This window comes from Malurus melanocephalus, unplaced genomic scaffold (genome assembly GCF_030028575.1).
Source record: "Malurus melanocephalus ecotype Western Australia unplaced genomic scaffold, MMel_1.1 scaffold_54, whole genome shotgun sequence".
Taxonomy (NCBI): Eukaryota; Metazoa; Chordata; class Aves; order Passeriformes; family Maluridae; genus Malurus; species Malurus melanocephalus.
This window is the reverse complement of record NW_026623286.1, coordinates 496,919-569,007: the sequence shown is the minus strand read 5'-3', so window position 1 is coordinate 569,007 and position 72,089 is coordinate 496,919. Positions and strand designations below refer to the sequence as shown.

Sequence of the window (72,089 nt, the reverse complement as noted above, 5' to 3'; positions counted from 1 at the left end):
TAAAACATATACTGGGTAAAATAGGGGCCTCATGTTCTACTGCTGTGGTGGGTTTGACCTTGGCTTGCTGCCAGATGCCTACCCAGCTCTATTACCTTGCTTCTTTCACAGGACAGGATGAGAAAATAAGATGGAATAAAGCCAGGGAGATTACTTACCTATTACTATCATGGTCAAAACAGACTCAACTTGGGAAAGACTAATGTACTGTCTATTAAAAATAGAGTGTGGAATGGTGCGAAGGAAAAAAAAAAAAAAAAGACAAAACTCAAACCACCTTCCCCTTAATCCCTCTGCCCTCTTCCCAGGCTCAACTTCACCCCTTCATTTCTGACTCCTCCTAGTTTTTCCCTCCTGAATGCTGAAGGGGCWTGAAAATGAGGATTGCCAACAGTCCATAACTGCTCCTCTCTGCCACTCCTTCATCATGGGGCTGTTTTCTTTCATGTCCCTTCCATGTCCTTCACAGTCTGCTCCAGAGTGTGTCCTTTCAATGGGTGYCTGTCCTTCAGGAACAGACTGCTCCAGCATGGGTTTCTGTCCCAGATTCCTGCTCCTCCCAGGAACCTCCTGTGTGGGCTTTTCAGTGCCTGCAGCTTTCTTCTAAACACACCCAGCTGCTCCTTAAGTGATCTTTCAYGGGCTGCATGTGGATATCTGTTCAGCTGTGGTCATCCATGAGGTTCAGAGGAGCAACCTGCACCATCATGTTCTTCTCCAGGRCTGGCACAGGAATCTTTGCTCTAGGATCTACAGCACCTCCTCCTCTTTCTTCCCCACTGACATCGGTGTCTTCAAGGCTATTTTTCCCATGTTTTTCTCACTCTTCTCTCTCACAGAGAGAATCACTATATACTGATTATAACACTTTTTGAAATATGTTATTGCAGCCACCAGTGTCACTGACAGGTTCAGCTTTGGCCAGCTGTGGGTCCATCTTGGAACTGTCTGGAACTAGCTGTGTCCCATGAGACATCCCCTAAATACATCCCCTAAATACATCCCCTGCAGAGGCCTGCCCTGCAGCCTCCACCTCACCGCACTGACTTTGCCAAATCGAACCACTTAAGATTACTTTTCGTTGGTCTGATCTAGTTTAGAAGTACTGAAAAATTGGGAAGCAAGCTCGGTATTAACAAGTCTGCTGGCAGAATGAACAACCCCTCCTGCCACCTGCTTTGGAAAGAGTGGTGAAAGCTCAGTGTCTCGGTTTGGAAGACAGGTGTCTGCTAAGRAAGGCAGGAGCCTCCCTTCGAATAGAAAATATAACCCCCTGGATGGTGAGAGTCCTTTCCAGTGAAGTAGGTGTTAATAAGGTCTCAGTTTAATGACCACTCTTATGAGCCTCATAGTAGGAGAAGAGAAGTAGGAGATGGAACTCCATAGTGGTGCTGGATTCTTCCCGCCGTGACCGCAGCCTGTCTCTCCTTGGAATGCCCAGAGAGCAGGAGAGCTTACAGCTGCCCCAGCCCCCTTTTCGATGCCAAATTCTCGCAGGATCTCTGCTCTTGCCAGAGAGAAGTGCAGCCAGGTGCCCTCCTCCCCTGAGACTGGCAATTTATTTTGTCTCTCTTAAGTACCTGGCTGTTACTGTTCCTTAGCAGTAAAATGGGGAGAAATTCCCTAAGAGAAATAAAAAAAAAGAAAGGAAAAACCTTTGCCTCCAACACTCAACCTGGTGTAGCCTGGCAAAAAGAATATTTTAACCACAAGGAGAATCAGTCAAGGTCCTCCTAAAACACTGGCAAATGAGAAAAACTTCAGCCCCCTGGACAATGTCAAACTTTATTATGAAAAATATCATCTTAGAGACCTTAGAAGCATCATAGAAAGTACCTTCTCCCAAAGTAATAAATCAATGCCAAAAATATGCATATAACCATAAATACATACATACATACATACATACAGATGTATGTCTATGCATACACCAGGAATTCTGAGCTAATGTTTGAATTGGTTTCATTTGTCCTCTACACTTTTGAAATATTTTACAAATTTCAGAGCTTGGTCTAACAATTGCTTAAAGGTGATCAAACTGCAGATTTCTTTCTGAAAGRACTGCAGACTATGTATCTACAGTGCTCTGTTCAAGCCCTTCATTTGATTGTCTGTTGATGGTTTCACAGCTCAGCTTTCCAAGTGAAATTTGTTTAATTTCTCCTCTTTACTGAAGGTAGGCTGTTKTTACAGCTGCGTGGTGGGTTGATCTTGGCTGGATGCCAGSTSCCCACCAAAGTTTCATCACTCCCCTTAGCTGRACAGGGGAGAAAAAAAAAWAAAAAGCTTGTAGGTTGAACAAGGGCAGGGAGACCTCACTCAGCAAATACTGTCACAGGCAAAACAGACCYAACTTGAGGAAATGTTTATTACCAATCAGAGTAAGCTCATGTTAATAAGAAATAACAYTAAACCTTAAAAACACCTTTCCTCCTGCCCCTCCTTTCTYCCCATGATCAGCMTCACTCCTGATTTTCCCTGCCTYCTCTCTGCAAGTGASAGTGRGGATGGGGAATGGAGCCTGTGGGKCAGTTCATCATATGTTGTTTCTACCATTCCTTCCTCTTGATGGGGAGTCCTCCTTACAGTCTTTCTCTGCCCCAGAGTGTGGTCCCTGCCATGGGAGACAGTCCTCCATAAATTTCTCTCATATTGTGAGTTCTTCCCCCAGTCTGCAGTTCTTAACAAACTACTCTAGCATAGGTCCCTCCCACAGAATGCAGCCCTTCAGGAATGTACTGCATGAGTTGCCTATGGGTTCCCAAGTCTTGCCAGCAAACTTTCTCCAGTGTGAGCTTGTTTCTATGGGGTCACAGCCTCTTTCAGGTAACCACATGATCTAGTGTGGGATTCTCCATAGGCTGTAGGTGGGTATGTGCYCCACCATGGACATCCATGGGCTTCAGGGGCACATCTGCCTCATCATAACATCTATAGCTACTATGATTTCATGCTATATTGTCTGGTATTGCTACTTATAGACAGGAGAAAAAAAAATCTGTATCAACATTCTTTTTCCGGTATATTCAAACATAAATGTCAGCTYAGGACCGTGAACCTAAAGGTCCTTTAAATGTTATTTGTGTGTACAGCATAAGCCTCTTGTGTTTACTGTTCTAWCTTTGGCATTAAGTTTTCAACATCTACTCATCATTTCCCTGTCTTGCTATCCTTATGACATTTCATCTAGTTTCTCTTAAAAAGGCATTATTTTTGTTTTTTCTGGATTTTTTTTTTCAGTTAGATTTTCACTGGATATTATCTATTTTTGTGGGTTACTTTTTTATATCAGGGTTGCTCTACTGGCATCAGCTAAAATATTTCCAGAAGATTTCAGTTTTCATTAATTTTTTTACCAAAATCTGTTGTGTGGAAAATAGAATGTCCTCTTCTGTTCCTCTGGGCAGTCAGTCTCTATATAACATGTTCACAAAAGTACCATGTATGTGATTCCTGAGAAACAGCACAAAAGYATGAAATCTGAATGCATGAATTTTCCAGTACACCCATGGATTTTCTCTTGTGAATTTAATCTGTGGATAAAATTCATAGACTGATTTTCCATTATTGGACTAGATGCTCCATTCCCTGAAGAAATAATAAACTCTATATATTCCAAGTGTTGATAATTGTTAGGATTAATAGCAACCAGAATGAAGCTAAGAACCAAGGAAACATTTCTAAAGAATGTGGTAATTTTTCAGACAAATACCAGCCCAGCGGCCAAGGTATATCTGGGGTATATGTGGGGTATACTGTCTGGAGTGCAGGTCCCTCCGTGAACCCCACAGCTCAAGCTCCTCTGTGTGTTGGATAAATAAACATTATTTACTCAGCAGATTGGTGACCTGTCTCCTTCAAGCCTAGGGCTGAGCCCTGTTGAGGTGGCATCTKCAAAAATCCTAACATGGATTAGGCAGCAGCTGCCTAAATTCTGCAACACAAGATTGTCTTTCACTTGCATATTTAGTAACTTGGATCTATAATAAGAATTGTTCCCTGATGTGTGACCCAATTATTGCCTGTTCGTGATTTTACTGTAAGCTCACCGCACAATCATATAAACTGCACATTACCRTAAATTACAATGGGTTTATTGATACAACTAGATACAACTGCTTGCTGAATAGTTCCTAGAGCTAGTGTTGGTGTACTGCAGTGTAAGACTGTACTTTCACTTTTATAAGGAGTTTCATCTTTGTCCACAGGCTTTTGCAGATTGTGTAAATTCCTGGAAATGGAACAATTTTATCAAAAGGGTGGATATTGCTGGGATATATATTTTACTGTATGTTTATACATTCTTTCACAGTGCCCTTTCCAAACTTGTCCTGTTGATTTTCCAGACTTTGGTTTCCAAATTTGCCTTGTTTCTTTATGTTCCCAAGAGTTAGTGGTTTGGTTATATAGTCCGTTATTGTTCTGTCCTATACATGTAAGGTCCTAATTACAGACTACTAAATTTATATTCTGCAAWTCACCATTCCTTTTCCTTTTTGTTTTCTTAAGTTCAAATCGGTGTCTTATGTAAATATYTCATTCAGTTTTGAGTGTCTCATGTCTGTCACAGATAGACAGTGAACAAGACCTTCCCTGAGATCTGTGAAATTGAGGTCTCTTGTAAGAACTCCGTAAGTTCTTCTTCATACCTGATACCTTTTAACAGTTTCATACTTTCTAACTCAAGAGTACTTAGTACCTTTCCTTAGTGCAGTCTGATAAACATGTAGTTTCATTTATGTATCAGTTAATAACCTCAAATATGCAGAACAGAACAAGTTTCTTCTTGTAGTTSAACCCCAGCTGGGAATCAAGGTCCATCCAACTGCTCACTTACTTCCTTACAGGGGAGTAAGGATAGGGGAAAGGAGAAGAGGGTRAAAGTGGGAAAACTTGTGGGTTAAGGACAGTCTAATCRGTAACAAAAACTTTACTGCCCACAAGTAAAGCAAACAGAGAATTTGTTCCCTTCTTCCCATGGGCAAGTAGGTATTCAGCCATTCCCAGCAAAGCAGGGCCTCATCATGTGTAACAATGACTTGGGAAAATCAAATGCCGTCGCTCCAAACATTACCCCCATTTATTCTTCRCTTAGTTTTATATGCTTAGCATGATGCTGTATGATCTGGGGTATCCCATGGGTCAGTTGGAATCAGCTGTCTCAGATGTGTCCCTTTCCAACTCCTTGTGCATGCCCAGCTGAATTGTTGCTGGGTGAGGAGCAGAAAAGGGCTTGGCACTGTTTAAGTGCTGCTCATGAAAACATCTCTGAGTTGCCAACACTGTTTCCAGCACAAAGCCGAAACACAGGGCCATACGAGCCAGTATAAAGAAAAAGCACACTTCTCATATGTTGGGATTTTTTTCCAGCAGCTCCAGTAAGCCTTCCTGAAGGACAAAACTCTTGCTGGATCTCTTTGAGGTTTTTTCCCATTGGTTTTGCTATTTCTAAGCCTTGCTTTATCATGTAATGTTCTGATAAACATAATTGGTGGTGTTTTGTGGTAGAGCTAAATATTTCAAAAAAAGAAACAACTGAAAAAGTGGGAAGTATTTATCTCTTGATAAATGAGTCACAGGTGAGAAGCTTGTGAGAAAGAAAGGGTTTCGTTTCTTGTTATCAACACCATGCTAAGTCCTCAGTAGCAGCTCAATTATCTTAAAAGTTTTTCAGTCCTCAAAAGAAGGAAACTTTTGAAAAATAGCATACCTTTTTCCTTATAAGAAGTCAAGGAGGCTTATGTGCTGCTAACCTCTTGAAACTGTGGAACAACTGTATATAAAAAAGGAGTCAGTAAAATAAAGACATAAAGAAACAAGTCTGATTTGCAAGCAAAATTCCGGGGTTGCACTATAATGTGAAAAGGTTCAGTCGCAAAAAATATTATAACTCAATTTTTTTTTTTGCTGGCACATACCTAAAAATAATCTCTGTAACTCTGCTAGAAGGTCAGATTGTTGCCACCCTAAAGAAAACAATTTTTTMTTCAAGGTCTACATAGGAAGATATGAACTGCATCCTTGAAATGACTCTATTGTCCTGCACAAASGACTCTTGGATCAAATATCTTCACTCGATCCATCAATTTGACATTCTGTTTACTCTTAATGCTGTTTGATCTGTCAATGGGCTGCTTGCTATGTGTTAGGATGGCATTAAAACAGCCTGGAAATCACTGGATTTAGTTTTGATTTATCAAGAAACCATCCTATACTCTGAGACAGCACTTCCCCATTGAAAGTAGGGAAAATAAAGATCATAAGCAAGTGTGGTGCTAAAAATCTCTATTCAAGCAGACAACAGCAACACATGTGGAGAGTGAGCTGACAGGAATAGGGCAGTATGGGGAAACTGAGCGCTAGAAAAAGCAGAGGAAATTATTCAAGCAAATCACTATTCTTTCAATAATCTGATATGAAAAAGCTATTGTGTAAGAAGACCTATGGCCTGTTATTTTCTAATGCTAAGTTCAAAAAGAAATGACAAATAGAGGTTATCTCAATCTGGAAAACTACACTTAAATAAATACAAAGAAGTTTTTCTAATAATGCAAGTTGAAAATGTGCCTTGACAAAAATGTGTTTCTAAAGACAAAGATGGCTTGATGTATAGATTTTCTAGTATCTTTAGTTTCTGAATTGAATAGAGAGGGCAATTATTTCTTCAGTGAAGTGCTTTGAGTTTTACTGATTGAATGTTCTGCACATATGTAGACATTGCATTACTGCAGTCATGACATTATTGTCCAAATCTTTTACAACCTTTGCTTCTTGCAGCCACCTTCTGAGTACATTTCAAGATATGATCAAGACAATTTATGAACCCAAAACATATAAATATTCATTTAAAACTCAGAGTGAGGTCCAGTGTTGACAGTTTTGTTTCTTTGGCATACAACTTTCTCTAYGAAGAAATTTAGTGCACTGATAACKGTTCTGGGATACYGCTCTGGTGTTCTCGCAAAAATAAAGAAGCAAACATGTATCATGCATCCTGTTTCTCCTCTCCTATACATGCATGGCAACAGCTATGTTCAGAGATAAAAAGATAAAAAAACCCCTCATTCTCCCCACAGCAAAGTATTGCATTGCACATTCTAATTGTAAAGAGGCATAGAGTGAAGTAGATGTTAATCATATTGGTTCATGCTGAACATACTGAGCATTTGGTAATAAAGCAAGTACACTTTATAAGATCTTTTCTGTTTCAGTCGTGATTCTTCACAAATTGGTTCAGGACCAAAAGTTRATTAAATAAAAATCACTATATATGATGCCACATAATGGGTAAAATTAATGGTGTTTCATTATRCTGTAAATGAGTGAAGTATAAAGGGAGGCTGTCCTGTGATTTATTTTTATTTAAACCATTATTGTTGAATTGATTTTTAAAAAATCTACTGATTATTTAAATTGAGGTGTCTGGAATSAGAAATAGCTTGATCTTTAAGCACCCTTAAGTCCATTGATGTGATCTTTKGGGATTTCAATAAAGCTTTCAATACGTTCTCCTACAAGATCCTTCTGGACAGAATGTCCAGCACAGCTGGATAAACACATCGTGTGATGGGTGAGCAGTGGCTCAGGGGACAGGGACAAAGGGTTACAGTGAATGGGGTGACATCAGACTGGGGATCTGTCACTGTGGGGTTCCACAGGGCCCCATCCTCGGCCCCTGCTCTTCAACACCTCCATAAATGACCTGGACACAGGACTGGAAGGGACACTGAGCAAATTCATGCAGACAATACAAAGCAGGGAGGAGCTGTTGGCTCTCTCAAGGGCAGGGAGGCCCCACAGAGAGACCTCAACAAACCCAGGGTCAGGGCAATCACCAGCCATGTGAAATTCAACAAGGGAAAGTGCTGGATTCTGCACCTGGGATGGGGCAGCCCTGGATGTAGGGACAGACTGGGGAGTGAGGTGCTGGAGAGCAGAGCCATGGAAAGGGACCTGGGGGTCCTGGTCAGTGCCCAGTTGAACATGAGCCATTGTGCCCTGGCAGCCAGGAGGGCCAAGCGTGTCCTGGGGGGCATCAGGCACAGCATCACAGCCGGGCACGGGAGGGGATTGTCCCGCTCTGCTCTGACCTGGGGCGGCCTCACCYCSAGKGCTGGGGRCAGATTTGGGCAATGCAATAGAAAGAAAGGCATTAAACTATTAGAGAGCATCCAGAGGAGGGCTGCAAAAATGGTGAAGGGCTTTGAGGGGAAGCCCTATCAGGGCTCAGGTCACTTGGTCTGTTTAGCATGGATGAGATGCCATCCAGAGGGWCTTYGATAGACATGAGAGGTGGGCCATGAAGTTCAACAAAGCCAAGTGCAATGTCCTGCACTTGGATTGAGGCAATCCTAAGCACAAATACAGGCTGGGAGGAGAACAGATTGAAAGCACCCAGAGAAGAGCTTGGATGTGTTGGCTGACAAGAAACTCAGTTTGATATGGCCACGTGTACTTGCAATCCAGAAAGCCARCTGTATCCTGGGCTACATCAAAGGCAGCAAGGCCAGCAGGGCAAGGGAGGGGATTCTGACCCCCACCTCTGCCCTTATGAAACCCCACTTGGAGTGCTGCATCYGGCTCWGGGRCCCCCAACATAAAGAGGTTGTGTAGCAAACGCAGGGGAGGGCAACTAAAATGATCGAAATGCTGCAGAAGCTCTCCTATAAATAAGAGGCTGAGAGAGTTKGTGTTGATCAGCCTGGTGAAGACTCCGGAGAGACCTAAGAGCAGCCTTTCAACTTCTAAAAGGACCTTATAATAAAGGTGAGAGTGACTTTTAAAGGAACATTTAATGATAGGACAGGGGATAATGTCTTTAAACTGTTGATACAGTTTAAAGATTAGATATAAGGAAGAAATTATTTACTGGGAGGCTGGTGAGGTGCTGAAACATGTTGTGCAGAGAAGTTGTGGATGCTTCATCTCTGGAAGTGTTTAATGCCAAGTTGGATGCAGCTCTGAGTAACCTGGTTGAGTGCAGGGTGCCCCCTCCCATGATAAGGGGTTGGAACTAGARGATTTTTAAGGTCCCTTTCAACCCAAACYATTCTATGWTTCTAAGTTTTTTCATAAGGCAACAGGTTCAGAAACCTATACTCTAGTTTATAGGCCTACTATGGGCTGTAAAAATTTATTAAATATTTGGCATAAAAACAAATGTGGATCAAAACAGATGTTTTTACAGATTCTCCTCCATGGCTTGATTTCTCCTTGAAAGAAGACGTTACTTTGCCCAGTTTTTTTTCTATTCTTGACATCAGATAAAACAGTTTGAGTTTCTTACTTATCTATRGAGACAATTATAGTTGAAGTCACTTGTCTGATGTGAGAAAATACKATTTTTTCTCTGCTGCCAAAGAAGGAAGGAAAGAAGTATAAATCATTCAAACCACACCAGGAAATACTGCCTTTCAAATAAACGTTTTGCAATATCTCAGAATATCTGTTACATGTTAGTACATTCTGGCTGCCAAGCACATGTGCAAGTACAGGGTTGACAACATTCATGAATGYCTGGTTTATTTTTTAGGCAACGAAGGATTATATTAATCTTTTTATTAAACCTGTCTGATACTACACTGATGATGGCTATGAAAAACCCTTAGTTTGGKGGGTAATTAGTTTGATAATGTAAAGCAGGCTCTACTGAATCTTCTGCTCAACCTGTTATCAGCATAAATTATGGGTTCCCACTGCTATTTCTTTGCCAAGGTAAACAGTGTGGGGCAAATGAGCCATCCATGTGCAGGAGGCAGGGATATTAATAATGTAGAAAAACTGGTTAGAGCATCTCCACTTAAAGCTAGTACTGATTTGTATGACCTGTTTTGAACCTCTGCAGCTCCAAATACTCTTAAGAAAGTAAGTAGAATAGGAGATGTCCTAAATAAGTCCTGAGCTTTGGGGTTTTGTTTGTTTTTATTTGGCTTGGCAGGGAAGTTTTGTTGTTTTGTTGGTTTTTTTCTTTTTTCTTTTTTTTTTGGGGGGGGGGGGGGGGGCAGGGGGCAGAGAGGAATGGTTTTTAATTATAATTCCCAATGAGAAAAAGCATCATTTTCATTGCAGATGCATGCAGCTTAACTGGGAGAATTGAAAAAGCAGCACACGGTGCTTTCACAATGTAATTAATTTAGCACCAAACATACCAGCTGTGTAATTCAGAGCAAGCCTTGTATTACTTCTGGGATTTTCTTTGCATATGTCTTTTATATTCATAGCTTTGGTGTAACTTATCAAATGTGTAGGGCAGCACCCAGTTAAGCTTACTAGCAAGGACAAGTGACTGCAATCTGTCCATAGTGACACAATATTTGGGAGATGGATGCAGACTAATGCATCTGTCTGCAGYACTGATGTATCTCGCACAGGCTGCTTGCAGGACTACTGGGATTACATGCACAGCAAATGGGATGTAGCCCAAAAAATCAAGGAAATTATGGCTAACACTTTTCTGTCATTGTTGTCAAATATTTCCTGTKTTAAGAAAACATGAGGTTGTGGTCAAATTGCACATTTGGAGAAGGATCTCTGTGTGTGCTGTGGCAATGATTAGGGCTATTTCTTCAACAGGCAACAGTAAGGAATGCTATTGAAGGAGTRGTTGCTTTGTATAGATGGCAGTGCCTTGAACGTTCTTGGAAATCTTGCCTGCCAAATGCAGGCATGCCTTGAACATTCTTGGRAACCAGCATCACATATTGGTGGCAGCAGCAGTATTATAAACTACAGATTCCTTCTAGCAATGAGAAATTGTGACTAGAACCTTTCTTGTTTAATCACCCTTGCTTACTCTGTGATCAAGACTGGAACAGCAAACTCAGGAAAGATTTTAAAAGTTATAATTAACATGCAGGAAAAACATTGTAGCTACTTCCTTCATTACATTCTCCCTGCAGTAGCAGTCACTAGGACAATCATTTCATTTTCTGCTCTTTCTGATATTACTGGATAGGTGAAAAAATTTTGTCCCTTGCAGGCTGAAAACTAATGAAATCTCTTCTGTAAAGAGAACAGAGGTGAGTGCGTATGCATGGTATTCCTGGACATATAAAAGCAAATCTACCACTGAGGCAATACATCCCTTGTGGTTTTGAGGCAGTACTGTCCTTCACAGCATTTCCATTAMTTAATTCAATAATCACTGATTCAATTTTTTATTCTTTATGTTGTTGCGAAAAAAATTCTTGCAGTAAAGACAGTTTTGATAACTGATTTACTTTCTTTTGTAGGGTTCCCAAACTTAAAAAGTTTCATAAACATCAGCTATCTACTCCTTTTATCTCTGTACTCATTCCCTCTTGAGCTTAAGCCCTTCTAGCAGGCTTTTCCCTCTGAGTKATTACCCTCTTCTGTAAACCTCTACCACCTTTGTCTTCTATTCTTTCCCATGAAAAGCAGACATTGAGAACCAACTCATATTAAGTTCTAGGTCAGGAAATATTTTGGTATCTATTTTTTGTTTGCTTTCCAACTCAGGAAAAGCAGAAATTATGCAGATTCACCAAAATCTGAAATTAACTTACTACTGACATTTCTGAAATTTAATGAGCTGAAAAATCCATTTCCTGTCSCATTGTTTGTTACTTTCTCAATAGATCTTGGCTCACTACCTCCTGTAACACACTATTATCTTACACACCATTTCTGCAAAAATAGCTTGACACTGACCTCCAAGTAGCCTTAACATCTATTCATCTGCAAGCATTGCACAACTCATGACAGTACAGTAAACATCTCCTAACCTACGTCACTGAGATCCCCAGTCTTGTTCTTCTGCATTTCATTGTGGGATTGCTGATAGCAATCTGTGTTGATTGTTGAGAAATGCAAGATATTTTGGACCAAAGACTCTCAAACGTATGAGAATCTCATTTACTTATCTTCAAGATGGTAAGCTGCCTGAGCTGCCTTTCCCTGTATAACTTTTCTTGTGCTACCAAAGCCTCTGTTGGTAGGATTCTCCTGAAGATTTTTTCCTGAACAATTAATTGAGGGCTGCTTTTATAATATGGGATAGACTAGCCACAGACATTTTGATCTGGGTCAGCTCTGGCTGAAAAAAATGAATGACAATACACCTGCCAATCAGATGGCCATCATATGATTCAACCTAATCAGAACCAGCTAATTACAGTTGTTTAATCTGAGACACCTATTAAACCATTTTCCATAAAACAGACAAATAGGGAGRGACTTAAAATGCACTTAAAGGCTTTTTATTATTATTTTAAGGCTCAGTTTCTTCAGCAGTATTAAAATTTTGAAGCATGTCCACAGGGCACAGTACAGTGCTGTGAAGAGACATTGRGAACTTAACTGAAAGCAATGCTGTACATTTTTCAAGATGCTAATTGAGGATTTGGTGTGGAGAAAAGACACCAGAGAGACAGAAAGGGATTCAAAAGCTGAAGGAATTTTTAAACATTTTGACATAAACTCTCCCAAAACATCAAGTTCTGCACCTTTATGCAGTATTTCTAAATTATCTGAAATGCATCAGCTTTGTCTTCCACATGTAGTTTAGTAACATACAAATGRTAGTTGTTAGAATTTTATGTAATTACCGGAAGATGTTCAGTAGATAATATCAGCTATGCCTTGTTATGCAGATTGCTTCACWGTAATCTAACACAGTCTTGGTACCATTACACTAATGTACAATTATTTATCATAGAAGAGAGTGGGCTATTCAACTAGAACAAAACTTCAGACTACTAAAAATAACAATAAAAAGTTTTGCGAAGTAAAATAGTAACTTCTATAGTTTTCTATTCCAGACCAAAATAGAGAAAAAAATACTTTCAAAGCAGGTATTTGTTAGACATTCTAGCAAGAGTGTTTTGTACATATCTTTTATTTCATCACCTGGTTTCAGCACACTAAAAGTAAGGAGTGCCAGAGTGTCCTTGAATTGAACTCCTGAATCAATGAGAGTTTTGTCATGCTGAGAATGGAAACTTCCAAGGAACTGGCTAAAATGCTACTAGTTTTACTACATGGCACTCTTTTCTCTGAGTCAGCTCCTGAAYATTTCACTGAGCCTGGTGGAACCAGAATTTCCAGTTTGACTAGGACAGCCCTAGAATATTCCACTATCCAGCAGATATGGTTTTGCTATTTTTCCACACCACATGAAAGAAACAGGATATTYGTACTCTCACCTTAAGCCCCTCGCATAGGAATGCTGGCTTTTGCAGCACGGTAGCAAGAGACAGGGACTCTGGCACAAGATTGTGATGTGATAAAAGTCTTATATTTTACTGCAAAACAAGATGAAAATAGTATCTCCTCCTTTGCATTAATTGTTGGTTAGTGTGAATGAGTCCTCAAAGCTTATGTTCAGTTAGGTAACCTAACACAGGCCCGACACAAGTGACAAAACGCATTCTTTCTTTTGTTCTAGTTTCTCTGGCTGTATATATATCCTGGAAAAAATAAAAATACTTTTCACTGGCAACAATAACTATAGGTAAAGTAGCATAAACAGGGAACAGAAGTTTCTCCCTAGGTGCCTGAGATAGCACCTGAGTTTTCTCACTGGAGGAAGAAACGATCAAATTGCTCTTCTTTTGACTGACAATGCTGGCTGTTCACCACCAAAAATTGTTGATTTTTTTTTTTAAAAGAAACATTTCTACTAACTTTAATAAGTTTTAGTAGAGTTAACTACCCTAAATTTCAACAGAGTTAACTAAATTCTACTCATTCAAGATAACCCCTCTCCAGTAGGAACTAGTAWACTTAATAAAAGAAGAAAAACAAGGACATGGTATGAAGGATGGCTAATGTTTTAGTTGGTTCATGGGAGTCCATCATGATGACAGAAAATTAACATTACAAGTATTTGACAGAATAAGATMGAAGTTGCCAGTTAGACTTCATTGAAATTACTTAACCACACAGTTCTTAAATACATACTTCCTTGACTTAGTACTTCTCAAGGTTGTCTTGGTTACTGAGATTGTAAACCTTTTGTCCAAGCCTACAGACGCCGAAAAAGAAGTCACTGCATGCCACCGTGTGGATATCACGAGAACATCAACATCTATTCTAAAAAGATGGATTAATTAAAAAAAAAAAAAAAAAAAAAAAAAAAAAAAAAANAAAAAAAAAAAACAAAAAACCAAAAAAAAACAAAACCAAAAAAGCGTGGGGAGGAGGGAGAAGAACACAAATGTGTATGTCAAAAAAACCAAAAAAAAACAAAACCAAAAAAGCGTGGGGAGGAGGGAGAAGAACACAAATGTGTATGTCATCGAATACAAATTTCAGGAGGAAACATGTTCCAGAAAACAGAGGGGTTTTGCTTCTGTTTTTTGTTCTTTAGTTAAAGTAAACAGGCAGTCTAATGGCCATGAGGTCATACCGTCAAAAGTTAATGGTTTGGCATTAGTTAAGCAACTAGGCAGAGACTTCAAGATTTTTATCTAAGGCAYTTCCATTAAAAATACAATTTGAAGCTTACTTTTTGTAACATTATTCTCTACGTGCTCAGAGACAGCAGAACTGCTAGTAGCCTACTTAGTRTATCTTCCACTTTTCCTTCTTACATATACATAATAACCACTCTTTTCCTCAGTTCCAGCTACACATACGGTGATTCTCTAAGACAGTCAAAGGTACTCAAATTGAAGTAATGAATTTAAATGTTAGCATGAAAAGGATGGKGGGGAATTGGGATAAGAGAAATAAAAGAAGAAAAGGATAATTTTGAGGCAAAATCACTTTTCAGGTTTTTTTGCCTTCTTATATAGAACAGCTTGTGTACACAACCTTCATGAACAATCACTGTTTTATAGTAGGGCATACAAKTCAGTTTCTCAGAGCAGTTCCCATTAAAAAAGTTATTTACTTGGAATACAGTTAAATACAAGCACAAGCCATTGCTGTTTACATGGCTTTTCCCCATTAAAAAGTAGTGAACCTAATTAGAGCTAAGTCCTGAAGTATTTTTATTACTTATATTAAACAGATGAAATTAGAAACTATGTTCTAGAAGGTGGAAAAGACTGGCAATTCACTTTCAGGGATTTTCCGGATGGTGTTTCTAGGTAACAGTTRCGTGTTTAAACACTAATATGCTTATGTGCATCATAGGGGTACTGAGTGAGACCCCAGAACTCAAACGGCCTGTTGTATCACTGATACAAAGAGACTGYTCTGCTGGCAGGCTGGCTGCCCTGTAATTTACCAAGATTATGGTCATCCTTCACAGTAATACTACTTTAACTCATGCAATCTCAAATTTATTTGAGCGGGATCAGGGCAATAAAAATCATCAAAATACATTAATGAGCTTCATCAACGTGAAGGGCAACTGGAGGCAGGAAATGAAGGAAGAGAAATGTTCCGGTACTCTTCATTTTCCTTTAWGTTAAATACCGTGGACAAAGGATGAGCATTTTGCTGGAAGATTTTTCCCAAARGAGGTCCCTGCACTACTGGGGATAACGTCAGAAAGGGAGTTGTGAGAATGGTAAAGCAAAAGTGAATAAAAATGGGTTGGATTCTTTTTTGTTTGGTTTGATTTTTTTTTTTTGTTTGGTTTTGGTTGTTTGGATTCTTGTTTTGATTCAAATAAGCAACTGCAGTTCGTTGGAGCATGTCACACAAAGACCTGTTCTCGGAGCTTTCCGGAAAATCCAGGGTTACCAAAGGAGCAGCAATCCTTATCTYTACGCGTGGGCACGAAGTACGAGTATGAGGTGCAGCCTTTAAGGTAAGAGGGTCAGGATGTGGCAGCTGGTGCACAACAGTCACAGATATCACCGCTCAGTTTCCATGGGAAGAAACTGCAGGACCGGCCAGACACAGGTGCCCTCGCAGCCCCCAGTGTGACTAAACCCCGGGCAGGACTRAAGGTCACGGCGGTGTCCGTGAGGAGCGACAGCGGCTCACAGCGCACCGGAAGGCGTGCAGGCCCCGCTCCGCCCACCCCGCTCCGCTCCGCCCCTCCCGGCCCAGCTCCGCCCCGCTCCGGGGGTGATCACTGCCCAGCTCCGCCCCGCTCCGGGGGTGATCGCTGCCCAGCTCCGCCCCGCTCCGGGGGTGATCGCTGCCCAGCTCCGCCCTGCTCCGGCCGGGATCTGCCCAGCTCCGCCCCGCTCCGGGGGTGATCGCTGCCCAGCTCCGCCCCTCCCGGCCGGAATCGCTGCCCAGCTCCGGCCGCCCCGCTCCGGCGAGGATCGCTGTCCAGCTCCGCCCCGCTCCGGCCGGAATCTGCCCAGCTCCGCCCCTCTCCGGGGGTGATCGCTGTCCAGCTCCGCCCCGCTCCGGCCGGGATCTCTGCCCAGCTCCGCCCCGCTCCGGCGGGGTCTGTAGTCCCCGGAGAGGGAGGGCACACTGGGCATGCGGCGCGGGCACGTCCATTCTGGAGGGTGGGCAGGAGTCACCGAAGCGTTGTGTGTGCATCGCAGGCCCGAACTCCCCGCCAGATTCCCCCCCTGTCGTTGGTAGCGCCCCAAGGCGGAGGGAGGCGGCGGTGAGCGCTGCAGCGGCGCCGTGGGCCCAGGTGCCGGCGCCTCCGCCCGGCGCCATGAGGCACCTGCCGTACTTCTGCCGCGGGGAGGTGGTGAAAGGCTTCGGCAGGGGCTCCAAGGAGCTGGGCATCCCCACCGGTGAGCGGGCACGGGTGGGGGCACCCTCCGGGAGCAGCACTGAGGCTGGGCCCGGCCGTGGGGCTGCGGGTCWGCCGGGTCCCGGGAGCGCTCCCGTTGGCCAGACGCGGGGTCGGGGTGTCCGCAGCCTGTCYGTCCCTGTTATGTGTCCCCAGCAGAGCCGTGCCGGGCTCCTGCCGAGCAGCCGTGCGGCAGCACCGTGACTAAGCTCGCCTGACCTCAGGAGCCGCCCGGCTGCCCTGCACAACTGCTCTATTGTCATGGCTTGGGCTTTGCTACAACGGCCCTGCCTTCTTCCTTATCGGCGTTTTCCTGACGCTTTTTCACTCCACTCCTACACTGCTTAGAGTCTTGCACCCTCCTTTGTATTATTCCCTGGAACCCAATCCCTAAATAGGTTTTGTTTCACCTAGTGATTGTCATGATGTACAGGTTGTAGATAAGTGTCTACATCCTGTACATCACATTCACGGTGCGGTGGTGTGGCAGCTTGGGAAGATACTCCTTCACATAAAACTCGAATTGGAGCCAGAAAGGGAGTAGGCACTGGGAATCGCTGCAAGAAAGAAAGTTTAAAGGGATAAAGCAGAGGTTGAAACAGAGCAGGTGGGCTTGGCCTACAGAGAATATATTTCAGTATTGCCCATCTCTGTTTCAGTTTTCTCAAGGCAGACAGATGAATAGTGCAAGAAAATTTGAAATTCCTTAAACACACGCTGAGGTCAACACTCACACTGCACTACTTTTAACAGACAAGAAACTTTATAAGGTCACCCTTGTGCTGGATTTTTGATGTTTGTTCCTGACAGTGCTTCACATTTTTCTCTTGATAGTTTGTAAATGGTGTGCTGATATTGGGAAATAGGGAAAAGAAGCTGTTATTATCTGTCAGCTTGATACAAATTTGGTAGCCATCTAYTTTTTCATATCAATTTGGTGTCTTTCCTGAAGAGATCTATTCAGCTGGGAAATAGTGGTGGGATAGTGATTTTCAGAGGTTAAATTCAGTCAAAATGAAATTTTATTTTACTKTAAATATGTAGTTTTCAAAGAAAATTTCAAGTCCATTTCAGATGCCTCTGAAAGGGAAGTTGTATAAAATTGACAGATGAGAAAATAATTATTGCATTTGCTTCCACATATTTTACTTCATCAGTAAGTATTTTACTAATAAATAGTTCTGAGATGCTGTTTTATAGTGCAGAAGAAAGTTGATTTTTTTCTGCTCTCATCTTTCACCATATTAAAGCTCTGTTAATTTTCCTAAGAATTAAATGTGTTCTGCATGTATAAATGACATATTTAATAATTATTATTGCAGAAGAGAAAGAGAACTATAAAATACCTTTGTGTGTGTGTGTGTGTAGGAGATGTAATAACTCTGGTAATGCCACAGTGACTGAATTTTGTGAAGCTGTTTTATATTTTGCCAAATGGTATATTTCATTATTCTTATCACCACTGTTATATTTGTAATTAGTATGTATACAGAGTTTGGCTTTTAACTGTTTAAAGATCCTGTTATAGCCTTGAATTCYACAAAGTCACTCACATTTTACACTTTATAAAACTTTTACAGCTAACTTTTCTGAGCAAGTAGTTGAAAGCTTTCCATCTGACATCTCTACTGGTATATACTACGGGTGGGCCTGTGTTGGAAATGGAGATGTGCATAAAATGGTTTTGAGCATAGGATGGAATCCCTTCTACAAGAATATTAAGAAGTCAGTGGTAAGAATTCTGTTTTTTGTGGGATTTTTTATTGTAGTAGAAGACTGGATTAATTTTAATAAGATACGCAGAATTTGGTTTATGAATGATATCTAGGAATTTGTTTGCCATTAGAAATGCGTTTGTTATCTGAACAAGGTTTGTATTCTGAAGAAAACGTACTGTCTGTAATCAGAGAGTATACAGATGTAGTTGAATAAAGTTTATTTCATTCCTTTTATTCCATCATTTCTTAAAATTAAAATATAACTACTTGAAATGGTGGTTGCTTGACTTGCTGATAGCAAATTAAGCAAAAGCTTTGTAAATGCATTGAATTTACTGGTTATGAGAGCCCTAGCATAAGATAGATCTCCTCTGTTCTCAGCATTTCAGGTCGGASCTGTTGGGACAGCTTTGTTTGTAAAGATTTTTTAAATTAATTCTTCTCTTAARTGATGGAATCCATACATGAGGTGCAGTGGTTTAATATACTGATTAAATATTTGAAGGTGTATAAGGATGTAAGCATGGAGAAATTAAAATCCTGAGTCATGACAGCTGTGTTTTTCTTGCTGTCCTGAGGCTTGAGGACCTCTCTTTTATTTGCTATAAACAATTTTATTTGGACACAAATCTSTGCTTCTAAGTGTTTGTCATAGGCAAATGTATACTTTTAAAAATTTTTGCGGGTAACTGCTCTGAGCAAGTCGTTAAAAGCTTCCCAAATGATAGCTCTGCTGGTATATGCTATGGGTTGGTCTATTTTGGAGAGGAAGATGTGCATAAAATGGTTTTGAGTGTAAGGTAGAACCATGTCTTAGTCTGGACTTTTTCTTCAGTTTTATCATTCAGTTCTGGGTATAAGAGCCTTCCTCCCTTGGAATATAGTTGTAGAAGCCTTCCTTGAGCCAACTACTTCTRTCAAAATCTTTATTTTAAATATATTTAAATGCATCTACTTGTGGATGAAACATTAACATTTCCTGCCTGGGAAATCTTACCTCTGGGAAGTTTTATAGCATTTCTCCTGGTGTCTGGGGGTGTGTTGTTTTTTTGTTTGGTTTTTTTTTTTTTTGTGTGGGGTGTTTGTTTTTTTTTGGGTGTCTTTTTTTGTTGTTGCTTTTGCTGGCGTTTTTTGTTGTTGCTTTTTTTGGGGTTTTGTGGTTGGTTGATTGTTTTTTTTATTTTTTGTCCGTTTGTTGTGGGTTGTTTTGGCTTCAGTTTTTAAATTTTTTTTGTTTTTATTTTTGTTGATTTTTGTTTGTTTGGGAATTTTGGTTTTTTCCTTGTTAGGTTTGGGTTTTGTTTTTTGGTTTTTTTTCTTTTTTTCTTTATATTTTTTAAGGGAATAATTTTTTAAAATTTATGCAAAGTGCATAAATTGCTACCTCCTAATATAAACGAAGGCCCTAACCTCTTAATTTTGGATTATACATGCTATACTAAATGTCCCTTTTATTTTTATCCATTGAGGAAAATTTGACTGTTAGATATTGGGCCTGCCTGCTTCCATAGAGGGAAGTAAGCTCCTAAGTTCATAATAATTGTCTGCTTATTTCTGTTCCTTTAGGAAACACACATTATCCACACCTTCAAAGAAGACTTCTATGGAGAAATTCTTAGTATTGTCATAGTTGGATACATTCGRCCAGAAAAAAACTTTGATTCCTTAGGTCAGTATTGGAGGTCTCCCTCAATCTGGTTTCTTTTTTGTCTTACTCATGCTAGTTTTGTGTTTTCACTGTATGTCCCTCCATTAAGAGAATGTTTTATCTGCTAACCTTTGAAATTTCAGTAAAATGTTTTTGTAATTTAAAAGTGAAAAAACCATATCCCCATATCTTCCAATGTATAACACTAAAACTCTGCATTTTTCTTTCACTTGTCTGAGGAGTAATTTTAAAATCATGGGCCTGTCAATAAAGTCAAGTGTACTAATTTCTTTTTAAAATGCAGTTTTGTTAGTGTTTAAACAAAACTGCTRAAGTGTCTTTTGAGAAGAGTGTGGTGCTGCTAATGGGTAAAAATGAAACTTTAGCATGTTTAAAAGAAGAGATTTCAAAGGCAAAGAATTCTGCCTTTCAAACCTCATAGTTATATTCTACTTCTTTGATTGTTGGATATTTTGTGGTTCCTTATTTTCATTTGTTACTGTGTTCAGAATACCAACCAGCTTTTAAATATCCTTATTCTTYCCTTTTCAGATGCGCTCATTTCGGCAATTCAGGAAGACATTGAAGAAGCAAAAAGACAGCTAGACCTACCGGAACATCTTAAACTCAAAGAAGATAACTTTTTTCACCTGCCAGAAGGCAAAATAGTAAACAACCACTGAGAAAACCCATACCGCTTTTTTTTTTTTTTTGCCTGTTTTTAAAAAAAAATTATTTTTTCCCATGTCATGGAGCTTTTATATTTGCACAGCTGTCAGAGAGATAGGATCTCTTTGTCTTGTGTCTGCTGAGTAACTGAGATTGTATCCAATCATACAAGATTATTTCCGTTTTCTTTGGTTAAGTCATCATTAGACCAGTCATACAAAAGGACTGGAAGGCTCTACTATGCCTTTATAGATAAATCATGTATCCTAAAGTTACCAGATTTTAAGAGACCTGAGCACTCGCAGAACATGACCAAAGTTAATTGTAACTGTAAGGTATGGATAACTGATTTAATGATGAATGTCTGTTTTTAATGTACTGAATGTTCTTCCAGCTTTTCCTAATTTTATGTCATTCTTAGGTCTGGATTTTAGCTTAGAAAACGATGATCACTCATGGAAATGATGAAATTGACTCAGAAGATTTCTGTGGTTAGATATGTTTAGATAGCAATGGCAAGATTAATTCTCTATAGTTCTTATTTTTATATACTACACAGCTGTTATGGTTGAAGCTGTTACTTTAATTGAATTATTTATTTTATTTGAAATGGAAGAGAAATCACTGTTGCTCATTGTGTTGCTAGAATCTGAGCTATACTTCTTCACAGTTGACTGAACATATGACTTATGTTTAATTGTGAAGAAGTGTTTCACTTGATTTCAGAAAATGAGTAAAAGTGTGAAAGTTGATAAACTTTAAGGTTTAGATGCAAAAGATGCAGAAACAATAAAACAAGACTTCTGCTCATTGGGCCTTAAAGGAAAATAGGTAGTGAGAGACAAATCTGCATTTTATATGCTGCTGGTGTTTTTCATAGGAAAATCTTGAAGTTATTCACTGCACTGGCTGTAAGATATCTGACTTCAAGGCTGGCATTATTGTAAGGCACAGCAAAATATTGTCAATACTCTGCACTAAGTGCAGGTAAGAGCCAAAGTTTTGGCAGACCAAGTAGATGAATACACAAATAAGTTTTTGGGGATTTGTTGCATGATATTTTAACACTGTAATGAATATTTTTTATACATAGTTGCAGACAGTCCTACTCTGAAATGTGGGGATACGAGTGAGGGTTGGACTAGATGCTCTCTGAAGATCCCTTACAACCCTAACTATTCTGTGGCAGATAAGTGGTAGGAGTACTGTGAGTGTTGATGGTAATTTGAAAAAWACTTCTCAAAGAATGTAATGTGTGATTCAGTATCTGTTCTTCCTCTGATAAATTTTTCTRTCCCTTGGTGAATGGAACCAGATTTGCTGCAGTAACTGTCACATTCATAAATTTTTGACATCACCCTGTGGTATGTCTGGGGCATACTCTGAAATTCAAAGTWCTTCTCTGAATATGTCTCAACTATAGTTCTCTGCCTGAATGACTATGTTCAACATGGAACGCACAATTTCTGTAGTGCAATTCGATGAATTTACTCATTATCCTATCCTCCTATCCTATTAGAATACTTTTCACTCTAGAGTTTAATAGAGTTTTAACCAGGTAGCTGTTTGGATCYTTGTGTCAAGTGCTGTCAGGATGATGGTTTCACTTCATATTGTTTTAAATTTTAGGCAGTATCATGGGCTGTTATTAAGGAAGAGGCCTTGAGGAAAGCAAGGGCTTGTGTTTGCTCTTTAGGACTTCAGGAGAAAACTTGATTTAATTTAATGAATTGTTCTCCAGTGCTTTTGATAGCAGAGGCAGATTCAATACAATTGGGAGAGAGTGACATGGGACWATATGCTTTTTTTTAAAGGATAAGTGAAATAATTTAGTGGGCTTTTACTATATAATGTGTTGGAAGTTATATTTCTAAAAGGACTGTAAAAGAATTGCCTTTCAAGATTGATGATTGGAATTTTAAAATTGAGAGATGGAGATTTTTCTTTGCAAAGAGTTTATGCAGTCTTCAGATCATAGTAATGTTAAAATAATATATTTTATTACTCCTTTTAGAGAATAAACAAAAGCCATCCTAGTCAACAGAATAGGCTGTCAACAGTAGATTTTTTTGTTGTTCATCATGGTACTGTAGCTGAACACTGATAGCTGCCTTTAAAATTGTTTTTTGCCAGTAACGTCATGGGTCTGTTGTAGAAACTATGGTGCCTTAAGCTGGTTGTCTGAATAATACTTTTCTGTATCTGCTAATAAATGCCACTATCAGAAATTCAGTTCACCATTTGGTTACATAACYGCTGTGCTATGGACAGAGAACAGTAACAAAGAGAAAACTTCCAAGACTTAGTTTGCTCTCAAATCCTAGCTGAGGTATGATATATGGATACACTGAGCTAAGAAACTGCTTGTTATGTGTTTGTCTTCAAATTAGAGAAAACGTTAGTACCTCCRTTTGGCTGAGTGTACCTATCCATATTAATTAGCAGAAAATGGTATACATCACTCTTTAAACTCCATACATAATTCCTGGCACAGTGTAAACTTTTCAAAGGGTTGTATTTTTTTGTATTGTGTACAAGTAGATGTATTTTGGTTGATGCTGCTGCACTGTACCGTTATTAAAGGAACTGTAATTGACAAAGTTATCCTTGTCTTGGATTTCCTTTCCTTTGCCACTMCTAGCAATGTTAGTTGTCTCAGTTCTATGCAAAACTTTGTGGGGGTGACTTTAGCCTAAAATGCTAAACTGACAGAAAAGAGTACTGAGATATTGTTCAACCATCCTAGTGTATCTGAAAACTGATCCCATTCCAGGTACTTCAGTGCTTCAGTCTGAGCTTGTTGGAGTTAGAGCCTCAGAATTCACGGCCTGAAACCCTTGAATGGTTTGTCTCCACACTTGCTTTCAGAACTTAAAAAAGCTGCATTTTCCTTTTAGGATTCAGATAGAGGAAGTTGCATTCTTTTATGTTATCTTTCAGCTGTTAAAAATTCATCAAAGATTTATCTACTGCTCCGAAGGAGGGTCACACTGGTGTCTTAAAACACATGATGGCTCTGGCCTCCTTTGGGAAAAAATTTGTCATACTTTCACTCTTGGAAACTGYTCATATGCAGACCTTTATCTGCATGGCATCACTAAAGTTACACCAAGAAAGAATGTAACGTGGTGGTACATGTGGTAAGGGTTGGCACATGCTGTGGATTCTTTAGTGCAGACTGGTGTCTGTCACAAAATAAGCTTTTAGCAAGAGGGTCCAGGCTGGAGATAAAGATTTGAGAGTGAGAAATCGCAAGCACCTGGATTGTTCCAGACTTTTCTTTAGTAGTCARCACTATAACTTCCAAGCATCTTGATTTTTCTACTAGCTTCTGTAATCAAATGAAAATTAAAGCCACCTACCAGTGTGCTTTCCCTCACTTCCTTTCTAGCAAAACTCAAGAACAGAGACATGGAAAAGGAAAATATTTCCTCTGTGTATCCAGTCCATTGAATAGAGGAGAAATAAAGGACACTGGTAGCTTACATTTTCGTTTTAAATCAAATTACTGGATTATATTATTTTGAAAGAGCRTTTTTGAAAGAGTAAAGAGAGGTAGTTTTCAGAAGGAAAAAAAAAGCAGCTTACTAAGTAAGGCCTTAGGACTTGGGAAACTCGATGGATAAATGAGAATAGCAAAGAGTTACAGGATGAGGAAAGAAGCAGACAGAAAGATCTTGAGGTGAAGCAAAGCTTGTGAAGCATTTTGAGTTTCTAAATTTGTTTCCTTCAGCACATCTTTCTTGGYTGGTGGCCGCAAGAAGGCAGGAGCATACATGCATTGGCTTTGTGGGAACAGGATTTGTGGATTTGAACAGATGTGGGTTTGAATTTCTCTGGTATTTTTTCTTAAATCCTTTTGTGCTGAGTTCTCTGCAAGTTTATTACTGGTTTCCTTGGTTGTACAGTCTTCTCCAGAGTTGTCTGTGACTAATAATTCCCACTGAGTCAGTAGCTCTTAGACAAATAGCCTTGTATAAAGATKATGACTCTTCCTGGTCTCCCTGTGTACACTTGGCAGGCAGTTGGAATTAAGAACACCATAAAAACAATRTAGTTCTTTAGGTGTCTTCTCTAGGCATCCTTGGCTAGTGTTTTTAAAATGCCACTTTAAAATCCCACAATTCTCTCTTCCTCATACTGTGTTCTTCTAGTATTATCCATCAGTTGGTTGTTGCTGCATTTTCACCCTACTCATACACATAAAATCATGCCTTCTTCCTGCTGCTTCTCAGGACCCAGCTTCTCATTTGAGCTGTCATTTGAATCCTGTGAAAGGCACTGCTTTTATGGATGGAAACAACATACTAATACTGCTTCTCTCCTCCCAATGAAAAATTCAAAACATGGTTGTAATATTATGCCCAAGCCACAGGAAGACCCCTGGAAAAGAAGGCATTTCAAAAGAATTCAGAGCTCCTTATTTTTTGAATGCACACTCAGAAATATAGTTTTGGCTCAGGCTTACTTGCACTAATGCAGACCAAATTATTTTAAGAAAGTTTATATTTTTACAATGCTTATTTATTATTTTGGTATTGTTTTAGTGTTTGGCGTTTTTTTAAGTATTGAGAGTTGATATATACAAAATGTTCAGTAAAAAGATGAGAACTCAAGCAAAATGCTTTTCTGCAAACCTTTKTTGAAGGGATTGATTTAAGGCTGCTCAAGTGTAACTTGTATTAAATCTTTGAAATTTGGTATGAGTCAGGTTATAGGAACCACTAACAATCATAAAGCACAATGTTAATCCAAACAAAGGTAGAATAGCAGGTTATCACAAATTTTTCAGTATCACCATTTGAATTGATTTTTAATTCTTTTTGTTTCTTCCTTTGTTTTCCCTGGAGAACTCCTCCAGGTAAGAACTTGAAGTGATGCATCAGATGTGCCTTTTCAAATACCTTGTTATTATATTACTTTTGATAAATATTGATCCTTATTTTGACCTTTTTAATCTTCATATGATTTTGTATTCCTCTTAGCTACTGAAGGTGCAATGATTAAATCCAAAGTGGGTTCTACAGAACTTGTTCAACATAATAGGGTAATCATGAGGTCTTTAGGAGTAACTAACCCCCAAAAAATCCATTTAAGTATTATGGCATAAAAATTAGACTTTTTCACATTTAATTCCTTTGTAAAGATAAGTCATTGGTGATTAAGAGCTCTAGAGCTGTTGTCCAGAATGTGGAGGACTTCATATTCTAAGTCAGTCTATTCTCTTAGACATGTGACCATATTGCCAGCAAATAGTAGCACTTCCATGCACATTTGTGTAAAGACTTTGTTCTTCACAGCAAGTGGCTGTAAAGAGCGTTCTCTTCTGTAATATTATGTATTTTGGCAATGCTAAAATAATCACTTAGTTGTGTCCTTTTAAAGTAAACTACCCACTGAGTGCTATTTATTCCCTTTGGCATAGTTTGAAAGTGCAGAGGCACTTTAAAAGAAAAATGGAAAATTTCTGTTATAAATTCTCTGCTTATTTCAGTTCTGTAGCCCCAGAAGATTGCAAAGACAAAAGAAGTCATTTTTTCCAGTGTACTTCTGGACTGTATTTCTCTATGCAATAAATCCAAATTCTCTGTGTGTGATGAAACACTATTTAAACCACTGGAATTAGATTAACTAGGTGTTGATGATGTATAGAATATTTCCTATACTTTTCATACTAACAATGCATACTGTGGAGGTACTTGGTGGAAGAGGAGGTCATGTCACAAATGTAGTTCCAGTGGGAAACATACTACGGATTGTGCAGAAAAACATCAGCTTTGAGGAACACAGATGCCCCAGATGATACCAACAAGTCTTGGTTCAAAAGCTACTTTTTTATTAATTGCTTTCCAACTATAATTCCATTTTAATAAACTACTGGTACCCATCCCAGTGACATCAGATAAATAAGCCCATCTTGTTTACCTGCATGCTTTGGTAGTGATTGGCATGGTTCTCGGAAAAAGGATAGGGCGCACTTTGGATGGGTGGTTGTAGTATTTACAATGTACACACATACATGTTGGCAAAGGATTTGCTCTCAAAAGAGTGGACAGAAGTATATTCTCTTAAGCAGCTTGCATCTAAAAGCCTACAAAACAGTTAGATAAAGCTTTAGAAAAACTGCTTTTAGAAACCATGCCCTTCTTGTGACCTGTGCTGGCAGAAATCCTGAGCTCAGCATGCTAGGTAAGAAATAGAATGGAGTAATTTTGTAAGAAAGGCAGCAGAGCAGAAAATCTGTAAAGTAGTAAGGTTTTCTCTAAAAGAATAACTTCTGTCCTATTCACACTCGTATTCCTTGTCCTCCAGAACTCCATTTTGAAATCTATATTGAACTGTCGCCATCCTATCCCATATATGCCATATATTCATCTTCAGTCTCCATCAATGTTCTTACTGATCTTGCTTATGTGGGAAGGAAAGCCTCTCATATGCTCCTTCATTGACAGCTGTGGCTTTGCCTTGCTTTATTCTCCAGATGAATATAATGGTTCCAACTAAAAGGAAAAGTCAAATCACCTGTTAAGAAAGTAAGTGGTTTGGATTTTGCTCTCTGGTCTTAGTATGAATCATAATGCACAGTCATCTGATAACAGCAATCAAAAAGCAGAAATTATGTGAGGTCAAGTAGAAGGGGTCTTTGTTTTAAAGGGCCTGGTTGAAATGTAGGTTAGAGTACAATTTTTAATGTGTTGGAGTTACTGCCTTACCCTTCCAATTACCACAGCTGGACCCTTGTAGCTGTGATAGTGTAAGGCTAAAGAAAAGTGGGTGATAGAACAGCTATAGGGTTTTTTATTAGATTTTGAATAGTCAGAAGCAGAGAAGCTAATAGCGACACAAACACAACTTCTAACCTTAGGCTGGAAACACAAAACACTCAGAAATATTTTTAATTTTGCTATCTAGAAAACATTGAAGACTGGCTGTGTGACCCGAGCCTGCTTTTCCCAATTGAATCAGTTTGGTTTAATCACATTTTTTCATTCCACACATTTCTATGCAAGATGCTGGAGCATTTCAAAGCCAATGAGGTGATTTTAATATGCTGATACAGATTGCTATCCATTGAAATAGGTACTTTCTAATCAACTATTTTGTGAAAAGCATGAGCCTTTGAAAAAATGTGAGAGAAGGTGACATGTCCTGAATCAACTGTGGGTTCTGATAGTTTACCCTGCCTACTCTGGTGACAGAGCAGAGGCAGTAGTGTGCAGTGTGCCTTCAGCTCAGCAACTCATTTTACTCTTTTCTGCTTTTCATTTCTGCTAGTCAGACAAAGCCCTTAAATGCCAGTACTTCTCTTCAGCGAGGTCATACCTTGGGATTTTTGCTACAGTCAGAGCAATCTGGACTGTCTGCCAGTTTGAAGTCACCACAGCAGGGTGGGCAGCATTGTTCTTCACTGCACAGTGGCATGTTAGCTGGGCATAAGAGAGGAGCAAAAATAAGAATATTAAAAGATACCTTTACAGGAATGTTCTCCATTGTTCACATTGTGTTCAGTAGTTAAAAGTTTGGTGTATAAACCATAGGTGAAAATGCCTCCAAATTGACACCTCTTATCCTGGTGTCTCCTGGACTTTGTATTCATCTATAAAACTGTGAGCTGCACATTTCACCCAGTAAACTTTACCTCTATGCACAAGATATGCACCCAAATGCACTTTGTCCTAGAAAAGCAATTGTGCAATATCACAACAGAAAAAAAATCATCTGACTTCCCTTCAAATACACACTGAGCACTTTTGTTTGTCGTCACAAAGAATCTCATGTGAGATGTCAGCAGAAGGTCAGTATGGAAAAAAAAAACTTGGTCTTGAAACTCTGTGTACCCACAAAGCATATGTCATAGGTGTTTTGAAATTTGAAAAAAAAATCTTCATAAACTGCAAGGACTGTGATGGAGGTTTTCCTATTTTCTTTTTCCCTCTTACCATCATTTCATCATGTGCCCTGAGCAGAGGTTGCAGAGAATTTGCAGGGTTCTGGCAGGGTCATTCATATATTGTACTTAGCACAAGAAAGCTGCAGACTATCAGGGCAAATATGGGACATAAATCCTAGGCTGAAGGGCTGAGCCTCCGTGGACACCAGCCAAGTGTCAGCTGTTGCAGCCAGTGCTGATAGTTGAGAGTATGAAAGGGAGTGAGCAATGGCAAAGTAGTTTAGGATGGGTAAAACTCTCTTGGTCTGTAAGCTATACAAATACTTGTATTTGGGATGTTTCATTGGCTTCTGGTCTTTCTTTAAGGAAATAAACTGAGGCAGATATTTGTCATGGAAAACTGTAGTCTTAACCAATTATGTTCACAGGGCCATTTTCCTTTCCAACCTGATTACCCAGCTTTTTAATTTTCTCTTGTCAGCTCCAGTTTCCCCTGGCACCCCCAGCTAATAGTGCTGCAGTTGTGAGCTTTAATGACAAACCAGGCATCTGCCTTTCATGGTGAGGTCAGAGGCAAAAGAAGAGCAGGTTGGTACACTCAAAGCTTGAAGTCATTTTCAGTGAAAAAGAAGAGCACCCCAGGAGTCAGACAGCACCTCTGTGGGATCACCTAATAGTGGAGTCACCTCCATGCAGAATAAGTGGAGCGAGATGAGCCAGAAGGGCTAGCTTAAGGGAAGGAAGGAAGGAAAAGCAGTAACTCATGTCCCTGAAATTGGAAACACCTGAGTCACTGGGTGCAGATGCAGCATATTTACCTGGATGTTGGTGAGGATGTCTGATTGAAGAACTGCTGTCAAATTTCTCTGAGAGGCAGAAATCAGGATTGTCAGAAAGGGCTGCAGTTAGGGCAAATGTATGGCACACCTCATCCCCTTTCTATTACACCATTTTTTCTATTTCTCCTTTCTGAAGGGCTGATATCTATTTACACCAAGCACACCAGCCAGTCCGGTAGTGGTGGGGCAGGGGGGAAAGAGTGGCTACAGAAGCACAGTAACCTGACCAATTCCTCCCTATTCAAAGATAATAGTGCAAGCACAAGATTAGTGAGTCATCATAATCAGAGTGTTAGCAAAATTACTGCTGCCTACCCCAAGAAAATAAAAAGCCTGTACTGTTCGGTGTGGTCAGTCCCACTAACTCATCCTGCCATCTGAACTCAAGCCAAGTGCAGGTGGGGGTGTGCCTCATCCCCCCCTCCAGAGCCTGCAGAGATCACCCCAGTCCTCCGTGTTTTCTTGAAGAAAGCTTTGACTTAGCCTCTGCACTATCTCTATATTGGTTATATATTTTGATATGGGTTAGTGGTAGCACTAGCTACTCCGCTATGGAATGAAGATCTAGAGGCTCAAAGACTTTTTGAAATGCCTTTTCCATTTTCCTGTAAGTTTCATTCCTTTTGCAGAGAATGATCATTTTGTTCTGCCTTCCTTAGCCATTTTCTTTGTACAGGTGTGGATGTCTTGCAAGGGTTCCTTCAATGGCAAGCCCCTATGAGTTTAGTTAACTTTTTTCTCTCACTGACATCCTGCCTATATGTTTTTTTCTTGCTAAAGATCCATTTTCCTGTAGAGCAGATTAAAATATACAGCAGCTTAGTCTGCCTAAATGTCCCTGGGGCTAGAGGATAGTCTAAGTCTCTCAAGACTCTACATGTACCTAGCCATGCTAATACACAAATGTTTTTAGCTTGCTTATACCAGTGACACACAAAGTAACTTACTGATGAACACTCATCACTCTAGTGAGATGCAGAAATTCACTGTCACCAGACTATGAGGGATTATTCTCTTGCTTCATATTTTTTCATGACTCTAGTAGTGAAAAAATCCTTACAGAGCATCCCATTGGTGTCATCTCTCAGACTATAAGGAATACTCTAAGAAAGATTGATGTAAGAATTGAAAAGTACTCATATTTTTCATTCTTCAATCCCCACTGCTGCATAAATTCTAAGATATATTTTTTCCCACTTTTAGATGGCAGTCATTTGCCATGCTATGAAAAAGTGTTGAGTAGTTGATGATGTATTGGACAGCCATGTAATTTTAATGAATGTATTTCACTTTACTCTAAAAAACCATAGCTGAAGTAAAGATGCCTCTGTTTTTGGTATCTGCAGTTGGACATCCTCCATTATGTTCTCAGTGACTTCTAAAAATTTCAGAACTTGTCAGGGCTGAATTCCATTGAAATTGTCTATGGACTAATTAAGTAATATATAGAAGTTCTCATTTTTCTTCTTTGCTACTTTACCCTGGCTCATGTTTTGTTTCATTCCTGTGTAGTTTTAAAAATTTAACCCTGATTCTGAGTGTGAAGAAACAAGCCAAGAACATTACTGAATTACATGTTAAAAGGGGTCTTGATCCAGATAAGGTAATTGTTGTAATATAAAAAACCATAACATTAAGGTATGGTTCTATCTTGCTGAATTGAGGAGGGATTAACTACTGCTGAAGAATACGATGTCAAAAACATTTCAAGCCTTGCAAGTAAAAAGAAATATATTTTGTAAGGTGAGGTACCAGCCCCTTGCTCCTTCCCTTTAGTATTTGCTTCTTTAGCAGCTTTAGTTGTTTTCTGTAATATTTGCCAGTCACATTCAGAGGGGAGCATACACAAGCAGGTGGTCTTAATATGTTTCACATGAGTGGCAGCCTTTAGTGTTACAATYACATATAAATGTTTAAATGCATCAATTTGTGTACTTCTCTTGCCAACAAAAGAAGCSGAATTAGATTTTCATTATTTAAAAAAAAAATCAAACATTTTTGCATGTCTAAAACTTCACAGAATGRGCCATTGTGATACCAAAGATTTTTCCTACCTTTGTGATACAAAATACTTTTTCCTGCTGTTTTAGTAGRAAAATCTTTTGCAGGGTACTGCTTCCAKTAATATAACTACRGGTTTCCACAAACAGCCKCACAAAGTTGCAAAGAAAATYGGTCACGAAAAGGTAAAGTATTTATCCTTGGCCTTTGAATCACTGCTAAAATTAAAACAGCAAATGACTGGGTTTAGTCATAGAAAGATCTCTAACATCCGGAGTTAAAATTTTACTCAGGATAGTGTGGCAGGTTGTTGCATAATGTTGCAGGTGAACGAATTAATTAGTAACAGAGTTTCTTGCCTTCATGGGAAATTGCCAGTTTGGGGACTTAATCTTTCCTGTTCCAGCATRACATTCATTATTCCTTGTATAAAAATAAGTCTCAAGTAAAGACAAATACTCATGTCTTGTTGAAATGTTTTGCTGTRCTTTTTTCTGCCCCTATGTCTATCATATTTTACTTGAGGATCCTGTATGTTTCTGTTTAAAATGTTGTCTATAGCTTTTCTAATTGTAAGTCAAACTTGTAAAAGTCCTAAGTTTATTATATGTGAATCGGAAGTTATTACGAAATCATGGATCAGAGGCTAGGTTGAATTGARAGCCTAGGTAAACTAGCCATATTCTATAAATGGGGCATTTACTCCAGATAAACCACTCTATTTTATTATTGCTATGCGGTTACAGATTTTTAAAGACAAAATCATACTGCTTCAGACCTACTGAGCTGTTTTTATCAATATGTGTTGCTTTCTTGATGGTTGATTAGAATTTCCATATGGTTTTCTTTTACCTAAGCTTATACACCTTTTCTTAAAAAAATCCTGTGCTGCCCAGGCTCTGCCTTAGTGTCACATTGATTCTTGTATCTTTGTCAGAATGCATGACAACTTTATCATACCTACAGCTCAGTCTCCTCTATTTCTGGAAACCAAGAAACTGATCACGCTGTGCCATTTCTTGAGCTAAGGTTTAATTAACTAAGGAGCTACTGTTATGCTCTGCCCCTTCAGTCTATTGCAGCACTAAGAAACTTCATAGTACTTGGAAATCTTAGGTAAAAAACCTGAAAACTCTGACAGCATTTGGTAATGAGAAGATGGTAACACCCTTTCAAAATGTCACAGAGATCTCATTACTGCAAGGTGTGAGTGGCTTGGTGTGATGGCACTATCAATGCATTCCTTTTTTAGTACCTTCTTTTTATTGTTTTACAGATATCTCCATGAAAACACACAAAATGGTGACAAGGAAACAGAGCTAGTTGAATTTAAGGCAATTCTGAGCTGGAAAAATTGGATTCTCATTCCCCTAATCTGCTCATACTTCCTGTGCTAATATTCTATCAGATGAAGCGTACCTTAAATCATTACTGTTTTCTCACCTATGTTTTTTTTTTTTCTGGATTCTGCTGGGACACAGCACAGTCTGATCATAGATATTTGTATTGTAAAATGTARAACTGTTTGTTTCATTGTTTTGGGTTTTTCTTTCTCTGTGCAGGAACACAGTCTTGTAGGATGACTCTAATTTCATGCTAGCAAAAAGTTGTGCTGGTCTGTCATATCCTGATACTGTGCTACAGCACAAGCTAAGAATAGATTCACAGCAAAGGAAATCACCACCTCTTTCTGCAACAGCAGTTTCCTTTGAAATATCCTATGTGAATGTTTGTTCCAAGTGGCTGGAGAGATTTGCCCAGATTCCATCTCCAGGCACTTTTGAGACAGAACATGGAGAAAAAGAATAGCATAGTAGTGTATCTGCATTTTTAGGTAAACATTTATGCTTTCCTGTGTCTACAGCAGTGTTTTTTTTTTTTTTTTTTTTTTTTTTTTTTTTGTAGAACCAGATTTTATGAGATTTTTTTTACCTTTTCTTCTAGGATCACAAGGTTATTCATTCACTCATAAAGGAGCTTCAAATTTGTACTGCTGCTTTATGGGTTTTACCCATCCATTTGAAGAATGAGTGCTGGTTCCCCTGCCAACAAGGAACATCTGCTCTTTTTCAAACTCTGCACAATAGAACAGCAATAGAATTCAGTAGGAGATACAGGACATGAGAGTGACTGGGTCTGTGAAGAAACAATAAAGAYCAGAAAATACTTCTTGACTGTTATAGGAGTAAACAAGAAGGATTAATACTGTTCATCAGYTGTGTTGCTGAAATAATCTTGACTGCCTCACTGTAAGTTAGAAAAGTGGAAGTCAGCCTGGAAATGTAAARTCTTCTAAAAATCCACTGTTAGCCAAAAATGATATAGGAAACTATAGCCCAAACTCACTCACTCATTCCCTCCCTCTGGCCACCTACTGCATTAAAAAAAAATACAATTAAGATAATGTAGTGCAACTAAAGAACTAAAACTCTTATTCTAGTTAATTTCACCAAGTTTCACAGCAGTTATGTGATAATGTTCTGTGATTTGAATTCATAGAGTAAAAAAAAAAGCAATAAAGCCATATACAATCTATTCTTCCATTTTGTCATAAATTTGAAATTAGGTTTAGTTTTTGTTCAAAACTGTAGAAACACAGTTGAGTTTGACCTACATACATGCTGGAATAGGAAAGAGGCAGAATCATGGGCACTTCTGTACACAGACACAAGGATTTGATTCATGCACTGTCTTTCTCCAAATTGTAGGGAAAATAAAACTTAATAACTTTGAAAGAGGCCCATTTACCTGGTGATTCACACATAGCATTTRTTCAAATCCAAAAGAGGAAGAAAAAGATTTCCACTCCATGAAGAACATCTCCACAACTGGTGTGACAAAATTAATAGGACAAAGTAGACTTGAAATTATATGGATCAAGAAAAACTGAAATAAATTCTACTAGAATGGTCAKCTACATGCATGTATCTTGTCACACTTGCAGGCTCTTCAGTGAGCATTTTAACTGATGTTTCTTAATGTGTCTATTTTTCATGTAGTAGAAACAATAAAAGTAATTCTWTTTTTTGAGGGTCATTCAAATAATTTTAGTGATGTTCAATAGCCATTATGTCTGGACATTCTAAACATTCTTAAAAATCCTCTACTATTAATCTCACATAGATATATATTTTATGACTTCAAATATAAAAGGATGTTTACCTTATGTAAACATCAGAATCTTAAAATTCAGAATTATTTTGTTAGGAGATAAGTAAGAACAGTCTGATTGCTTTGTGTTGTTACTTAGCTGCCTGAAGTGTATTATACCTTGTAATTTGCCAAATTATAAATTAATAATTAAGAAGTAATATTATGGCAGTCCAAAATGTTCCATAGTAGAAGCCTCAAAACTTGATTTTAAATGTGAGAATGTAGTAATTTACTAGATTTGTCACTTCTGATCTAATATAGTTTCTTTCTGACATGCTGTTCAATCAGGTATCACATCTATGTGTTAATTTTGCCTTACTGAYAATTTCCAATATTCATCTCTCTAAAAAAGTGTATTTTAAAATATATTCAGTGTTCATAYAGAAACAGTTTTATTTTTGTCTATATACAAATCTCTTTCAAAATGTGTTTCAAGGTTGAAATTTTCAGGAAGCCAAAAGGCAATGCTATACTTATCTCCCAYAASCACCAGATAGAAATACCCATTCCTRTGACACTCTTACAAAAGTCCTTCCTTCAATCTCCATTTGTTTTGARGTATTCACACAGAAAAGAGTGAAACTGAGCTTTGCAGTGAGAGTTAAAAGCCAAAGAATTTCGGTACCCCCAACATTTCTTCTTCCTAAGAACTCAGTTTTTAAGTGGCCCCTACACAAAAAAGCACAATGCAACCAACAAGGGTAAACAAGCAAGGGCTGTTTTTTTCTGTACGATGGTCTTTTCTCGTTAGACAAACTCTTGATAAATGCCACTGTTTTAGGATTTATCTCACCCAGAAAACAAAACGAAACACAGAAAAACAACATGGGAATGAATTCTTTGGCCTTATATCATCATATGAGTCATCAGCACAGTAAACGCAGTGGAATTCCTCTGGGCTGTTACAATTAAAAGTCCAGTCTTATAAAACTAGATGCAACATTCAAGAAAACATGTGTTTGTATATGTATATCTGTCTATTATGACTTCTTTCAAATGTGGCACATAAAATTTAATGTATTTTTATGTCTTTTTCCTTGAAGGCTGCACCTGCTAAGGATTTTATTTAGTTTGTTTGAAGAACTGCTTCTTGGAAACATGTCAGGTGTTAATRGGAGTCTGAAGAATGCATGCCTGCTGTGATATATCTCAGGAAAATACATAAGAAAATTCACATTTCTCAAGTCAGGAGTCCTTGGAAGAAGAGGACATCCACTAAACTTAATGTGTATACCTTTGGTTTGAATCAATTGCCCACAATTTGGTCTAGTGCTTTTCARGATTCCTTGCAAATAAATACCTACCTAACATTAAGTACCCATGCAGCCTTTTGGGTCATAGTTACCCATCTCATGCATCTCAGAAGCCACAGTTTAGGTACCTGCTCTAGCCCCTMTAGTTAGGAGATGGGTTAGCAGTTAGGTTAAATTCTCCTTCAACATTTTTTGTTGTCTATAATTTCAGGGCTGTTATCCAATGGAGATGTTTGCATATTTATTAATATATTTKCAAGTAAGTAGCATGGGATTTCTAAGGCTTACAAAGAAATGAATAATTTTGTTTCATGTAAGGTAATTACTATCATCAGTGAAGATAAAATTAACTGGTTGCATGGGTCAATGAGTTCAACACAGGCTATTGAACTGTTAAGCAAATTCAAGCTGCCACATGCATTGAATAAGACAAGAAGTCTGGGGGAGATTGTGTGCTATTATGAGATTAAAATTGCTAACATACTTGCAAGTGGCAAATTCATATTGTGAAGGTATAAGGCAATTCTAAAGGTTARTTCCATAAAGTCTCTAAAACCAGTTACATTTTTAAAACAGTGATATTTGTTTTTAAGAAACTAAATCCCCTAAAGTATAGCAAGAAATGTATCCWTTAATTGACTTCTTGTAGCATGTAATTCGTGGAATCTATTTTATTCTTGACATACATGGAACTCATAAATACATACCACAGAGCTATGAATTATTTATTGTGCACTATTWAATTATTATGCTCAATTTCCCTTCAAACATTTTGATTCCTTAGAGTATGGTATGACCCAATAAGAAAATATAAAGGAGTTTTAATTTTCTTCTGGTGGAATTCAGGGAGAATTAAAAAAAAATAAATTATGAGATAAAACTAAAAAAATTACTTAAAACATCTCACCATAGCAATGAAACATACACCAAATACTGCCATAGTTTGTTGGTGTAAAAACAGTCATTTTGATATTWTAACTTTGAGACATCATTCCTTGTTRTATCCAGATAATACAATAYTATGTSTATGCATATTTGCATTAACTCTGAWCTTGACTAATACACCTTAGGGAATTACAATGCTACTTTAATAACATAAGCACCAGGKGAGTGAAATACTTCAAATTTCTGAGGGAAAAGAAAGAACTTGTCCTAAGCAAGGCATTTTAGATATATGAGGTTGTCGTTGGTTTGAGTTTCTTTTAAAAAGTCATGATTTATTTCTGTTCAGTATTATACTGTATAGAGTAAGTACATAGTATTGTAACTCTTATAATACTATGCAGAGAATAATATCCCAATTTGTTTTTTCAATACCTGTCAAATATGAAAACTTACTTCTGTATCCTCGCTCAGAATAGGGTAAGCAAGCATAATCTGCATTCTTCTTTGTGGAACTTTGGTCTAGGACTTTTGCATTTAAAAGGTTTGACCTTCAGGAGAGGTTTGAGTTATAAACTTGGAGAACCTTGTAAGTTCATGATCAGCATTAAAGCCAAATTTCATTTAGTGTTGMCACTCTTTGTCTTTCCTTTCATTGATTTTTCCAATTGTGCCTTCTATATGGAACACCACTTTATTAACTGGTGTAACTGGTATACAAGCGTATTTAAATTCTGCAGAAAAACAGTTTTCATTTTCTTAGTTTTTCTACTCATCTGCTCCTTTTCTGCAGTTGTGGAAATGAAGAGGGAAAACTACTCCCTTGAAACCCTGAGAAGCAACTTACAACTTTTTGAGCACTTAAGTGCTCAAAAGTTATAGGTACTTGTCCTTCYCTGCATATGTGTGGAACATTTTTTTCTGAATCCTGAAACCACAGTAATTTTGTAGTGTAAGAGACTCATTCCTCAACCATCTTGTACTAAGATCCTGGTAAATGACATTGTAATCTTGTGCTCTGTTTTAACCTTTTATGAAGAATGAATGCTTGGAAGGAATTAAATGTAGAGAGTAAAAGTGTGCAGGAGAAAAGAAGAAATAACAGACTAGCAGAAAGTAGTCTGGAGTACATCTCCTTAATAAAAGTATATATAGGASGTGACACATTTCTCTGGGATTTTGGAAACTTTATAAATGTTGCAAACTTAATTAAGTGCATTGGTAATAGCAGTTATGTAGTAATAGTCCCCATAAAGCTGAATGTTTAAGGGTTAAATATATGCACATTTATATGCACCTTTAGATGGTAGGAAAAATACAAGTGTTTTGAGTAGCCAGTTCACAGTTGTCTCAATATTATGTCACGTTCTGAAAATTGTGGACATTTTGGAAATAAGGTTTTTAAAGTTTATAATCAGTTTATAAAGTGTCAGCATATAATCTGATAGGTGAACACTATTGCTCTCTGTGTTAGAAGACCACAGTAGAAGTACTTAGAGAAACCACTATATTCAAGAGTCATGAATAACTGACCCTTCCTTTCTTGATACTAGRATGCCCAGAAATTGGGCAAGACATAATAAATTTATTGCCTCAGTCAAAGGAGGTTTCTTTTGTGCTACACAGTCACATGTTGTGTTCAAACTATTGAAATCCCTTGGCCCTTCCTCAAACTTATATTGTGATCAGTACTCTTCCTAGTCCACAAATGGGCAAAATAAGTGTAATGTTTTTTTATTTGCAGCTCTGCTTCTCTGGCTCCAAGCTCAGAAACCTTAACATCTCCTGGGAGATGTCAGTGTGCCCTGGGTGTATCTGATATGCTGACTATCAAATGCTGCCCAGTTCCACACATTTGCTTACTGCCTYCTAGACCCCAGGCTGCATCTGCTCCTGTCACACACACTTCCCACGGCTTGGAACAGCAGAGGATCTTGAGGGATGCATGGGTTAAGGACCATCATCCAGGGTTAYGGGCCTTTGTGATCATAATAGATATTCTTTGTCAGTCAAATTGTTCCTGWCTTTAGATGATGAGTTCTTGTGGTGTGGAGCTGCTTGTGTCACACAAACACACAACGCACCAGTGGTGTTTAGGTCAGTGTGTCACTGCATGATGGCAGAAGCAGCAGTATTAGCAGTGGTAGTAATAGCTGCTATTTTTTACTGAAAAACCAAGAAAAAGTAAGTCTCATGTTCAGGGAAAACATGCAAATCTCTAAGGCTCTAAATGGGATGAGCATTAGCTTCATAGGATAGATATTTTATTAATCCAGGCAAAATGTCATGTGAATTCAGGGAATMATACATCAGAGAGGTTTTCCCTCACATAAGTGGAGACTTGTTTGATTTTTAAATGTAATCAAATATGTACACTCAAGGAAAGTATATCCGACAAGTATGCTAATGTATTCTCTAATCTGATTCTGCCTTTGACACTTCCTTTTTAACAGTTTCTAGATGTTCACTTGCAGCAAAAGCTAGAAGCTATAGTAAATTTTGYCCTGTTTTCATGAGAACTCAGGAATATGACAGCTGATAGGTAAAAGAAGAGGTAACGTGCCATCAAGCATGTATTTTTGCAAATACTTTGATCTTTGTTAGTTCCATTGTAAGTTGTGGAAAATCATGTACACTAAATATATATCATCATTGAATGTTTATATATATATCATCATTGAATGTTAATTTTCCATGAAAGTCTGAAGTTGAGCATCACATAAAACACTATCATTAAATAGTACATTGTATGATTATCAAACATTGAAGTCTACATGCAGTGTTTTTGCAGTATTTTTCTTGTTTCTGAGGGCTCATTTTATTAATACCTAGGACATTATTTATCTATTCCTTTATACATTTTAAATGCTGAGTCAGAATCATAATCTAAATGTGTAAAATATTCAGCGAAGTTAAGATAATGGAGACTTAGACAAAAATAATTTGAATCAGCAAGAAATGTAAAATAAAAATTTGCATGTGTGAGCCCATGTGTGGAGAAGTAATATGACCAGATGCAGTGCAGATTACACAATGCACACCACTATTGTGGCTGTCCTAGTAAGAGACAGGTTTTATCATAATAAGATTAATTTTAATATCTTGTATTTATAGAACACGAAGTGCATAGTGAGTCTTGTTGAAATAGTTGCAGGAGTATTTCTGAAACTTTCTGTACTATAGAGCAATTTTGTTTGTATGCTTTATAAACGTATTTCACCRGAAACCACCTTCTGGTATATCTCTGTTGTCAAAGGAATGTAGGAATGTGCAGGCTCATGCATGAAATACAGAGGTTCAGAAATAATTTCTGGATTAAATCCTTCATTCGCCAGATGCATTTTCTGATGCTTGAAAGTCGAGGTAATTTGCATAACATCCTAAAAAAGAAATAATTCAGGTAAAATACAATATTCCATTTTAGCCTATACTGTGAAAATATGGTGTGCTTAATGAAAAAGACAGATCATAAAATTTTACTATGGAAATTTATTCAATTAAACTATATTATCTGATTCACAAGTGCAATGAAATCTAAATCTAAATGAATATTTTATTTCTTATTCATTGCCTATTATCAATATCGCAAGTTTTTGTTTCAATATATGCACACAATATCGCAAGTTTTTGTTTCAATATATGCACACAATATCGCAAGTTTTTGTTTCAATATATGCATATTCTTTTAACTTTCATCAGGGCAGCTCAACACAAAAACAGTAGAGTATGGTGGAGCTCTGCACAGAACTGACTGTTTTTGTGCTACTGGCTCTCCTCTGATTTCCTACTGCTCAACTTAAAATATTAAACACAAAATTGTTAAATACCTTCTTGTCTTATTTRCCAGTATAAGCAGTTGCTGTATAGCAAATGCCAATTCATGAGCAAGTTGTTCTACACACAATAGTTGGTGTATAAGAGCAGAAATGGTATATATAAATTGATCTCTTTTCAAATGTAGTTTAAATGAAAAGTTTAAACTCTTCTCAAGTATCGTAATTACTTATATRGTGTTTTCAATGTAGTGAACTTTTTCTTTTAGTTCCCATGCTGAAAGAAATGACTTCTTATTTCTTATTGAAAGTAAATTGGAAAAAGTGAGGTGGAAAAGATAACAGAGCCGCCGTGTTGAGTTTCCTGGTTCTTTGTCTCCTTGTCCCAGGGCCGCTGCTATTGTTTTAGAGCCAAGTCAGAACAGCTCTCAGTCTGTCCAATTTTCACAAAAACAGTCAACCATAATTGTATGTCTTATTAGGAAAAAAATACATATGGACTGCTGAAAAATTTTCAAAGCTGATTTTGTTTTTAATTTTGCATGAGGATTTAATATATTTGTTGTGAGCTCTTTCTCAGGGTGGAGAGAAGGGAATTAATTTTCCTCCAAACAAAAAATTGTGAGTTATATTCCCTTAAAATATTTCATAAAGTAGCATTTTTTCCTCATTTTGATTTCTTTAAAATAAAATTTATTTTCTTTAATAAAAATTTGTACATGTTTAAATATTAATTAGTACTGCTAACTTTTCTTACTTTGGCTCCTCTTCAACTACCAAAAAAAAGCTTTAGTCAGAGAGCACATAAATGCAAACAGGTTTAACCAGTTCCACATATATAAACCCTAGAACTCCATACAGATTTTCTCCCTCTAGTGGAACTGTAAAGGCAGATCTGTTTCAAAAGCTTTTCCTAGAGGAGGCCATTCCTGACTTGAGGCACTATAGATAGTATAACCTATGCTTACTGCATTTGAAGGTACATTTACTTATAATAGTATAATAATCTATTATTGAAAAAAAAGGTTTTCTTGCTCTGTAGAACTTTTAAAAATTGGACTTCAAKCTAAATGCATAAATCTTTTTTCTCCTCCTCCTCTCCAGTCTCATGCAATCTGTTAAATTCCCATCATTTTCACAGCCAAAATTGTGCTTTTCAGGCCATTTGTTGATATTTAAGGAGAGGCGAAACTGCCAAATACCTCTCAGCATGCCTTAACAGCAGAAAATCTGTTAGCTACAAACGGGTGAGCTACAAACTTTCAGAAGATGTAATGTGGAGCCCTTTCCTGCTCTGTTGCAGATCATCCCACAGGGAGTTCACAAGAGGTGTGTAATCCCTGCACTTTTAAAGTGTATGTTAAAAAAGAATTGTATCTTCRTTCTGCTTTTATCCTTTGAAATGTGTATGCATTTTAATTCTCATGTTAGGAAATCTTTTCTATAAAATATTAATCTTACCATCTATTGCAAATATCTAGTTTTTCCTTTGGTCCCTTCTTAGTACCAGTGAATAATAATCCCTCCAAGATCAACCACATCAGGAAAAGGCTTGAARTGGATAATGCCACCCTTTTGTAAGAAGACACTACATATTTGCTTAGTCTTCCATTTGCTAGAAGAAAATACTAGTTAAAGATKAAGAACTTTGAAGCAAAATCTACCTGCCAAGTTATTAGTCACTTCTGGGATTCTTTGGTATGAATGGATCATTAAAGAAAAATTGAAGTTTAATACATCAYGTATTTTTTAAACATAAACATAATAATAGGACTAGTAATTTAGGCTAGCTTTTGTTTTCAATTATTGAAACTTTGTAAAATGTATTCTGCATTACATGATTGGAGAGACCAATTTTCAAGTCAGACAGAAGGTAAATGCAAGTAGGAGACAGCTGATTTTCTTACCATGATTCTCACAAAACGTGGTTGGGCRTAACTTGGAAGGAAGTCCACAATGTGCTTATAAAGCTTCTCTCCATTAAAGGTGTAGTGAGGTCTAAGCACAAYAGCTGCCATCCCTGTTCTTCCTTCATAATCTAAAAAAAGTTGAAAAATAGTATAAGAAGAAGTAAGAATGTATTTGAATGCTTTATGATGTTTGRGGGGACTTAGTATTAATCAGAGCAAATAAATAGGTATTGAAAATTGATATGAAAAAACTGTCCTGTCTGCTTTGACATTACTGAGTGTAAAGTAGATGATATTTTATTCATGAGGTACATGGTATTTTAATTACAATAGATGATATTGAAAGACTTAAAAACTTACTTTTTATTAGGAATTCTCTATAGCTGGAAACTGCCTACTAGGTTTTATTCCTACCTGACCAATGGTAACATAGTAACCTAATTAAATTACAGGGACTTAATTAAAAAAAAAAAAAAAAAAAAAAAGCCTTAAATCATTCACACAAAGGCTAATGCAATAGATGGACATAGACATGAATGAGACTGTAATTCTTCTGTATAAAATCAAGGGTCTATTGTGCACTGTATCAGTGGTGCTGAATCCTTCGCACTCTGTTTCATGGACAAATTTGTGATAAAGATGTTAAGTGATGCCTAGTTGATTACAGACATCAGATTATGTTTGACATCCAAACAGAAACAAAGCCCTTTTCAAAAATATGTTACAGACATAGTTCCTGCATTGTCTTTGTTGGAATACATATGAAAACTCTAAGTGGAAAGAATATCTAAGTTGGAAGAAATCAGCTGCCACAGTTAAATCTGTTCAGAAAGAGCAGCCTTGAGGTGTGCCTAAAGGCACAGGAAAAAAAAAAAAAAAAAAAAAAAAAAAAAAAAAAAAAAAAAGAAAAAAAAAAAAGAAAAAAAAAAAAAGGTATTCCTTTTCCTAAAAGTGAATCTGCAGCTGCTGAATTGGTGATATCCTGTAAAGTGTGTTTGAGTGATATTTGAGACTCAAGTCAATCCAGAAATATGAAAGACTATGCTATCTAGATTTTATTGACACTATAACCAAAAATGGATGTGATTCTTAAGCTCTTGAGGCTTTTTTTAATGTTCTGTTTACTGCTTGATGTAGCAATAATCCTTTTGAGGAGGTCCCATCAGCTCCAACTGCAGATGATACTGAGAGATGCTTTGAACATTAGACTACAACTTTATTTGCATGGAGTCGAGGATGTCATCTCTAAAAGGTGACRTTTTACTGCCACCTGCTGATCAACCATTCAGATGATGGACTTTCAATTTTATTTTTATATATCCTCTTTCTTTGAACCCATCATGTTTCCTGTCCCTTTACAGCTTCTTCTTCAGATGACTAGTTTCTTTTAATTCTAGACTTTATTTGCCCTTCATTTGCCTTCAAAGGAAACAATGAAYAGGGACTCAGCCACACAAAAAAATYGTTTTCCTCAGTCTGTTCCTTCAGTGGAYGCATCTTCTGATATTTTCTACCTGATCTTTTAATTGAGTTGCCTACAGCGTTACAGCAAGGTATTGTATATTTTTATGGAGCATCACATATATTTGAGAACATTCCAGTTATGGAAAAATGTATATATTCTTGGATGGCACTTATAAGATAATGGTTTYAGATGTCATCTTTTAATATACTCTGTTTTACCATTTTTCAGATSAATGCTTGTAGCCTAAGAGAAGTCTTGTGTAGTTCCTGACTTTGTGTTTCTCACAATTTTTAATCCCAATGTTTCTTCCATTCATTACAAAATTTCAGCTTACCATCTTTATGAAATACAGCATATTACCAAAACTGAAATTTCAAAACACTGTAGAAAAGCCTGAGTTGCCAAGCTGAAACCACTTATATCCTTGCATGTATTTGTGCATTCATTTGCAAGAGCAGAGAAGTTACAATGGGAAATTCCTATTTTCATTTGATATTCTCTGAGTATAGGGAATGTCTTACCTTTTATGCTTACACCATAAACATTAACTTCTTGAACAAAATCCATCATACCAATGATCTCTGCAACTTCTGAAGTGGCAACATTTTCTCCTTTCCACCTGTTGGATGTATTTCTTGTATTAATATAGATGTTAACTGACACATTTTTATTATATACATGATGGAGGACTGCTTCTAATATGGACTGACATGTTGAAGAATGAAGATAGACAAATCCTTTTCTGGTCTTTTGCCATCTCATTTGAGACCCCTGCAATATCAGAAGTGCCAAATTTGAAAAATTCTACGGTGTGAACTTTGGTGGACTTGATTCTGATCCTTAGTGGTTTTGTTTAAACAAAATTGACATTCCTCAGGTTCGAGTCTGRCCTGTGTCATCCAGCCCTGTGTATGTGTGATTTCTTCCAAGCTGCCTCTATTTAATCTTATACTCTGTGCTGTACCTGAAAGTGTCTCCCACCCGGTCAGTGAAGTAGAGGAACCCATCCTCATCCATCGTTAGGAGGTCTCCTGTGTCAAGATACACATCTCCTTCCACAAGCGCATTACACAGGAGTTTCTTCTCTGAGGCCTCTTTATTTCCAACATATCCAGAAAATGGGGCATCCTCAGTAATTTGAACAACTAGAAGACCAGGTTTACCTGCAGGACATGAAAAGGGGATGCAAAAAAAACAGAAATAGAGAGAGTTATGGAGTGTAAATTATCATATTAAAAATCCTTTATAAAAGGATTGTGGCTTTATGAAAGCCACATCTGTTCATTTATCTTGCTGTTGCATTTCCTTATCTATTCTCTAAAAAGAAGAAATAGGTGAGTGGAAAAGGGAACATGATTTTGCTTCCTTCTCTTCCAAAAACCTGGACCACAGGGAAGGGATTTTTGGAGCATATTGTACACCACTTATCCTGGTGACATTTACCTGTTGAAGCATATTCCTACTGAGCATCACTCCTTCTTGTTGACTKCCTAAGTCCTATTTAAAACTTCCATTGGCTTCACTGGAATTGATTCAGAATACCCTTTAAATATTAATTTTTATTATTCTATATCTGTGATAAGTACTGGCTTTTTTTCTCAGTGTGTTCCTGAGGTTGAAAGATAARTTCTGTCTTCAAAAGGGTTTTATTTTATTCCTTCAGCAGATGTAAGGAGATATTTTCAATCAAATAATTTTCTTTGTAGCTGTATTTCTATATTTAACAGGAAATYCTCCTCATTGTTTTGAACACTCAATGTGGAAAATAGAATGAAAGGACCTACTACCTTCTAGAAGAGTAGCTGGCATTGCTACAAATACAATGYATGATTTATAACAAAAGAACAGCCAAACAGAAATGTTGAATTTTAAAAAGGAGTTGCCTTAACTCCAAGTCAGGTTTACAGGATGATTCTCTCATCCAGTTTGTAAATTTACTGTCATTACTGKTTCACATAGCATCAAGTGACAGCTTCAGAGTTATCTTAAAAAATATGTTAACAACTGGCAAACTTTTTCTAATTGTATCATGAAACTGGGAATTTTATCGATTTCACTGAGAAACCAGTATTTTTTGTCCAGTTTCTAATAAAACAGTAGTGAGAAAGCAAGACCTTTTCAAGGAAAATAATATTTTTCTTTATTTGGATAGTATCAGCAAATCATTTATTATCAGAAGTAATAGAAGAGTAGTACGTTAGTTTCCAGTACTACTACCAGAATATATGATATGATATGATATGATATGATATGATATGATATGATATGATATGATATGATATCATATCATATCATATCATATCATATCATATCATATCATATCATATCATACATCATGTAATATTATATCATATTATATATCACATCACATCATACTACATGTTGTTATGTAATACTATATTATCAAAGATAAGCAATAAAAATTACTGATTTGATGATCAGTACTACTGTGTGGCATTGAGATCTGACATTATCATGACCGACTCTAATTTAGGTTATATGTACAAGCCTCTCATTTACCTTCACAAATTTAATCTCAGTGATAATTAAAACTACATACTAAAGCTAGTGATGTCAAAGACCTTTTCCCCAGAATGGCTAATTTTGACACGCATGGATTCAAGCACATGTACAGAAGCATATGGGTATATAACATGGCTTCAAAAATCCAGTGCTGTCTTTTGTGGAAGAAAAAATGTTCCGTTTTCAGGATTTTGCTTGAAGATATTCTTGGCTAGGAGGCAATCTTACTTTCAATCTGGGAGCTTCAGATCTTTGAGGTGGAGTATTCCATTTTAAGCAGGAGTTCAGAAAGTCTGTGCAGCTCTGGATAYTAAATAGACAAATCTGGTTTTGTCTCTAAATATAAAAATATGATCCATGTTTTGAAATTGTGCTATTCTTCCTCAGAATTTAAGATTTGTAGCTTAGACAACATCTTTATACATCTGTTCTCAGAACACAACAGATCTAGAGCACGACATCTGTAGGAATTACTGTATCCTTTTTCCAGGAATAGGAACAAGTTTTTGTCAGGTGAAGATACAAATATTATGGGCCCAGARTATCACTAATGTTCTTCTAGTATTGGAATTTTTTGAGTTTTGGTTGCATTATAAATATTTGGATATATTATTGCATATGTTAGCAAAAGATCCCTGTTTGCAACTGTTTTTCCAGTGTAATTTTCAGGTTCTAGGTGTATATCAGAAATATGTTGCCCACAGAAATATCATCATCTAAATTGAGGTATCTATTAGTTAATAGATAATTAATATTTTACTTTACCTCTGGGTGCTTTCTTACACCTTCCATTTTCATCTTTTATAAGTTCTTGTTTCCAGACATCATATTCCAACAACTCAAAAGAAAGCAGAAACTGAAAAAAACCCCACATATGCAAACTTTAAAACATCACTGTCTTACTTTCTAGCTGTGGTAAAAATAGCTTTGAATTAATGAATAGTCCCTATTGACTTTTGAATTAATGAATAGTCCCTATTGAATTTTGAATTAATGAATAGTCCCTATTGAATTTTGAAGATTTGAAACAATCTGAAATATACTGACAGTATTCTGAAAGTGTCAGAAAGTGTTAATATCCTGATAAGCAACATTGAAGATACATAAACAGTTAAGTGTTCATCTCCTTTATCGATAAAAAGAAGTCCATTATCTTAGAGTAGGGTCAGATTTAAATCATTTACATGAAGAATAGTGAAACAGTGCATTTGATCAAATCATCAGTTTTGCTTTAAAACTACCATCCATTCCTAAGTAGAGGCTTAATATCACTGGAATGCAAATCCAGATGATTCTTTGACAAAAAAAAAATCCAAACTAAATTTACAGACATCTCAAAAATTATTCCAGACAGATCTAAGTGCAAACTTACAAATTAATGATTCATTTTAGTCTTTCCTGCCTCAATCTTCCATCCACAGTTAAGATTGTTAGAAGATTGAAAGCCTTACAGAGTTGCTAGTATTATGGTCATGCCAAGGCATTTTTGGCATCTCATCTGAAAAGCAGAAATCATTTGGAAGTCTTTAATCTGGACTTGATCTTWACTGATCTGAATATTTTGTATTGTTTAAACACCATTTTATTGTAGTATAATGTTCATGATTCACAGAAACTGTACAAATTGGGAAAACCTTTGAGACTGCCAGGGCATTTTTATACCTGAAGTAGTGTGAGCTCAGCAGTAGTTGTATGCATAAAGCTCAGATATTTTGAGATTAATATTTTTCTCCCTTATTTGCTGAGAATTTTGATTTTTTTTTTTTTTTGTTTTGCTAATCTTATTTCAAAGTAAATGTGGTACAAGTTTTAATGAGTGGGGATGCAGACAAAAAGCAAATTTTGGTCAAAGTYTGCTCGGGAATATCCATCTCCTGAATCATACTAAAAGTCAAGTCAAAACTAGTTTTTGGCCTCATCTTTTAATATATATGGGTTTTCAGGATGATAAATAAACTTTTCTAAAAAGCATCATTAATCAGTTCTGTGCCTAGGCACTTCTACACAGTCAGTTTGGGGTTCTTTTGATATATTCTGGGGAAAAATTTGGATACAATCTTCTGTGTATTTGTTGTGTATATTTGGTGCGGCTTCAAAAYATATGTACAGAAAATAGAACCAAGGAAGGGGTTAAGAATAAGGTTTCTATTTTCATGAACCWGATTTTCTATATCTGGACAGAAGGAAGCAATTTCTTCCTTGTACACTTTCCTGCTCTTTTTAATTTCTGCCTTTCACCTGMCTTTTAATTTTTTTAAAAAATATTGGATGGTTAATTGGCTGATTATTTGGTGGATTTGATAATGCTTACCTTTGAGAAAATGCCAGCACGGCCCACAGCTCCGATTTGATTAGTATAGTTCAGGAAACTAAGACTTCCTTCTGTGGACCCATAGAATTCAAATATTTTAATTGGGCCAAATCTCATCAGAAATTCTTTCCATACAGAAGGTCTGATTCCATTTCCTAGAGCAATGCGTACTTGGTGAACTCTGTCCTCTTCTTTCTGTGAGCAAAAGAAACATTCTGTAGCTGACAAATGCAGGGCTAAACACCTAGAATTAATTAATACTTTCTAATAGAACAATTTTCCTTTATGAATGCCACCTTAACTAAAATACTTCACAGATTTTTTTTTTTGTAAAAATCAAAAAGAAAAGCGTAAGAAGTCTTGATCTGAGGTTGAGACGTTTTTGTCGGATGAAAACTTTATTTCTGTAGTTCCTTGAATTTTCAATTATGAATGCTATAACTAAGATGTCTATGGCAAAGTTTAAAAGATTTTAGCTGCAAATAAATAGATTTTAAATAAGCATTATATTCCATAGAATGGAACTCCCTTGCTCACCAAAGAAAGAAATCTTTCTGTATCAACAAAGTCATGTCTTAGAAAACACTTGTGATACTCTGTGGTCTGTTCTGTATATAATGTTACTTGGTAGCAAATTTTGCACATCTGCCATGTTCCTCAGGGAGCCTCAAGAAGCAGGCGAGTAACTTGAAGCTGCTTACATGATTAGGTGCAATTTTAATCTTAAATCCAGTTTCAGAAAAAATGACAATAAAATCTGCAGTCAAAATGTAGAGGTTAATGTGTCATTACATGTCAGTTATGGAATTATTGTAGTGAACTACTCAAATGTTTATTTGCATAAATTAAATGTTTTAGCAGAGTCAGTATTTCAAATTTTTGACTTTCAAAAATGCTCACTTAAAATTGTTTTGTGAATTCTGTATTAACAGACAATTTCATTTTATCCAGAACTGCATTTTATGCCAGATTAATTATTTGCCACAATAGGATCAAGCGTAATGCAGACTAAAGTCCACTTGTTACACACAGGAGCCAAGCAGGAGTTTGATATTTCCTGCTTCTGCCTAATGAGATGTGCTCTCTTTCACTGTTTTAATGGTAAATCTGAAGGCATAAATGTTTTGATCACATGTGTGTAATCCAACCCAATTGTAAACCAGTTGGCAGGCGGACTGGGAGATTTCCTTTATGCCTAATATTGTCCCTTCTTCAGCACCTGGTCTTCAAGGTGAAATGAAGAATTTTGGGGTTTTTCCCAATATAGCTCATGATACTGTAAGACATGAAGTAAAACTCTAGAGCTTGAGATATCACAAGGAATAGGGGAAACTGTTACCTTTCCCTTGGTTCATGCCTGGTACCACAATCTGCAGCATTTCCCTGAATTACCTTGAATTTTAAATATCTTTTTTTAAAAGTCAAATGGTTCTCTTTAAAAATATTCTTTTACGTACATTCTCTTTTTTTGTGGTACCTTCTACGGAGTACTGTGCTTTAAATTTAGTTCTGATACGTACATGGAAGCTGGTTAGCTTGCAGTCGGCATAATTTGTCAGAGTGTCTGTCCACATCAAGAAATCCCTGACTGCCTCCTAGTTTCCAAATACATGTTTTTTTCTTAATTTGTGAGGCCTTGGCATCCTCAGTGAAAGGAGAGAAGGACAGACAGCCTATATATGATGTAGAGAATACTCCAAGAAGTCTCTCATTTCAGCCCTCATCCACACCAGGCCTGGAAGCCTGCACGGGTTTCTTTTACTGTAGAAGAACATGKGTGACACAGTGGAGGTTGTATGTAGAGGACATATGTTATATATGTGCATAACATATGGGTATATGTTATATGCAGTCCAGTTATATTTCTGTATTGGTTATATCTCTACCAGTTGCCAGTTAAATATCAATTTATTCTCTGTTAAATTCTCCTCGTTGACTCAAGTAAAGAAAGATCTTGCTCCTTTTCCCTCCAGGAGAAACATCTACACAACTAGTTTGGCATAATTAACTATTCCTTTATGTTTTTTTGTTCAATGGGCTACTGTTAAAATGTTTTTACAGGCTTGAGTTCTGGCCAACAACTATCCCGTCCTGTGCCCTTTAATAATTTTTTGGTTTTGATCCCTGTCCTATATCCACACCACCCAATAATAACATTCTGTTCAAACCAGCTGGAGAATTCTTTTTCTTGTTGATAGTCCTTGCATCAATCTCTGACCAATGGAGTTGGAGATCATTTGAACTTTGTGCTTGGAACAAGATGTTTTCTGAGGTCGGTAGAAATACTTGTTGTCACTTCCCTTCACTAACATCCTAACTCCCAAGTATAAAATTAAAAAAATTAACCAAGCTTTTCCACTGTCATTGAGAAATCAGAGTTGCAATTTAATAAGTATTTTCAGACTTTATTTTCTACTGCTTCTCTGTTTGGTGACGTTCTCCTTTTGTCCTAAACCTGATCACAGTTTAGCTCTCATGATCTTTAGGACTGTTATCCCAGGAGGGACCAAGATTTTGCACTACACTGTTAGTACTTTGGCTTTGTATAGATATATTCATCATCATATATAAAGGCATGGAACAGAATGAGCCTTTGGAAGATGTTTAAGAAAAAGATTTAAACTAAAAAAAAACCTAATTCACCAGTTTCAAAGTAAAATATTAATTATCATCCATTAAATGCTGAACATCCTTTAAATGGTCTCTTGATAAATAACTGCTTTGGAACAGAGCACTGAAATAGTTTAATCATTTAATCTGGTTCAGACTCTTGTTTGGTCATGGAGTATGATTAAGATTTTACTGTTTATACCTTTTCCTGACTGACCTGTGACTTGCTGGTCACTCAGATGAAAAGCTAAAAAGTTTGGCTTTGCAGAGGCGCTTCTGTTAGTGTTGGGATATAAATGTTCTGTCCTGCCAGACTTGTTTTTCTGTCAGCTCTACATTTGCTGATATAAACTTGATTTGTATTGATAACAGCAAGGAACACCAGACCTACACGGGAAAAATGATCAAACATTGAAAATACTATACTATTCAGAAATGGATGATCTATATGATTTTCAGATTTGCTATGTCTCAAAGCTGCATTTGCAAACAGAACTTACACAGGGCTGATTGCAGAGGTAGCGGCAGAGTTCTCCTATATACAAAATCATGGTAACATTGTATTTCCTACAGTCGTTCCAAAACTGTCTTGCAGAAAATTTCTTCTTCAAAACACAGGTTGCTCCTACGTGATRAAAACAGATAAGAAAATTCAAAATAATCTTTAAAATAAACCCCTCGTCTTCTACCACTATTGTAACAAAAAAAAAGTMATTCTCTTAGTTCAATTAATGATAAATTCAGCTATTTAAATAAATTGGAAGCTATTTCCAGCAAGATCTTTCTAATAAATGTGACATGCTTCTTTTTTCTGAGTAGTAACTAAAAACTTACAGTAGCAGAAGCAATAGAAGCATTTTATCATCTYCAGTTGTTAGGAATAGGTTACAGCCTAAATGTTTTGTTTCTGTCAAGATCATGAACTGGTGTAGCTCTGAAAAAAAAGAAGAGCTTGGAATGGGGGAAGTAGCTCACAGCATCTCTGTTTGGGTGAGAAATGGTGSAAAGGAAATGGGCTCAGTCTTTGTTGTTTCTGTCTCACTCCCCTTTTTCTGTTCCTTGACAGCTGAGAATCAACACCTTTTTTTTTTGTTTCTGTGTCCTTGATGCTCCTTCAGAACTTTCCATTCCAAAAGTCACCTCATTCTACACCTCTCATGTCTGCTACCCCATCCCTTTCTTTCTAAATGTTGTCAATCAAGAATTCACGAATTTCCATGTTTCTACCCTTTCAAAATTCCTTTTTGCCCAAGTCCTGATGTCCTATATGAAATTTCCCAGTGCCTTCCAAGTTTTGAATCCCTTCTGGTCCACTTGTTCCCAGGTTGTCTTTTCCTCCCTGATCCTGAGGCCTCTCAGAGCTCTTTAGCTTCACCCTCCTCCAAGCTTTGTCATTCAAATCCTAGACTCCCAAATCTCTATCTGAACACGTAGGAAGGTTATTACCCTACATTTTCTGTTCAAAGAAAATTCACAGYTTCAAGCCTCTTCATACAGTAATTTTCCCATCCCCTTTGTGTTTCTGTTAGACAGAAGCAGTCTTGTCAGCAGTTGCTGTAAGCCAGCATGCCTGCCTGGGTTGTTCCTGAATAAACAAAAGCCTGAAATGTCTTTTAAAACAATTCAGTTATATACTTACCATGCCAAAACCCAGCATCTGGGCAAGACTCTAAGGATAGGAAAGAAAGACATACCTGGAAGATATCTGGTTGCTAGCCATATAGCTACTAGCAATATAAATAACTCCCATTATCAAATTTAGAAGGRGAGATTTTGTCCTTCCTTTGTTTTTCACTTTAGTATGATGAATTTAATTCTATAGGTGTTACTCAAACAAGTCACTGAGAAWGCCTCATAACAAATTAAGTTTGTTATATTGTTCTTAAGGTTAGCTTAGGCTTCCACAATGCATTTATACCTTCTGACACTAAAACTCAAGCCTCAGGTGCCTATGCAAATGCCTTTGCACACCTTTGGCATAGGATGCAAATATGATCTCAGGTTAAACCTACGGAACATGTGCAGTGGTGCCAACAATGCACATACGTCAAGTCATTTTATGCTGGAATTATGCAACAGTTGGTGCATATACCTTAGATATTGCCTGGAAATGGGAGATGATGATAAAAATAATAAAATTACAGAAGTTTATTGGTAAACACAATATTTGAGTCACCAAGCAGTTATTCACCCTGACATGTTATAGCCTTCTAAGMTAGTGAAACTTCACCAGAAGGTAAATATTACCTAACTGAATGCATCCACTGATGCCAAGAAGAGAAGCACTGATGTGGTACAAGGGAAGAGTGACATACATAATATCCTGAGAAACAGCACCACAGTGAGTAAACACTAAGGAGGCAGCCAGAGTCCTTAGATGAGTGACAACAGCAGCTTTTGGGAAACCTGTCAAAGGAAAAGAGCAAATAACTATAAATATGCAGCATGCATTAATAATTTTGCTGTAGCTGGAATTATGCTGGGAATGTACAGGAAGAAYTGTCTTTTCTTCTGAGTCTTTGTCCTATCCTTCACTTTTTACCCCATGAGTATATCTCATTCCCCACTCAGCTTCTTCAGTCCTTTTGCCTGTAAAATTATTCAATCATAGAATTATAGAGGTTAGGGTTGGAAGGGACCTTAAAGATACCATAGTTCTGAGCCCCCTGCCATGTCTGTTTTGTCTGGGCAACAAAGTTCATACCTTTCACAGGTGTGTGCAAAGCAACTCTGCATACAGGGGAATCTTCTGAAGAGCCGCTGTGACTCTCAACTTTTATTTGCAACAGAAATAACTTCTACAAAGTTGTTTGGATTGACTGATTGGCCGTGAATGGATTTCCCTTTTCTTCCACTCTAAAAATAATTCCTATTATCAGAATCAAAAGCAGAAGTTCTACTTTTCTTCCTTTCTGAGCAAGTCTTAGAGATTCTATGTAAAAGTTCACTAAGTGGAATTGCATCCTTGTTATGCCATGGCAAAAAAAAAAATGGTTTAAAATGTAGTGTGCTTCTAAATAAATTAATTCCTCCCTAACTTGACTTAAAAATTAGAAATTGACTTACAGAAGGTCTGTCCTTTTGTCTTTTGTTGCTCAATTTATACCATCTTAATTTTCAGAGTTGAGGATGTATTTTGTTGTACCTATCCTCACCTGTACTTCCCGATGTGAAGATATAGAGAGCTGTGTTTCTTGGGTCAGTGGCAGCTCTAAGATGAGATGGAACAGGATTATCTGACACCTTGTGTAGTTTGTCTGGTAGAGTGTGAACATGCTGGAAAGGACAACTGGTGCTCATCAGCCAGACAGCAACATTATTTTCCAAGAGATGGGAAATAAATTCTTTCTCTATTGAGCCCAAACAATCTGCCAAGTAAAAAAAAAACAAAAAAAAAATACCAAACCCCCCCCCAACAAACAAACAAACAAACAAAAATACTAATTATTAAAATAGATACAACTACAGGCCTGATTACCATAATTGAAATTATATTTCATTCCACTGTATAAACCTACTGCAACTAACCTGCAGGGCTAACCTGTCTACTGGAGAGTGGAAAAAAAAATCATAATGTTTGATTTTCCTACATTTTTCTTGTGACTTTAATYATAATTGGTAAAACACCATGAACATAGTCAGTGATACCAATACATAGGATTTAATTTAATCGTTATGTTATAACATTTCTTTTAAAGCTTGGTGCACATACCAAATGATAAACCCTTACAGGTTCATATAGAGTTATGGTAGTATTGCCAACTTGTACAAAAAATGGGAAAACAGGAGCAAAAAGTTAAATAAATTGCCTAGTATTGCATAATATACCATGAAGGGGGACAAAATCGCAGCTTGTCATGCTGTAAACTTTGCTCCAAGCAATGCTACACTGGGATCACTRCTTTAAAGTAGTTCTAAAGTAACATAAATTTTTATGTAAAAATTTTGAGCTGAAGGAAATCATGACTACAAAGAGAATCTTTKTCTTCCTGTAGTCAGTGAATTTTTATGTAAGTTACATAAATCAATAAATAGAAATGGAAATGAAATTATGCTGAAGTATCTCCCAAGGCTGTTTTCTTGCTGATGCATGATTATTGCTGCTGGTACCTTGGAGAGTTTCAGATTTAAGCTTTTTATTCTGCTAATTAATTGCATGGGTCTTATTTTGTGTTTATGCCCTTCAAATTTAAACATCATCTTTTTTTCTCTCCTTTTTAGACAGCACTATTTCTTTCCCTGCTTATTCSCCTCCTTTTCTTCCCTTCTTTTAAGTGTGCATATATATAAAGCATTTGCAGCTTTGAAAGGCTCTGATTTTCTCTGATTAAAGCAGGAAACAATAGAAAGTGAGCAGTAAGTGAAACACAACACAGAACTTACCTTCTCCTATCACCAGCGCTTTTGCTGCACAGGTTTTGATGCAGTGCAGGAGAGATCTCGAGTGGATGTTGGTGTTGAGAAAAGCCACGATGAAGCCCAGCTTGGCCAGCCCAAACCAGACATGGATGAACTCAGGTTCATTACTCATCAGCAGGGCCACAGTGTCACCTTTTTCCAGATTGCCRTAGTGCAGGAAGACTTGTGCTACCCTGTTACTCCTCCTGTCCACATCCTGATAAGTGTACACCGTCCCTTCATAGATGAGGAATGGTTTGTGGGGAACTTTTTCCACTCTCTGACCGAAAAGGTCAATTATGGAGAGAATTCCACTGCTCACCCACTTCTTCACTGTCGCCTTTGACCTCTTCCGCCTCAAGAAATAGACCAGATCTTCCCAGAAGTAGGGAAGAAATATCTTCAGAGAGACACACAGCACCACTATTCCTCCAGCAATTGTCGAAAGCCACGTGCTTAGCATGCTTTGAGGGGGGCAATAATAGCTTTAGTCATCTTAGACATATGAAATACATACAKACATTACAATAATTTATCCTGAGTTTTAAGACAGAGACTGGAAATTAATAATTCTACAAATTCTACCAATTCATTTGAGAACTGTTAAAAAAGTCTTATTGGTGTTTACTAGAATAAAAAGACACATAAGAGTACAAACAAAGAAAAAAGGATTTAAGAGTAAAAATGGATTGTTCAGGATTTTTAACTTGTAATCAAAATTATGTGTAGCTTTTTACTCTACCATGGCAAATCCTAAAATAAGATGGAAATAAGCATATCAAACATATACTATCATATGTATAATATGAAAATAGGTTATATATGATGCACCAAAAGTTCTTTGCTCCCTTAGTTGTTTTATTTGATCCAATAAATTTTGAGACCATTTGAGACCAAAGATTTGAGCAGTCCRATGAACATACACCAATTTCAGGCAACATACTGTGAAACAGAAGAACCTAGTTTTCACCATAGGATTTTCTGGYATTTGAAATAAATGGTGGTTAATAACTTTGTATTATTTATATTGTTTATATTATTTACAATAGCATCCTGCAGTCTCAAACAAAATCACGCACAAGCACAATCTGATGTTTGGAAAACAACCTTTATAGCATAACAGTTATTAATTTCTGTAATGTMTTTCAGGCAAAAATTAATTGTCTTATTTTCAAATGGTTATAGTGGAGGGCCTGTGAAAATCATGCAAGATCCCTACAACTTAAAATATATGTAGCATTTATCAGTTTCCTCTTGAAAGTTTCAGCCGTGGTTACTACAAATACTTGAAACATCTTATGTGACAATCTAGGATTCAGGAACACTTCAGCAGTCTGGGAGGCTTTTCTACCTCCACTCTGTAGCTCAGAAATATCTTACTGACAAGCTGTATTTTTGGTATGTTCCTCAATCTTGTTTACATTTTTAGCAATATTCTATGGATATACTTGTAAAATTTTATATAATTCTTGCAGAAAGAAAGATCTCGTRTGTGCCATAAAGCATATGAAATCAGTCAAAGAGCAAATAAAAATGAAATCATCATGGCATCAATTGCAAATAAGCATACAAATGAAGTTAAAGCATGTAATGCAAAATATTTTCATGCCCTCAACAAAAAATTTAAGCCCATCAGTTTCTGAAGTCTTTAATTTATAGACATTCTTAGTTACCCTGAAATCTGCCAATTCTTCTTAATTCTATTGTGTTACTTAAAAGCCAATTGTTTTATTTTTATATGTTAAGAAGAAATTAAAGTAGCTGCAAGTTTAGTCTTACAATAGATGTGTCATTAAAAGACCCTGTGTCCCACTCCATATGGCTTCCTTACTGACTTTCTGCCTTTCTCAGAATGTTATTTTTTAATGGCCAAGGGCACAAACAGAAGCCCTCCTGACAGTCATGGCTATTAAGCTTCCCTTGTCTATGATCTGGAAACTTTTACATAGCTTTCTTTGCCACATGCAAGCATGCAAGCTTCACTATAAATTCGAAGAGTAAATTYAGCTCTGGGCAAAGTCAAATTGTCAGACTTTATAAACTAAACCAATAAACACATAGACATAATCTTAAGAGAAAATAAATGCAAGGGCTGGTTATGCTAGATGACGCTCAGCCTTTGCATTCTTTTAGCATTCTTAAATTTCTTCTGTTGCCAAAAATAGCCACGGTGTATAAGTGAGAACTCAAAGTAGAATAAAACAAAGGGAAGAAGAAGCAGGCTACAGGAAAAATAATTTAGTCCTCAGAGCTGTTCCAGGATTAGTTTTGGTTTGCCCCTTTCACAGTTGAATGTGACTGGAAAGGCCCTCTAATCCTTGTTTTAGAATTGTTTGATCAAATTACTATTTGTGGAGAAGAAAACAAAGAAAATTAAAGTGAAAATGTAGGCTGTGTAGAGGAATGATTTCAGAAATTTTAGGAAAGRGTGACTGTTGAGAAAAAGTATGCATTCTCTCTGAGAGAGACTACAGTCCTACAGGTGGCTGCAGTGCAGAAAACGTACTGCTGTCCCCTGCTGTATGCCTGGAGTGACAAGCCTGATACTTGCTCTTGGCTGCAATATAACCTAGCTAGCCTCTGATTATTGCTCATCAGGTTTTTCCAAAGCATTCATAAAAATGGGAAAAATGGACAGGAATTTAATCTATGCTTCAGATGAAGGGGCTACTGAGAACTKTGAAATATTTTCTCAAATTAAGACAAACCCAAAGTACTTTAAAAAAAAAAAATCACACACTGTGGGAAGTAGCTCTTGATTTTGCCGTAAATGCAGACCAGTTATTCCCAAGGGGGTRTCAAATGCATGCTTTATTTGCAGCCGAAGCAAATCCTTTGTACCCTTCTTACAATATCAGCTACAGTTGTGTTCTGGCATGGTTTGGTTGTTGGGTTATTTTGTGGGGTTTTGACGGTTTTTTTAGAGGCTCTCTTCAAAGTATGAAGTCTRACTGTTATCTCTTGTTTGCATTCTTTTCACCAAGTTTCACCAAGTGGAATTTTGTTTCATGTATACCAAGATTTTTATCTCTGCATGGTTAGAAAATAAATTTTCTCCCATAAGTCCATATAGACTATAGAATGGTTTGTGTTGGGASRGACCTTAACTCYAACCTTCTTGCCTTGAACAGGGACATCTCCCACTGGCTCATGTCCTCCCAGGTTGCTCAAAGCTCCATCCAGCCTTGGACTCTCTAGGATATTTGCTTATATAGTCTGGGTATGTTTGCTCTGAAGCCTTGGAAAGTGCATTTGGACAATTAGCTTGAAATAACTGAATAATTCCTTTATTAATGCCTTATTTTAATTAATGGGCAGTCTGGTTATTTCCAGTCCCTAGTCTTAATTTGTTTATCTGTTGAGAGCATTATCCCTCAAAAAAGTATTACTCTCATGGAAACTGACTGTGACTCTTCTCATTTGGAGCTCCTTTTTCACTTCCAGGCTCTGATTTGGGGCTATTTCCTTAGAAAAAGGGAAAACAGGACAACAGAGCTGCCACATCAGACACAGAGCTACTACATGTCTTCAGCTTCTCTTGTACAAGCAGAGTAACTCTGGGAGAAAAGGAAAGTACTGGAGAGAGCAATGGCACAAGAATCTTTCTGTTAGTTAAAGAGCCAGCAAGGCTACCCAGAAATGTTCTCCAGTCCCAGGGGAATGTAAACAGCCCTAAGTGTTGGCCTCAATGTCAACTTTATGTTCTAGTTCTCTAAGGTGTTTGAGATGACTCTGAAATAACTGAGAAAAAAAGCCTTTCTGGAACTGCCATCACAGTCCATGTTAAAATGACCTTGAAACTGCTTATAAGACTTTCTCTCATATGAGCTTTTCAAAGTGGAAATAGTATTTTTAAAGACTTAGTGTTTCGCACAACTGCCACACAACCTCTGCTTTGAAATTTGGGAGCACAAAATGGCAATTTAATTAATTAATTAATTGGTCATCAAACTCACTAGTTTTGGTTTGTCATGGCATTTTTGTTCCTTAGAGTCAGAAAGCAGGGAAACATAGGGTTTTGTTTACTTACTCTCTCTGCTTTGTTTGTCCTTCTTTTTCCTTTTCAGCTGCTTCTCTGCAATCACAAGGATTGAAAACATTTCCTTTTAATGAAAACTGATATTCTTAAGSATCTACAGCTGAAATATCTATTTAGAACTTGAACTTGACATAAAACTCAGAAGAAAGCATCCAGTGGTATGAAAATACACAATAAACTATTTTTCAGCATTTTCTGGCAACCACATGAATAACAGCAAGCAGGGAAGATTTCTAAATACAGGGACCCCAAACAATTATTAAGAATTAAGGTAAAAATTCTGTTTTCCAAATAATCTATCAGCTTTTTTTTTTTTTTTTTTTTTTTTTTTTTTTTTTAAAACAACATGCTACCTTTCCTAAAATCAATCTAACCAATAGGGAGCAAAATCTGAGTTTTGAAGCTTGCCATGCTATACAAGTAGTAGGAATAGACTGAGATGTTTCTCTGAGTGAGGCAGAGCTTCAGAAAACTGTAATGCAAGCAAATAAAGGAATATCTCTAATTTGACTTCTGATGCATAGAGTGGACACTRGTTTCTGTAAATAATAAGAAATTTTCTATAAAGAAAGGTAAACATTGTTATTCAGCTGAATTTAAACCCAGGGTTTTTCCAGCAACTGAATGAAAAGCGAAAACAGTTTTCTTACCAGCTTTTTCTTCTGTGTATTTTGATTAATGTATTAACTGTGTATTCAGTTAGATCCTTTCTRCCTCTGTGCGTCACTCGTAGGAAGGTTGCATGGGTTGTCTGAAAATGCTCATTTTGTCCAAGCAGATGTTCTCTTGAAGTTCAACACCTGTGATATGTCACTGGTGTCTGTGTGCCCAGATACACAGTTTCAGACTCCTTTCTATCTCCTGGCTGCCACAGGTCTCCAGTTCTGTAGTTCCTTGCTTTGCAGCTACCTTCAAGCATGTGAGTGAAGGAGAATCGGACATTGTATTTTGGCACAAAGTGTATTTTCTGGCTGTATTGAGAGTTAATTGTTAAAAGATAAAGAAGTTCAATTATGCACTGCTGGTTTATATGCTTAAAGGGATGATAGGCAGCAAGACACAGAGTGGTACTGAGGGAAAGGACTAATCTTGAAATTACTGTTTTGGTGTAATAGAAGCAGGTTAGTGATGTTTCTATATGCTTCTAAATACAGTACATGCAGAACAGCAAACATACCCGTAGAAGTTACCTGACATTGTCATGTAGTCTTTGCAACAGGAACAAAAGCCTTTTATGATTAACACATTTTGTAAGTTTAGTCATACAAATGCCAGAGGACATTTTTGTTATACAATGTAAATGCAGAAAAAGGACATTGTAGTATGTGACACTGGCAGCCTGATTGATTGAGGAAGTAGCAGAATTACATTACTGAAAACACATACACACTGTTGACTGACAGTTTAAACCATGTGTACCAACCTCCTAATTTCTGAAACTCAAAAGTACAAGCTGAACAACTTTTAAAGATGCTGTTAAATATACACAGATTGATTCCTGTTTGTGTAATTTTAAATTATTTTTATAAGAAATATCTTCTATATATGTATGCATGTTTTCTGAGGCATAATTATGGTGTTCAGTTATTATCAAATCTCTAGGCCATTACAATTTTATTTTTAATACACAATAGCTGACTTAATTAGATTTAGTTTAGATTAATCTAATCTTTAATTAGATTAGAATGCATTATTTAAAATTATAGACTTTGTTCCATTCACATACTAAACATTTTATTTTGTTTGCTCTATTTGGAAGACATAATTTTGAGCTGGTCRTATGGTACCCCTGCACTTTGTGGAAAGATTGGACTATCATCCWGGCTGGAGGAAAATATTAGAGATGCTGTAAAGGGAAGAATATTGCTAGGGAGTAGATGGCCTGAAAATAGGCATGATCTGTTAGAGGAAAAGAAGAACATGAAGAAAGTGCCTTGGAGGAAGGGTCAAGTACAGAGAAGATTTGGTTTATTTCTAGTAAGAGAAGTAGTGTTATGTGGTTTTGTTACTGTTTTTGTTCCCTTGTGAATAAATTATTTTAAAGTTGGGTGTTTTTCTCCTTGAAAACAAGGACAACACTGAGAAGAACAAAGTAAGGTCAAGAAGACACAAGAGTTTCAGCTGAAAAAAAATTACAAGATAGCAGAAGAGAAAAAAAAATATTTATTCTGTAGCATAATGGCTATGAATCTTTCCTAGCAGTTCTAACTTTGAGAAATTTGCCTGGTAGCAAAAGCTGTACTTGTGTCATGCATCCCGGGATGTGTCCTGCAGATGACTAACAAGTGTAAATAAAGTAGAACTATGTTCCTTACTTTCTTATTTAATGTATCCAAAATGAAGTTATTAGACTGGATTCTTTACATCAGTTCTTTCACATTATCACAGAAAGATTGAGYTTGGAAGGGTTCTCTGTTTGTCATCTTGTCAAGGTTGTCTGGTTCAGCAGTGACAGCTAGAGCCACTTACCCAGGATGATGTTTACTCAGCTCTTTGGTATCCTTTCTCCTGTCACAGGACACTGCTGGAAAAAACCTGGCTCCATCTTCTTTGCAGAATCCTTTTTGAGACATTTTAGATTCAGGCCTTTTTATACATTGATCAAATGCTCTCTGAGCCTTCTATTCTCCAGGCTGGGCAGTCCCAGCTCACTCAGCCTATCCTCCAAAGAGATGCTTCATTCCTGAAGATCTTCATGGCCCTTTGCTGGACTTTGTCCAGCATGTGTGGCTGTCTTTTACTGGGGAGCTCAGAACTGAACACAGTGCTCCAGGTGAAGGAACAGCTTCTTTGTCCTGCTGGCAAAACTCCTAAAGCAGTCCAGGACACGACTAGTGACAAGGGAACATTGTTGGTTTATGATCAACTCGGTGCCTGCCAGGACCAGGGCTTTGTCTGCAAAGCTGGATTCCTGCTGGATAGCTGCACGGGCAGGTGCCTGGGGAGATCCTTCCTTAGGGGCAGAACTTTGTTCTTCCCACCTGATCAATGTTTTGAGCTCCTGCCATGGCAGGGTATRACCCYGGGGGAACACAGAGAGAAGCACCAAGTTGTGACTGGGTTGGAGGGATCTGGGAGCTGCCACAGCAAGGCTGCACCAGGCAATGCAGGTGGCAGGAGAGCAGAGCCCAGGCGTGTGGGGGCAGAGGGTGTAGTGGGGMTGGGGACATTGTCCCCAGCGATAAGCACGGGACACAGGCTGGCCCTGAAGATCTCTGCCCAGGACCAGCTGCAGAGATGCAGCTCTGAAGCTGGGGAGCATTTGGGGTACTATAAAATAGTACCTGGCACATGTAGAAGAACCCATCAGCATTAACATCCTGCTCCTCCTGGCCAGCGCCTGCATAACCTCACCCATTCTCCCACCCCACTGATCCCATAAGGGCCAGCAACACATAAGGAAGCAGAGGCTATGCACCGGGAAAAGGGGAAGAAAGCACAGATGGAAGAAAGCAATGCAAATAACACTGTTAATGATTCTAAGACTTGGTATTTTTCACCYATTTAATTTCCTTGATAGAATACTGAGAGTCTTGTGATTGACTTGTGGTCTGGCAAACATCCCAATTGCTGGTCCAGCTCCCAGATCCATTTTCATAATTATTTGGAGCACTCTTCCAGTACTGCTGGTGGGTTGGCCTCATGCAGGACTGGAAAAATTCCTCCTGGCCCTCCAGGTGAGTGGTCTCTGTCCCAGCTAGGAGTGGAAGGAGCTGCCATGACCTGTCCTGGATACTCATGAGGCAATTCCTGCTCCTGTTAGTGGGAATAGAGGTATTSGGGGGACTGCTGGGATCCCCATGAAGAGGGTGCTGGAGGTGCTGGAGTGCTTCTCTTCAGCTCCAGCATAGCTGCTTGAAGGGGCTGGCCAGGTGTGAGAGACTCCTTTGGCTCTGGTTCCCTACAAACCTTGCTGCATAGTTTTTGAGGCTGAACCTCAGATGGTGCATCAAGAAATCTGTGTTCAGCCCAAAGCAGCTCAGAGTGAGCACTATGAAGCCCTCCACTATGTGCAAGTGTCAGTTTACTAAGGGCAGCCTCAGTTTTTGACATGCCCAGAGAAGAAGAGAAGGGAGGAGACCCAGATGGTCATGTGGAAGGAATGTCTAAGGATGTGGCTGGGAAGCTGGTGCTCCACAGGCTGCCATGCTGCTGCTGCAGGTCTGTGGGCAGCTGAGCRGCCAGGAGCTCCTCCTGCCTTTCGGCTAATGACCAAGGCTGCYGCAAATGGTGTGACAACATGTGCCTCAAAGTCATGGTCCACCTGCACCGAGTTCACTATGGAGAGGATCTCTGTCTTGCGGAGTGGGCACTGGGCTTGCCCTCAGCCCCGTGCAGGATGTGCTGGCAGCAGAACTGGGGAAGACATGGCATCACACAGGCAGAATTGTCCAGCTGTCCAGGCATATCGGGCAGTAGTTGTATTCTTCTGTCCTGGGGGTCTCCTTGGTGGGGAGCCCAATGTCCTGGCTGACTGGGACCTGGTGAAGTTGGCAGAACACTGGGGCTGTGGACTTCCAGTTCTCCTTCTTACACAACAGGCATTGTGCGATTCCACAGGCCAGTGAATTCTGAAGAATAAGCATTGTGTTAGCTCACCGGGTGTAGACAATTTATCAYCTGGTGACATCAGTACATCCCTTGATGGCATCAGTTACCTCAGAGACAGCACTCTCCAGTGCTAGGTGACACCACAAGGGGCCATCCTCACCCAGGGCTCTCTCCAGCAGCCCAGTGTGTCTGGAGTCACTGCAGTGCCACTGCCAATAGCACCCCTCTATCTCTTGTCTTGTGCTCCTTAGCAGAGTTTCATGCCAGCCACTGAGGTCTCATCCATGTGTTCCAAAGCCTCATCAGGCTGCTATGGCTAGGGCAGACATTTGCAGACACATGTAGCAAGAGGGTTCTCTGGATAAGACCTCGAGGTTGTATGCAAATGGATAAATCAATTTTATTTTGAAATAAAAAATCTCCCCTCCTTGCTTTGAACTTTGCAACATTATTGTGATTTGTTGATTTAGTTTGCAACTGAGGTTTTGGGGTGCTCAGAATGCCCCAGGAGACTCTCACAAACTCTGCCTAGAGACCAACAGTGTAACATGATCTATACAGTAAGAGATAACATTATTTACCATATCACATGCCCCTTCTCCTTGTTCACATAGGACTGGGGGGAGCAGATGGCTTTTCAGAGGCTGAAGTTCCATTTCTAAGTGAGTACAGTGTGCTACAGGGAGTCTTACTATTACAGGCCTCTTACTATTATATATCCCCAGTCTTGTTTCTGCAAGACTCTTCAATACAAGTGCCTCGTGCCCTGAAGCAAAAAGACTCTTGAATGCATTATGTTATCAAAAGCCATTCTCTAATTTGATTGTATATTTATAACTCGCTATATGTGCAACATGACCACAAAGAAAAGCACAAAATGSAAGTAAACAAAGGAATGGCCAAATAAGTGCTTCATTTTGATGACCACTCTTTCCCTTGCCCCAAGTACAGAGCACAGTGTAAAAAAATCCCAGCAAGTAATCAATTCTTACCAAATATCCAAGGAATACTTCAGGCTCCATGACAGAAGAAAAGCTCAGAAAAGGGGATACACGGATGGGAGGATTTGAAGTCATGGTAGCTTTGGTGGCCCTGTGAGCTCAGAGGATCAAGTACTTTTTTCCCGTTTGGTTTTTTTGTTCTCTGTTCCAGAAATAACTGGAATACAATGTAGATCAGATCAAAGCAAAAACATTTTATCATTACAGCTATAGAAGAAAACACAGAATGGCAGAGTGACCATTGCTGCTGATAGGAGCTCTGCCCAAAGGAGCCAGACACAGAGCTGATAATAGCTGACATGCAGGTTATACAACTCCTTCATCAAAACTGTGTCAGATAAGTAGGATATGGTAGGTAACCACAGAGATTTAAATCCCTCAGATAAGAAAGGTCTATGCAGAACATTCATTTACAAATAATCTACTCCTTTTGTGAATAATCCACTCCTTTGCAAATAAATCCTGCTGACTGGAGACCCTTAGCAGCAAATGTGTCTTAAGTAGGGAGACCTGTAGAGGCCTATGAGACATTAACTACTTTGCTTCCACAACACTGGATTCTTTTTTCCTTATTTCTAAACATAGCAAAATCAGAGAATGCAACATGAAGTCATTTTAGTTAGATATACTATGCCAGCAGCCCTGAAGTCTGCAACATCAGCAGAGCACAGGCAGGAAGCTAGCAAACAAAATAACCTGTTTGTGCATCAACTGGCATTGAAAAAATGTATTACAGCTGAATCACAATGTTGCCTATGTTACACAGAAACACAGAAGTTTAATAATTTCTAATGGAAGGAAATATGAGTTTATCTAGAGAAAACATGAACACAAAAGGATGTAAAACTGTTCATSGTGATTTTTTTTCCTCTCTTCTATAATAATTAAAGACCAAGAGGAAAGAGAAATTACATTGGAATTTAAGACAGAAAAAAAATCTGCTGTGAAATAGTAACAGGTCACAGAAATTCAAAGAAGTTTGTTTTTTTTTTGCTTGCTTGCCTGTTTTTTTTTGTTTTGGAAAAGGGGACTTACTAGGATAATTTGAACTGTTAGCAGATCAAATTTGGAAAATTTTGAAAGGTTGGTATGATTTGTTAGTTTCTCAGGTTATTTTCTCAGGATAAAGCTGATTGGACTCATGGTTTAGGCTTCCTTCAGTAAAAAGAGAGTGTTTTCTGGCTTTATCAGAATCCTCTTTCATCACTCCAGCAAAAGCACCCAGCAAGAGGAGGAATAATTCCTTTCCCAGGCAGCTGCATTATGTCAGACCCAGCCATCACTCCTACCAGACAGTGTGTTGTGTTTTTTAACTGCATGAGTAGCAGAAGCTGATTTAGATACAGACACAGCAAGAGGACCCTAATTTACCCAGCACATGTTGTGTGGCTTACTTCAGCAACTCAAGGCTGAAATCCATTTCTACTTCTCTTTTCTAAAGCTGTTTCATTTTTTTCATTTTGTATTTGGCTCTAAGAGATAAACAGTCTTTTGCTTGTCCCAGGATGGTATTGATCTGACATTATTTGTTCATAATAAGCTCACAGGAAAAGATTGTCTATTTAAAACATAACAACTGGTATAAACTCACAATACATGAAATGAAAAAAAAAATTTATGATGCATATTGCAGACATTCAGTTTTACAGAGGAAGAAAATTTGACCTTCCCTTACGTCCTGCTTTCAGCTACAGTAGGCTTAATTTCTTCTCAGCAGCTGCTACAGTGCTGTGTTTTGGATTTGGAATGAGAATGGTGTTGATAACACRGTGATATTTTGGGTTTTGCTAAGCTGTGTTTACCCTGAGTCAAGGCCTTCTTTTTCCTTGTCTCATGCTCTGCCAGTGAGGACGCACACAAATGACACTGGGAGGGAGAGCAGCCGGGACAGGTGGCCAGAACTCCCCAAAGATATGTTCCACAGCACAGAATGTCAGGTCCAGTGTGTAAACTGGGGAGTTACCTGGACAGCAGGGCTGATGTGGGGTTCAGGAACAGGGTCTGGCATCAGTTGGTGGGTGGTAAGCAACTAATCTGTGCATCACTTGTTTTTTTCCCTTTAAATTATTATCTACCATTATTAYTGCATGTTGCTTGATTTTCAATTAATAAACTGTTCTTATCTCAACATACAAGTTTTACTTCAATTCTCCTCCCCATTCTACCAAGATGGGGTAGGGGTTGAAAGGTATGTGGCTGAATGATRTTTAATCTCCTGTTGGGCTTAAACCAGGACATTTTATTAACCCTCATCTTGAGCAGTTAAAGTGAGTGTGCAAACAAGGCAAATCTGCTTGTTTGTTTCAAAGTCTGTTTCCCAATCCTCAGTTTAATTGGTCATTCTTCCAACTGAGAAGAGATAGGATGAGAAAACTGCTCCTGACAGACAGAGGAGTCAGTCTCTCCTTTCTGAGCAGTGATTTGATGAGTAGTTTCTGCGTGCCCCAGTGCCTGGGGGTCACTGCTGCAGTCTGGGCTCCACAGCAGCTTCCTGTCATACATCCAGCTAAAAGCACACTTTCTCAACCACTGTTTACATCCAGGCAGAAACAAAKAGAGAATCCTAAAAAAATCACAGTAGCCTAGCCCCAGTTAAATTATTTAAATGGAGAGCAGTGAGTCAAAGTGGCCCCAATGCATTATGGTGTTCTGCTGCTCTGACATTGCTGGAGCAGGTCCCTCACCAGGAACAAGGATTTGCAAGGGGACCCCATGGCACACAACATGATTCTCTTGGCTACAGGAAACACTGGCACCTTCAACTCTTAATAATATTTTCAGTTTCTGAAAAGAAGTTGAAGAGCACCTTTTTGCATTTCTTGTGAGGCTGTTTTAAGACCAGCAGTGAGGGTGAAGGGTCTTAATAAACAGTCCACAAAAGAGGTACAATAGAAGAAGCTCCACTGGCTATTCCTGGGTCAGATTTTGCCCTTAAGAAGATGGAGGAAGAACACAGACTCCTTCATCTGCAGTGCTTTCACTCAATGACACAAAAATAAATCCATCTGTTAACTAGACTCTATATTCACATCCATTAAAAATATCTTCCAGGGTATTTTGCCTATGTGGATGAGAGGTGTGAGCCAGGGAGGGTGGAGGAGAAGCAGCAAACTGGGGGAGGTTAGCAAAACTTGGCATATTGTAGCTRCTCTGTGCTTGGAAATTGTCCATCTCTCATCCTTTCATTTAGGAGGAATGTCCTAATTTGTAGCTGAGGAAGCTTAGAAGAAGAGAGTTAAAAGCCTTTCTCCAGACACATGTGACTGCAGGCACAGCATGGGGCTTTTTTTTTGCTCATAAAGGGTACAGGTACTATCAGGAATGGAAAGAGCAGTGCTGGCTGCACAATACATGAGACATATAGATGATTAACATATAGAAAATAATTAGCACTCTTTAATCATTTCATTTCTGAGTACACCCAAGCCACTGAGAACAGCCCACCTGAAGCGCAACACAAAGGCAGGAGAGAGGGTAAGGCATCATGCTTGGCACTTGYTTTATTTCAGTTCAACAGCAAATTCTACGCAGACAGAACATCATATTTTCCTACTGCACTTTGCAGGGGGCTTCCATTTTGTAACACAGAGCAGGAGTACATCTTTGGAGCAGCCGTTCTCAGGGACTCCCTATGATCAGGGACTTAATCAAGGGTCAGAGGCAGACTGGAGAACAGACAGGCCTGCCACTGCATGGTGCAGGGGACCTGGAAAGGATGTTAGGGTAAAGGCTGATGTACTCAGCACCTTCCCTCCTCAATGGTTACTGGAATCTTTGTAATATTTTCCTGCAATGTTTACTGATTTTTTCCACCAGGCTGCTCCAATAGACGTCAAACGCAGCAGGATTCTTTGAGGTAGATCAGACTATTTCAGGTTGGATTTGATTGCTGGAGATGATTGTATTTTATGTTGAAAACATTATTGACATAATCCCATTTATTCATAGTGGCTCAAACCTCCTCCTTTCTGGATTGTCTCTTCTGCTCTTCCCGGCACAGTACCTCAGCAAATTCTGCCACCATGCCAAATCTTGCAGAAATTCTTGCTGCAACAGTTTCCTGAACCAGCAACTCCAGCAGCAGTCTGACTTCCATGTAAAGTCTCTCTGACTGTCCTGCAGGACTCCCAAGCAGATGCAATTCCCAGCAGGGAGCTAGGGCCCGGACAGAAACCTCCAGGCTTCCTGAGGGATCCTGTGCCTCAGGGGCTGTTGCTCCTCACCGTCCTGTCCAGACCCTAGCAATAGGGCTGGCAGAGAGTGGGAGGGACAGCTGGGCTGGAAGCAACAGGAGAAACAGGAGCGTGACGGAAGATGGAAGAAGCACAGGAGGAGCAAAGTGGACATTAGGGTGATTTGCTCCTAATTGAAGGGTCAGAGCAGGCATTTGCTGCTTCGCAGAACTTCATTCACAATAATCTTGCTCCTAAGCATAAGATAAAGTAGGAGCTGATCTTTTCAGCCAAACTTGGTGCTGCACATGTGCAGGTCTCATGCATGAAGTGCAGCATGCTCTAGAGACCCCTGAATTAAACAAAACAACTTTTCAACTGAAAGGTGTAGAGATACGCTAACACTGCATTGTTATTATCATCAGGAATATGTTTAGTTTGAAACACAATCACCTAAAATGTTAGAATTAATTCCCTGAAGCCTCATTTTTGTTTTCTCCCATTTTTCCAATTATATTCCAGAAAACCATAGGGTTTTGAAGCATTTTCAGATTAATCCATATTTTAAAATTGTGGAATGCCCATTAGTTTGTTGTGGTGCTGAAAATAAAATACATTATAGCATAGACAAAAACTTGTACAGGATAATTGATACGTTGCATAACAGCTTCTCCTTAGCAAAGCCTCCATGTAGTGCCTAACCTCTGACACTTGGGGGTGTCTTCTGACAAAGTATGTCTCTGGCTGGATGCAGCATGCTTCAAATGTGACAGCAGTAGCTCTCTACAGTAAAGATCATTGATTTTGTACAGGAATTTCCTCTGATTCTGCCAAATAAGCAGTCCCTGAAGTCAGCTACATCTGGCTTCTTGTTTTCACACTAGATTGCCAGTGATAAATCTTCTCCCTTCAGTGAATGTGCTGAGGATTTATTTCTTATATATTTATTATATTCTTATGTCTTATATATATTATATATATGATATATATAACATATATAATATATATATTATATCTATTATATTATATTATATTATATTATATTATATTATATCATATCATATCATATCATATCATATCATATCATATCATATCATATTAATTATATTATATTATATTACATTACATTACATTACATTACATTACATTACATTACATTACATTACATTACATTATATTACATTATATTATATTATATTATATTATATTTATTTCTTATTTATTTGTGATCAGCAGGGGATGTCCCAGGCCTTCTCAGCATGCTGCTCTTTCTTTCAGAAAGCACTGACAGCTGTACTTCTGCTTGGCATGTGGCAGTTTCATCCAAAGCCAATGATTTGAGGGGAGGTAGCTTTGAATGTGTCTCCTGTAAAAGTTCTTAGCCCATACTCATCACATTTTTCTCCATGGATTATCCGATCCCTTATGCAGTTTCCCAGGTTTCTCATCTTCTTTGCTGTAGGACGGGCCATCTACATCCAGGGTTGGTCGGGCAATGGCACAGCTTCACAGGGAAATGGTCACTGCACCAGCCTGACAGAGGTCAGGAAGTGTTTGRACAATGCTCTCAGGCACAGGGTGTGACTCTTGGGATGCCTGTGCTATGAACGAACCTTGTGTGTCCTTTCCAGCTCACATATTCTTTGATTCTGTGATCTTGTAGCCCAGTTATCTGATGTGTATTCCTGTCCTCAAATGACCTTGTCTGCCTGCTTGTGAATTTATTGTCATTAGCTAGCTCTATGACACAAACTGCTGCTCCCTCCCTTTGTTTAGTCCTTCTTTTATATATAATGAGGTACTTGTTCAAGAAAAGCACAACCCAAGCAAAAATATAATTGGGCCTAAGTGGAACTTTCCTCCAGCCACAAACCTGTTGAAAACAAGTAACTTTAAGATGTACCTTCATCTATCCTAGTGATTTGAACTAGCTACAAAATATTTATTCTGTTTCCCTGGAAAGGTAAACTCCYTTTAATTTCCACATTACTAAAAATTAATGTTCCCTTTATTTCACACATACCAGGTGCATTTTCTTTAAGAGTTCATAGAAAGCTGCTTAAATCCTGGGTAATTTTCTCAGTTTATATTTTTCTCAGTTTATATTAAATATATATATATATATAATATATTTATATTATGTTTATATCTCAGTTTACATTTTCTCTATATTTTTTATTAGATGTTACCACAGTTCTTTATTTTTGTGTCTGTCATTAGAGGTTATGTCCACACCAATGCTTTCATATAGTTTAAAAATAGACTCACATTTATATTTCAAGAAAAGTTTTRGTTCCATGATTTCTTCCTTCACAGAAAATTGTTTTGAATTGTACTCTTCTCAATGCTCTCAAATCTTTGAAAGTCAGAGCAATATCTTGATTTAACTATCAATCTATTGAAAAAGACGATGTTTTCAAATTTGCTAAAGAACTAAATTGTCACTGTCAGCAGCAAAGGGTCTGCGAAAAAAAAAAAAAGAAAAAAAAAGGAGGAAGTTCTTATCAATAGTAGGCAGCAAGATAAAACCATGAATACACAGAAACTCTTTGCTGTTTACCTCATGTTTCCATGACCTCCCAGCATGGCTCAAACTATCTGCTAACTGCTCCCAYTGCATTTCCAGGGATCTCACTGCTGAACTCAATGGAACTGTAGGTGGTG

General features: G+C 37.9%; 2 protein-coding genes across 2 annotated transcripts; one reads left to right on the top strand and one right to left on the bottom strand.

Moving 5' to 3' along the window:
• The first annotated feature begins 16,306 nt into the window (after positions 1 to 16,306).
• Positions 16,307 to 23,270, top strand: RFK (riboflavin kinase). Its single transcript, XM_057365550.1, has 4 exons — positions 16,307 to 16,619; positions 18,199 to 18,350; positions 19,903 to 20,005; positions 20,537 to 23,270. Exons 1-4 carry the CDS (start codon positions 16,538 to 16,540, stop codon positions 20,665 to 20,667), a joined length of 468 nt encoding a protein of 155 aa, XP_057221533.1. The 5' UTR covers positions 16,307 to 16,537; the 3' UTR covers positions 20,668 to 23,270.
• A 16,605-nt stretch (positions 23,271 to 39,875) lies between these two features.
• Positions 39,876 to 56,125, bottom strand: LOC130573233 (long-chain fatty acid transport protein 6-like). Its single transcript, XM_057365533.1, has 10 exons — positions 55,648 to 56,125; positions 54,420 to 54,632; positions 53,512 to 53,670; positions 51,765 to 51,889; positions 48,655 to 48,849; positions 47,109 to 47,199; positions 44,785 to 44,983; positions 44,342 to 44,439; positions 42,353 to 42,483; positions 39,876 to 40,052 (listed from the first exon to the last, which is right to left on the bottom strand). Exons 1-10 carry the CDS (start codon positions 56,123 to 56,125, stop codon positions 39,876 to 39,878), a joined length of 1,866 nt encoding a protein of 621 aa, XP_057221516.1.
• Between the last annotated feature and the right edge of the window lie 15,964 nt (positions 56,126 to 72,089).